Source organism: Lathyrus oleraceus, chromosome 3 (genome assembly GCF_024323335.1).
Source record: "Lathyrus oleraceus cultivar Zhongwan6 chromosome 3, CAAS_Psat_ZW6_1.0, whole genome shotgun sequence".
In the NCBI taxonomy this organism is placed as follows: domain Eukaryota; kingdom Viridiplantae; phylum Streptophyta; class Magnoliopsida; order Fabales; family Fabaceae; genus Lathyrus; species Lathyrus oleraceus.
This window is the reverse complement of record NC_066581.1, coordinates 316,765,717-316,837,805: the sequence shown is the minus strand read 5'-3', so window position 1 is coordinate 316,837,805 and position 72,089 is coordinate 316,765,717. Positions and strand designations below refer to the sequence as shown.

Below are 72,089 nucleotides of genomic sequence, written 5' to 3'. Positions count from 1 at the left end.
GAGGATGAAAAAGTCAAAACAGCAAAAGATGAGTGTCCAAAATCATGTTCAAACCATTAAGAAACACAACCAATTGGATTCACATTCATATCAATCATCATCATCATTTTATGAACAAAAGAAGTCAAAACATGGCATTTAGAAGCTCATAGAAGTCAACAGCAAGACTTGAATCAAAAGCAATCCTAAACATTTCCAAAAATCATCAAATAAATCATGATCAATCACAATCCACAGCATGGTAAGCATGTCAAATTTCATCTCATTTGGACAAGTGGAAGGCAGTCAATGAAAATCAGAAAGTCAAAGCAATTTTGAACATGCTCAAAGAAGTCAACCAAACATGCATCAACTTAGAAAAATCATAAGTCAGAGATGGTGTATGATAAATGAATGGGACTAAAACCATGGCAAAGATGAGGGTGTCTAGTTATCTCATGTAAAATTTCATGTCCATCTAATAAAGTATGAGAATTTCACAAATGAAATGGGAACATGTGTCATACAAAGTCAACATTTGACTAGGCAGGGGAGAAAATCTCAAACAATTAGGAAATTCCTCAAATAATTCCAAGAAAATTCACATGTAAACTAGACATACAAGAGTAGGTTCATGCAAAAATTTGGATCAATTGGAGGTCAAGAAACATGGCTATGAAAATCATGAAGTTGGACATCAATGGTGTGACACAAATTGTCACACCCTAATTCAAAAAATCATAACTCACAAACCACAAATGATAAATTCACAATCTTTACACCAAAATCACCATGAGTGTGTCTAGTTTGAGCACAAAAAATTTGGGAGCCATTGGATTCATTCTCATCATTTCACAATTGATTTGGCAAAGTGTACAAAAATTGGTCACATGTCACAAACCCCAACACCATTTAAAAACCACTCATCCAAAAATTCTGGAAAAATAATGATAAAAAAGTAGAGATCATGATGAACACAACACAAAAAATCCCATTCAAATTGGATCAAAATTGGGCAAGTTATGAATTTTGGAAGATTGGATATAAAATGTGAAATTAAAATGGAATAAATGAAGCAAGAATGGCATTTTGGTAATTCTTTGGCCCACTAATCAAAACACGGCCGTTTTGGCCCAGGATTTGAAATGTTTTAATTGGTTGTTGAGGAAAGGGCCCTGCATGCACGAAAATGGGGGGAAAATCTGGGCAAATGCAATGACCTAGGGTTTCATATCATCATCCCTCTTCCAAAATCGAGTTTCTCAGTTTTTTTCCAAAAATGTCAATTGCATATATGGAAATGATCAGCATGGCAAGGTCAACAAGAATCCATCATCATTTTTCATTAAATCGAGCTGGGCAAAGATAAATATGCAAAACAAGTTTGGATGACCAACATTCATTTCAACATAATTCAAACATTACTCAACCATTCTTAAAACTACAAACACTGTTGAGCTCAGCATAGAAGGATCTTCATGAAGCATATCACAATTTTAAAAAAGGTGGAAGTTGAAAACTCACCTATTTTTGAAGACAATCGTGGTACAGTGGTTTGTTGGTGTCCAATGGCTGAAACAGATGCTTTAGAACTTCCCCAATGATGAATGATGAAGGTTGTTTGCCTTGAAATAAACTTGTAGTAGCTTTAAATCCAATCTGCCATGACTGAACCCCTTGAGAACAGTGCTAAAAGGGGAGCTCACAGATGGGAAAACATGGTGAGGACAAGCTCATAAGGCTGCTTGGATGGTGAAACAATGTTAGCCAGGCTTGGTTCTTTTAGAAGTTTTGGACTGTTTTGGAAGAAATGCCAAAATGAGGTTTGTGAGAAGAATTGTGAACCAAGGTTTTTCTGTTGGTTTGTTGTATGCTACTTGCTTAAAAATGATGAATGGATGTTGAAACAACAAAATGCCAAGCTTAAGTTCTTTTGAAGTTTTGGAACAGGTTTTGAAAAGTGCAAGAAGTGAGTTTTTTTGAAGCTTTTTAGAAAATGGCCAAGGAAATGAGTATCAATGCATAAAGTTCCATTGGTTTGTGATGGCTGCTCTACTGTTTCACTTTTTGACAGAAAAATGAAGGGAAGTTTTTCTGTTTGAGGTTGCTAGAATTTTGCCATTTTGCCAAATGAGAGAGAATCAGGATTTTAGCATGAGTGAGTTGGTTGTGTTGGATGGTGCTAGCAGGGTTTGAAAACACAGTGCAAGGCTCAGGTTTGGTTCATTGTGAGTTTTGGAAGTTTGACTGTTTTTTTTTTTGGACAAATGCCAAGATGGGATGATGTTTAGAAAATGGATGAAGTTTGTTGGTCTGTTATGTTCTGTTTGATGGCTGCTAAGTGACAGAAAAAATGGTGAGGAGATATTGTGTTAAGCAAGGCAGCTTTTGTTTTCCTTAAGTTTTTTTGGACAGAATTTGAAAATGCCAAAAGCAAGGTAAGAGCATCGTTTTTTAGTTTGAGTGAAGTTCTTGGTTTTTGTGCTGTCCAATGTGTTTGTCCATGACAGAAGATGATGGTGAAAGTCTGCTGTTTTTAAGTTGCTTTGTGGCCCTAGGCATGGTTGTAACTTTGGTGCTTTTGGACAGAAAAACAGAAATGCAAAGCAAGGATGAGTGAAGTCTTGTGTGCAGTGTATTGCTGCTGCTACCAATCCTCAAATGACAGAAAAATATGATGATTACCAATCTGCTGTCTTGTGTGCTAAATCAAAGCCAAGAAAATGTTTGAAACATGTACTTGCTCTCCACCTTTCAAGCAGCTAGGGCATGGCCTTCTCCTGTTGATTTTTAGGCTGCTAATTGTGTTCAAAATGACAGAAAAAACATGATAAATTCTGCTGTCTTGTGGTGAAAGCATAGTTCATGGATGTGGTTGTTGAAACAATGTACTTTTGCCAATGTTCAAGCAAGCTAGTATGGCCATATGTACTGTTGGTTATGGATGCACAATGAGGCTTCAAATGACAGAGAAATGATGCATAATGCTGCTGTTCTTTTGAGGTACAAGGCATGGTATGGAGTAGCATGGTTGAATTTGTACTTTTCTTCCAATTCAAGCAACTAAGCATGGCCATGATGGGTGCAAGTACTGCATAATTTGAGCTTGCAAACAAATTTTAAATGATATTTCTGAGCTATTCCAATTGGCCAAATGGTAGAAAAATGTTTATATCAAAAAGTCAACTCTTGGTCAAACTTGCATTTAAATGAGATAGGTCAAAAAATGCCATTTTGATTGGTGAAGTTTTGGCTCATGAAATTTATATTTTTGGAAAGAGGGGAACAAATGTGACTTGTAGGAAAAAACCCCACCAAAATTGGCCAAGCGGTTTGAGAGATATGGCCTTTTGAAGTTCAAGATTTTCTGAAATCGATTCGATCATAACTTGCCAACCACACATGGGAACTGAGAGTTCTAGGACTTTTTGGAAATGGGAGAACAAGATCTTCAACTTTCATGTTGGGCAAAAATTCATTTGAAGCTTGTATCATGATGTAAGTTTGAGGATCAAGACTTTCCATTTATGGCAGGTTTCAGTTACAGGTCCAGTTTCCATTTTTGGAAATTTTTGATCTGGCTTCAAATTCTTCCATGATGGTGTTTGACATGATATATGAGGACTATTTGGACATGAATGAGCTCTCTCAAACCAAATCCAATCATCAAATCACTGATTAAATGGACAGTTGACCAACAGTTGACTTTTAGGGTTTCTGCCTGATTGTGCATTGACTGATGAATTCCAAACCCTAATTCCTTGAGAACTTGACTTTAAATGATGTCCCAAGACATATGAACTCTTGATTATTGATCATGGTGCCCCAAATTCCACAAGAATGGCCACCATCTACTGCTTTGACTGACTGTTGACTGTCTAGGGTTTTTGACTGTCTGTGCATGAACTGATGACCTCTGAGCCTTCCACCCTTGACTTGAACACTTCAAATGGACCTCCAAGTCATTTGAACTTGTTGGACAAACCCTAGGGCCTTGGCTCAATGAAAATTGCACTTGCTTGCTTGGTTGACTGATCTCCTGACCAGTTCGACCTAATCCTTCTGAACGGCTTGCACTTGGGCAAAAGGGACAATGCAATGTTATGCAGTGGACCATGTTAATGTTATGACCTAATATGAGAATGTATGTACAATGATAGGTGCAAATTTGAGGTGCTACAGCTGCCCCTATTCAATCAGCTGGGAACCCGAATGGATGAGAGCAACGGCTGTCAGACTTTCAGGGTAAACAGGGATTGAATACCAAGAACCGTAGAATTTGCACAACAGGGATCCACCAATGGAAACGTCCACTGGGATTTGATGTTTATTGCTGGGTATATACTTTTTTGGTTTTATTTTCAAAAGGTACGGCCATATCCAGACATCGCAACGACGATGAATGGGAACAAAAATCACAACTAGATGCCAACGGACAACTAGGAAAAACTCGACGTTTATCGGGACCAACGGAGAGGTAACCAGACGTTATTTGAATAACTGGAAGGGATACAACCATACGTCAATGGACGAAATGGGAAAAACTCAACGTTTACCAAGACCAATGGAGAGGTAACCAACTGGGGACGACCAGGAAAAACTCAACGTTTATCGAAACCAACGGAGAGGTAACCAGACATTAATGAATGACTGGGAGGACTCGACCAGACATCAACGGACGAATGGGAGAAAACTCGACGTTTACAGACATCGGAAGATGATGTTTACAGACACCAAAAAGATCGACCAGACATTTACAGATGAATGGGAATACTCGAAGTTTACAGACATCGAAAGATGATGTTTACAGACACCAAAAAGATCGACCAGACATTTACAAATGAATGGGAAGACTCGACCAGACATCGACGGATGAACGGGAGAAAACTCGACGTTTACAGACATCGGAAGATGATGTTTACAGACACCAAAAAGATCAACCAGACATTGACAGATGAATGGGAATAGGAGAAATACAACCAGACGTCGACGGACGAATGGGAAAAACTCGTCGTTTATCGAAACCAACGGAGAGGTAAGTCCACATGGGGAATGGCACAACTAGACATCACCGGATGACTAGGAAAAACTCGACGTTTATCGACACCAACGGAGAGGAGTAAACTCTTCTGGGAGAAGGACGACGTTACGAACATCGAAAGATGATGTTTACCGACATCAAAAGAAGACCAGACACTACGCATGACTGGAAAATCACCGAAAGATGGTGTTTACCGACACCAAAGAAGACCAGACACTTACGCATGACTGGAAATCACCGAAAGATGGTGTTTACCGACACCAAGGAAACAACACACACGGGTGCTGACATGGTATACTGACATTCTCAAGATGACAGGGCTAGGCTGAACACTTGCAGGGGGTCTCACTGGGGAGAAACAAACTTTCTGTCACCAACGGGTGAGGTAATAAAACTCTGTGGGGATATCAATCTTGAACGCTGTCAAGAGCAACTGTAGCAGACTTGCTGTGCTAACGTTGAATGAAATGATCCGCCTCTGCCGGGGATACGGTCCGGTGAGGTTAACACATGAATGCATATGTTTGAATTTTTCTATGGCGTAATGCTCCATACGGAATGGAAATGCTACGCGATTTTTGAGGATGCAATGATTACTACATGCAAAATGCAAATGAACCCTGGCTAGGGAGTCGAAATGGTCAGATACTCTGACTCTGTGGGGAGACTACTCTTGGGGGAAATACTCTGCGGGGAACTCTGCTTGGGGAATGGTAAAGCGACTTCACACTCATGTTGACGAATAGCACTGCTGCTGGGAAAAGGTAAACTCCGCTGGGGATATCCTTCAGTCCACAGATAGGATAAATGCTGGAGATAAATTTCAATGAACCTGCCTCGCTCGGGGAGGAGATCGGCAAATACAGGGCTGTTGGGGATAGGCAATCCTCAGATCTGCTGGGGAATAGAAGGCACTATCCACAGACGTCTTCGCAGGGAAACATAGCTCTGATAGCTTCCAAACTTGCTTGGGAAAATATCTGTTGAGGAAACGTCCTCACAGATGCCAATCTGAAAAACAGCACAACAAACTGCCCCCAGGGGATACATGGACAAGATACGCTCAAGTGTCCTCAACATTCAAAATGATTTTCAAATGTTTCATCTTCCTGCACGTTATTGTGTAGCCTTCATGTTCTTATATGCAATGCTTATCAAAAATTCGGACATTTTGCAAACAAAACAGTAAAAATAAAAACAGAAAAGCTATTTATCTGAATAACGACTTTTATTGATTGAAAATGTGCCTGAAGAGGCAAATACAATAGGAAGCAATTCCTAGAAAGAGGCAATTGCGCATAAAAGGAAAAATCTATCCTAATGGCAATGTGAACACGGCATCCACTATTTCCCAATTCTGTTATAACTCACAGATCATCAGTTTTCCTCCCAACTCCTTGCTTTCTGAGAAGAATGACTGGACGGATCACATCTTTCGAGATGGCAGACGACAAAGCTTGATGAAGTACAGACAACTCAGACTGTAGTCTTCGCTTTAATCCCTAACTTTTGCCTGGATCGCCCTTTCGGGTTTTCAATCCACCGGGATACCCATTTTTGCCTAAGCCGCCCTTTGCGGGTTTTCGACTTACCGGGTGTACAAATTCTTTTCATTTTATCCCTAATTTTTGCCCGAACCTTTTCTTTCTGTTTTTTGGTTCGCCGGGATGCCCATTTTTTGCCTGGACTCTTTTTTTCTTTTTGTCCAGCGGGTCAATTTATGCGAAGTATTTTTTGACTACGTCTGAGTTGACAGGAGACGGAAAATCTTCACCATCCATAGTTGTAAGCATCAAGGCTCCACCGGAGAAGACCTTCTTCACAACATACGGACCTTCATAATTAGGAGTCCACTTGCCCCTGTTATCTGTACCGGGAGGGAGGATCCTCTTCAAAACTAGATCACCTATCTGATAGCTTCGAGGACGCACTTTCTGATCAAAGGCTCGCTTCATCCTTCGCTGATACAACTGTCCATGACATACAGCTGCTAGCCGTCTCTCCTCGATAAGGCTCAACTCATTAAACCTTGTTCGAATCCACTCGGCTTCGTCCAGCTTGACATCCAATAAAACTCTCAGAGAAGGAATCTCCACTTCAACAGGTAGGACAGCTTCCATACCATACACAAGGGAGTAAGGGGTTGCCCCGGTCGACGTATGTACTGAGGTACGGTACCCATGCAAAGCGAAAGGCAGCATCTCATGCCAATCCTTGTACGTAACGACCATCTTCTGCATAATTTTCTTGATATTCTTGTTTGCCGCTTCTACAGCACCATTCATCTTCGGTCTGTAAGGAGAAGAATTGTGATGTTCAATCTTGAAATCTTTACAAAGCTCTTTCATCATCTTGTTATTGAGATTCAAACCATTGTCAGTGATGATTCTCTCAGGAACTCCATAACGACAGATGATTTCTTTCTTGATGAACCGGGCAACCACTTGTTTGGTAACGTTAGCATAGGAAGCTGCTTCCACCCATTTGGTGAAATAGTCAATCGCAACCAAGATGAAGCGATGTCCATTCGAAGCAGTAGGCTCAATCTTCCCAATCATATCAATGCCCCACATGGCAAACGGCCAAGGCGAATTCATGACATTCAGAGGGCTTGGTGGTACATGCACCTTATCAGCATAAATTTGACACTTATGGCACTTCCGAGCATGCTTGAAACAATCGGATTCCATATTCATCCAGTAATAACCCGCTCTCAACAATTTCTTAGCCATTGCATGCCCGCCGGCATGAGTACCGAAGGAACCTTCATGAACTTCCTGCATTAACATGTCCGCCTCGGGTCTGTCCACGCATCTGAGCAAGACCATGTCAAAGTTTCTTTTATACAACACATCATCCTGATTCAAATAGAAGCTTCCAGCTAGCCTCCTCAGGGTTTTCTTGTCATTCTTCGACGCACCTTCGGGATACTCCTGAGTCTTGAGGAAGTTCTTGATGTCATAATACCATGGCTTCTCATCAATCACAACAGACTCGGCTGCAAACACATACGCAGGCCTCTCAAGTCGATTCACCGCAACATGTGGCACATGATTCCACCAATGAACTTTGATCATAGACGACAAAGTAGCCAAGGCATCAGCCATTTGATTCTCATCCCGGGGGACATGATACAACTTCACCTTCTTGAAGAACGTCAGTATTCTTCTGGTATAATCCCTATACGGAATCAGATGCGGCTGATTCGTATTCCAATCTCCATTGACTTGATTGACCACTAGAGCGAAATCTCCATAAATGTCAAGCGTTTTGATCCTCAGATCAATGGCTTCTTCTATCCCCATGATACAAGCCTCATACTCAGCTTCGTTGTTGGTGACGTCAAACGTCAATCTGGCAGAAAAAGGTATATGAGCACCTTTAGGATTGATCAATACTGCCCCAACACCGTTACCGTTCATATTCACAGCCCCATCAAACATCAGTGTCCATTTGTCATCCGGGTCCGGTCCTTCCTCGACAAGAGGCTCTTCGCAATCTTTCATCTTAAGATACATGATGTCTTCGTCAGGGAATTCAAACATCATAGGCTGATAATCTTCAATCGGTTGCTCGGCGAGGTAGTCTGACAGAATACTACCTTTGATGGCCTTTTGTGACGTGTACTGAATATCATACTCTGTTAAAATCATCTGCCAACGGGCAACACGTCCGGTGAGAGCCGGCTTCTCAAAGATGTACTTTACTGGATCCATCTTAGAAATCAACAGAGTAGTATGGTTCAACATATACTGTCTCAGTCGGCGAGCAGCCCAGGCCAAAGCACAGCAAGTTTTCTCGAGCAGTGAAATATCTGGTTTCACAGTCGGTAAACTTTTTGCTAAGGTAGTATATGGCATGCTCTTTTCGACCAGACTCGTCATGCTGTCCCAATACACACCCCATCGAGTTCTCAGTCACTGACAGGTACATTATCAGAGGTCTCCCTGGAACTGGAGGTATAAGGATTGGAGGTTTCTGTAAATACTCTTTAATCTTGTCAAAGGCTTTCTGACAATCATCATTCCACTTGATCGCTTGATTCTTTCTAAGCAGTTTGAAAATTGGTTCACATGTGGCAGTTAGATGAGATATGAACCTTGCAATGTAGTTCAATCTCCCTAAAAACCCACGGACTTGCTTTTCCGTTTTCGGTTCAGGCATCTCTTGAATAGCTTTGACTTTCGCTGGATCAACCTCAATCCCTTTTTCACTGACAATGAAGCCTAACAGCTTCCCTGATCTCACCCCAAACGTACACTTGTTCGGATTCAACCTCAGCTTGAACTTTCTCAACCGGTCAAACAGCTTCTGCAAATTAACCAGGTGCTCCTCTTCTGTCTGCGACTTCGCAATCATATCATCTACGTACACTTCAATTTCTTTGTGCATCATGTCATGAAACAGAGTCGTCATTGCCCTCTGATAGGTAGCACCAGCGTTCTTTAGCCCAAATGGCATCACCTTATAGCAGAACGTGCCCCAAGGTGTAATGAATGTCGTCTTTTCCATGTCCTCTGGCGCCATCTTGATCTGATTATATCCAGAGAAACCATCCATGAAAGAGAATACCGAGGATTGAGCCGTATTATCAACCAATACATCAATGTGAGGTAATGGGAAATCATCTTTCGGACTCGCTCTATTCAAATCCCGGTAATCGACACACATTCTGACTTTACCATCCTTCTTCGGCACAGGAACAATGTTGGCCACCCATGGGGGATAACTTGTAACAGCCAAAAAACCTGCATCCCACTGCTTCTGAACCTCTTCCTTGATCTTAGTTGCCATGTCAGGACGCGTTCTACGAAGCTTCTGCTTGACCGAAGGACATCCTTCCCTAAGAGGTAATCGATGCACCACAATGTCTGTATCTAAACCAGGCATATCTTGATACGACCAGGCGAACACCTCCACATATTCTCTCAACATCTCAATCAGCCTCCTCTTGACAGAGTCCTCTAAAGCAGCCCCAATCTTGATTTCTCTTTTGGCGTCCTCAATACCCAAATTAACAACCTCCAATTCCTCCTGATGAGGTTGGATGACCCTTTCCTCCTGCTTCAGCAATCTGACCAATTCAGCAGGGAGTTCACAGTCTTCCTCACTCTCCTCTTCAGCTTGGTAGATGGGATTGTCGAAATCATACTGAGCCATAACAGAACTGTTCATAGTGAATGCCATAAGATCGCTTCTGCATGTTTAATGCTTTGTTTTAGAAAAAGAGTTCAATAAAGTTACAAAAAACAAAAACATTGCCATTTTTATTGTTTTGAAAAAAGATGAAAACAAAAAATAGAAAGACAGGGATCACAAAGTTTGATTGCAAAAAATGTCTTTCATTAATGATAATCATTAAAACATGATGAGGCCCTACAATGAATCACTACGCCTTGGGCAGATCGTAGGATTTTCATGCAAAAATGACAAAACAACAGAAAATTACTCTGTCAGAAGAGTAACTTGAACCACTTCTTCAGCCGTCCAATTGTTGATAGACCCCCCTGGTGCACACGGGCGAACCCAGTTGTCCAGATCACAATCACTGTCACAGTCTTCACTATCGGTTGCAGAGACGTCGCCATGATTCATCAGCCCAGCGCTGGTAAAGGTACTCGGACCCGCTTGACCATTCTGCTCTGCTTGGAGAGGCTCGTAACCAACACCAAATTTGTCTTCTTTAACCGGCAAATCCACCATCTTGCCCCAGCCTTCAGCTTTGCCAGAATCAACAACCTCCTTAGCCTGCTTGTAAGAAGTAATTGAAGCACCTGGCTTCCTCTGCTCAGCGTACGCCACTTTCTCAAGAGCCACAGTCTCAAACGCCTGGCATAAGGTTTCGTGGATCTCGCCATCCACCTCAACATACTTGAACGAGGATAGATGACTCACCAGAATCTCTTCTTCGCCGCACACAGTCACAATCTGACCGTTCCAGACATACTTGAGCTTTTGATGGAGAGTCGACGAGACTGCCCCTGCTGCATGAATCCATGGACGCCCCAATAAACAACTATATGCGGGCTGGATGTCCATAACATAGAAGATGATATCGAATACCTCAGGACCTATCTTCACAGGCAAGGTAACTTCCCCACATACAGAACGTTTGGATCCGTCGAAAGCACGAACGATCAGGTCGCTTGGATTAAGCACAAACCCTTCCGCATCAATCTTCCTCAGAATCTGCTTAGGCAACACATTCAGCGACGACCCGGTGTCTACCAATACGTGAGACAACACTGCCCCCTTGCACTCCATGGTGATGTGCAAGGCTTTGTTATGGTTTCGCCCTTCAGGCGGTAAGTCCAGGTTGGTGAATCCTACACCATGCCTGGTGCTCACATTGGCCATCACACCCTCCAGTTGATTGACAGAAATCTCCTGAGGCACGTAAGCCAGATTCAACATCTTCAGCAAGGCATTACGGTGTGCCTCAGAGCACAACAACAGTGAAAGTATAGAAATCTTGGACGGACTTTGATTCAACTGATCTACAATCTTGTAGTCACTCTTCTTGATTATTTTCATAAACTCCTCCACGTCCTTCTCAAATGACCCCTCGGGCGCTTCCTTCTGGACAGGTTCTTCCTCAACCACAGCTTGCTTACCCTTTGCTTTGGCGAGAGCCTCAGCATTATTGTCCCTCAAAGGCTGCGGTGCGAACAGACGACCGCTTCTGGTAAAACCTCCTGGACCCCCTACATTATCCACAGCCGGACCAACAGTTGCAGGAACTCTATTCGGTAAACCAATTGTCACTGGAGTTTGATTCACTGGTCTTGTCTGACTTTCAGCCCTTCTGTAATTGCGGTGAGCATTATCATACTTCCACGGCACGGCTCTACTATTCTCAACAACCCTTCTTCCAGACGCAACGATAGTAGTTGGAACACCGATGGTTACAGGCACGGAAATGGTAACTGGGGTACCATTTGTTGCAGGTGCACTGATAACCCTTTGTCCACGTTCTTCAGACGGTTTAAAGTAAATGGTGATAGTTGACACTGTTCCACGATCTTTTACAGCCCTACTGAATTGCAAACAACCCTCATCCATCATACCCTGGATACCGGCCCTTAACTGGTCACAACCATTCTCAGATTCTGCACAGCCCAAACAATCCTCATCACAGCCCGAGTAGACACCCCCATTCAGCAGACGGCGCTTCACAACTAGCAGAGAAGTCTGAACATCATCAACATTAACAACCAGATCTTCAGCTTCTTTCCCCTCAACATTGTTCACTCTATGCCCACCATGCTGAGGCATAGGGTTGTTTACGACGTTAGGCACTGGAGCGAAGTTGATTGCCTTGGCATCGATCAAATCTTGAACCTTGTGCTGGAGAGCCCGACACTTCTCAGTATGATGCCCTGGTGCCCCAGAGTGAAAGTCACAACGGACGTTGGCGTCGTACCCAGGAGGCAATACTGTAGGCGGAGCCATTGTACGCAACTCAACCATCCCCAACCTGAGTAATTCGGGCAGCAGCTCGGCGTACGACATGGGTATCGAATCAAAACGTCGATCAGGCATCCTTTGTTTGGGCTGATACGGACGTTGCGGTTGTTGTTGTTGTTGCGGTGGTTGAACTCTTTGTTGTTGTTGTTTACGAGGCTGAGGTGTCGGAATGGTCACTGCGGTAACTTGACGGTATTCACTTCCGTTCTGATCTCTGCGGTGTTGAACAACATTAGTTTCACCCTCTCTTCGACGAGGTGCCCCAGCAAATGGCTTCTTAGAAGAAGAGGAACCAGCATCTTGGATCTTCCCAGTTTTAATCAAACTCTCAGTCCTCTCTCCACAAATGACAACATCAGAAAAACTACTGAATGGGCAGCTCCCCATCCGGTCCATAAACACACCCTGAAGAGTACCGATAAACATATCTGTCAACTCCCTCTCCAGCATAGGGGGTTGAACTCTAGCAGCCAGTTCACGCCACCTCTGGGCATACTCCTTGAAGCTCTCATTGGATTTCTGACAAAGACTCTGCAGCTGAGTCCGGCTAGGCGCCATGTCCATGTTGTGTTTGTATTGCCTCAAAAAGGCCTCACCCAGATCCCTCCAACATCGGATCGAATCTCTCTTCAATTCCATGTACCAGTCCAAAGAAGCCCCAGATAGACTATCTTGGAAAAAATACATCCACATCTTTTCATCATCGGTATACGCAGAGATTTTTCGATAATAAGCCTGCACATGGGTGCGAGGGCAGGAAGTACCGTTGTATTTGTCGAAGGACGGTGCTTTGAACTTGTGAGGGATTCTCAAACCTTCCACCAATCCCATATTAGTAACATCGAAACCAAGGGAATTCTGACATTCCATAGCACGGATCTTCTCAGCAAGAGCCTCAACTTTACGGTCCCTCTCATTAACCCTTCCCAGAACGTCTTCGTCTTCACTGAGCAGAGAGAACATATCCTCTTGTCTGTCAACAATCGGAACAGGATTACGGGCCGGAGCACGGACTACTCTGGCATTAGCGGCATCTGGAACAATAGGTTGACCGTTGATTCGAATACCCCCCAACTCATCACCTACGGCATAGTTGTTGACGGGTACAGCAGCAACAACATTGTTATCATTGATCGGACCTCCCTCTGGCGGAGCATGGTTGATCGGTGGATTTGCAGCCTCTTGTCTCTGAACCATGGCTCGAAGTTCTTCTTGACCTTGTGCAACCCCTTGCATCATATTCATAAACTGGGCCATGCTAGCCTTCATCTCAGCCAACTCAGCTTGAAATTGATCCATACTTCTCTGTTGATTCAGTCTTGTTGAGTAGCGGTGTGGACGTTGATCAGCTATCCTGCCTAAAACAGGAACCAAGAGTGAGAAGCCACGACCAAGAACACCTGTTATGCAAAATGATATGAGTATGATGTTAATGATGCGTATGATGCACATGATATGCTCATTTCTCAGGCATTCAAAGAGCCTGACCCATCCTGAAAAGATGGCAACCTGCAGCAACAAGAGAACAAACAGATACAAGGAAGTGCTGACATCCTTATATATACATAAGGGTAAAAAGGCATACAACCAATGTCAACAGAATATCTGAATAAACAACGTACAAAGAAAAAGAATCCCATCCAACAAGCCTGGAGGTGATTCCTAACAAAAGATCCAAGAGATGGCTTACACGCAAATGAATCCCATCCAACAAGCCTGGAGGTGATTCTCAACAAAATACAATCAGAGATACAAACTAAGACAGACGGTCTTCCGGAATGAGGGTCTTCAGGTAATGGCACTGGTCTACCAACAGTGTGCATTCTGAACATTCTGGTAGAGGGGTAATCTTCTCTTTCAACTGTCTTCTCAGCTCCAAGACTTCTCCTTCAAGATAATCCTCTGACTTCTGTCTCAACTCCATCTCTTTCTTCAACTGAGCGTCTTTGTCTCTGAGTTGCTTCTCCAAGTCTCTGATCTTCTTCTGATAACTGGCCTCAACCCTCTGCAGCCTCAAACACTCCCTATGCTCTGCATCCAACATGGATTCCATCTCCTCATATGATCTCTTCTTGCTCCTTGCTCTGCTAGCATCTTCTCCTTGCATTTCCCTGAGTTGATGGGCCATGTGCAACCTATCAGCTTTAGCTTTGTACAACTCCATATGGGTGTCTTGCTCCTTCTCCCTCAACCGACGACTCTCCATCAGAGCTTGCTTATAGTGCTCAGCAGGCACACTATCAGCAAGAATCAAGGGTGGTTGCTCTTGCAACGGTTCCATCCTATCGTAGGGTAGCAACAAAGTTTCCACTCTCTTCTTTACCCAATCAGTGTAATCAGGCATGGCTATGGCAAACTTCTTCCCTAAGACGGATCCATCTCTGACACCAATGGACTTCCAAGCTCTTCCAATCTGCTCCAACCTAACAGGGTCATCCTTCTTCTCAAAGTACACACTCTCAGCTATCTCAGCTTCAAGTGGTCTTCTACTCATAACAAAACCTAACTGGCGAAGAGAAAGAACTGGATTATAATTTATACAACCCTTGGTCCCCACGAGTGGCACATTCCGGAATTCTCCACAGCTCATAATGACATTCTTCACATTCATCCGGTAAGATTGCCATCTGATGTCATAAGAAGTGAGCGACATGACCCTCTGAGTCCACTTGAGAGTGCTCTGAGTGTCCACAAAGGGTCCACTACCAGGCAGGAGTGACATGAACCATCTAAACAGGAGAGGTAGACAGCACCTGATGGCTCCACCCTTACCATGCCTACTGTGGATGGCATAGTAAGTGTCAGCTAACAAGGTGGGGACTGGATTTCCTCTGATGAAAATGTTGATGGCAGCATGGTCAACAAAATTTGGCATACTGGGAAATAGGATGATTCCATATATCAAGGCGGCAAGCTGTGCGTGAAAAGCTTCCCAATTTCCCTTCTCTGCTTCATCTCTGGCTATTCTCAGAAGAAACTTCAACGGCAGACCCACAACTCCCCCACTGGGCTTCCAATTATCACAAACTTCCTTAACACTCAACCGGAGAGCTCTGGCAACAACCTTAAAGTCAACCTCCTTTGGTACGTCCAAGAAAGGAACCTGATGCTGAATCGGGATGCTCAACAGTATAGAATACTCCTCGAGAGTAGGTGCTAACTGGTAATCTTGGAATGTGAAACATCTAAGCTCCGGGTCATAGAACTGAAGAAGTGTCTGCAACGGCACCGGGTCAACTACTGTCTTCAATACTGTCAGGATATCCCCATACTGATTCACGAACCCCCCCAGACGATCACTGGTCACAAGACTGCCCAACTCAATCAGAGGCGTCAAAGGCTCCCGGTGAAAAACGTAGATACAAGTCTTCCGCTTCAACTCTGGGACTGTTGCCATCTCTATTAGTGAACAAGCTCTGGAATGTACCTGAGAAATGATATGCATGCAGGGATTAGTTTTTTTTTCTTTCTCTTTTTTTTCTTTTTTTCTTTTTTTTTTTTTGCGTATCTTTTTGAAAATAAATATGCTATGATGCACATGATGCAGACACAACTGGCTGGCGGTGCATCTCTGATCACAAAGTCGAAGCTTCGGTCTAAACTCAGAACCCAAATCCAACTTGAAAACCCAAGGTCAACTGAATATACTGTTGTCTGAACCCAAAGTCACCAACAGAACCATAAGTCACCAACAGTACCTGTAATGATGAACCCTTCCCCACTCACGGGTGTAGTCTAGGCCAGGGTAAGGTCAAGAGAAACGCAGGATAAACAACCCTTTCAAGAATATCATCCTGTGCACACCCGATGTATGCACCGATAATACCCCATCAGAGTCTGAACTGCTCGTGATATCAATGTTCCGCTAAGTGGCGTACACCACCCGCTTCCCATGAATCACTCTATTCCTAGGTTTCCTAGATTTCACTCATGGTCTGGGTATTGGACCTTTTACCTCATGTAACTCCCACCCCAAACAGAGAAACACAGCCAGACGAACAGATGAATATGAATGAATGCAAACATTGATGCAAATAATAAATGCAAACAGTAAATGCAAATATATACAAAGAATGCAATAAAATAGAACAGCACAAAGCAACCAAAGCCCTAACCTAGAGAGCGCTAGGAGAGACTCGCTTAGGGAAGATGGACCAGCACAGGTCAACTTCTCTATGTCCCCAGCAGAGTCGCCAGCTGTCGCATCGCGCGAAAAACCGGCGGGAAAAGAAGAACAACAGAGCCGCCACCGTGCGTTATTTATCCCGAAAGAGGGAAAGGAAACGCTCAGAGTAAACCTGGAAAAGACATGGTCTCGCGACCAAAGAGAATGGGTTCGGGAGTCGGTTATGCGAAGGGAAGGTATTAGCACCCCTACGCATCCGTAGTACTCTACGGGATCCACGCACACTAGAAAGGAAAATTGGTTGCTAAACACTGCTCACACTCACACACACTGGCTGAAAGAAACGCAAGAGACTAACTGAAACTGAACTCGGCAGGATGTCGCATCCTGGGCCTACTTAGTCTATCAGGCATAGACATCAGAGTCGAAGTAGTTCGGACTGGGGAAACGACACATGCTCGCTAGGATATCGCATCCTATGCATACGTATCTTCTCGGACGAGAGAAGAATCAGAGCATTCGTAGCTCGGCTGACACGCGCACAAACGAACAAGACACACACAGGAAAACGTGGAGCCCGACTGCCAATCACTGGACTTATGTCAACATCCGAACCTAAAACACACGCAAAGAGGCAAACGTGGAGCCCAAATGCCAATCACTGGGCTTACATCAGCATCCGAACCAAACACACGCACACTGGAACCCAAATGCCACTCGATGGACTTACATCAGCTTCCAAGCACACAACAACACGACTAGTTAATAGGGAGTCGGGGACTCGAGCCTATAACTGTCAAACACACACAAACAGACAGACAGCAAATGCTAAGGAGTCACAGACTCGAGCCTAGCAAAGGTCAGACAACACACACAAAAGAAAGAAAAGGCGCCCGGAGAGATCAGCTCAATCTCCTGCCTACATACTTCATCTGGTGTGAAGATCAGGGCGATGTAGTTCCCCTACAGAGGGATAAAGGACTAGCCTAACCAGATAACAGAGGGAGACACAACTAGGGAGACTACGACTCGAGCCTAGATGTTATCATGCAAAATCATCCCTAAGTTAAGGTTTCTAGCTAACTGGCACAGGGAGCCAGCCTATCCTAAGCATGACTTGCACAGGAAGCAAGCCACACACACACTTAACTTGCACAGGAAGCAAGCCAAGCAAAACCTAACTTGCACAGGAAGCAAGTCTAAACCAACCCTAACTTGCACAGGAAGCAAGTCAAACAATCCTAACTTGCACAGGAAGCAAGTCAAACAATCCTAACTTGCACAGGAAGCAAGTCAAACAATCCTACAAGCACAGATAGCACACACTATATACAAGCAAGTGGCTCAAACAAGGCTAGGTTTTAGTCGAGGGGTCATATCAACCTCAACAAACAAACCTCTGGAACTGGGTGAATGTTGCTCTTAACCTTGCCATTGCGGGGCTAAGGTGAAGCAGATGAAAGGAGATGAGGGGTGTGCCTCATTGCTTCTATCCCTGGCCTGGGAGAGCATTTGACAAGAATGTGTGGGTTCAGAAAGTGGGAACCCTTCTACACATTTAAAACTGACTCAACTGTACAATTGTACAAGATCTTGGGTTTGTATCTGCAATGCATCAACACCGTGGTGTGAGCAAAGCAGATGACACACTGAATAGTGGGGGATAGATTGCATATCCCTACCTTCCACCAATTGCCTCTTCTCTTAGGAGGTCTTTGACTCTATGCAAGGACAAAATTAAACATCCACAAACATTGCCTCTTAAGGAGGACTTCAGACAGTTGCCTGGCCAAGTAACAGGCCAGGTCTTCCAGACTACATGAAGTAAAAGAGACATACCTCAATGCAAATTGCTTATACAAGCAAAGCAAAGCAAAAAGTTCACAAGGAACTAAGCAACTAAAGCACCTGAAACAGTCAAACAGATGTTAGTATGCAACTTCAAACAAAGCAAAAAGGAAACAGCCACCAACAGTTAATTAGAGGCACATGGATGTGCAAGGCACAAGGCTTAGGGCATGTGAGCCAAGCCACCTACAAAACAAACAAGTTAGTCATGGTATTTAGGCAAGCTCAATCAAAAGAAATTGGTCTCATTGGTCATTTGTTGGTCAACCTGAAAACATGAGCTCAAAGGTGAGTAACAGGACCACTAGGGCAAGCCTAAGGTCAAAAGAGGATGAAAAAGTCAAAACAGCAAAAGATGAGTGTCCAAAATCATGTTCAAACCATTAAGAAACACAACCAATTGGATTCACATTCATATCAATCATCATCATCATTTTATGAACAAAAGAAGTCAAAACATGGCATTTAGAAGCTCATAGAAGTCAACAGCAAGACTTGAATCAAAAGCAATCCTAAACATTTCCAAAAATCATCAAATAAATCATGATCAATCACAATCCACAGCATGGTAAGCATGTCAAATTTCATCTCATTTGGACAAGTGGAAGGCAGTCAATGAAAATCAGAAAGTCAAAGCAATTTTGAACATGCTCAAAGAAGTCAACCAAACATGCATCAACTTAGAAAAATCATAAGTCAGAGATGGTGTATGATAAATGAATGGGACTAAAACCATGGCAAAGATGAGGGTGTCTAGTTATCTCATGTAAAATTTCATGTCCATCTAATAAAGTATGAGAATTTCACAAATGAAATGGGAACATGTGTCATACAAAGTCAACATTTGACTAGGCAGGGGAGAAAATCTCAAACAATTAGGAAATGCCTCAAATAATTCCAAGAAAATTCACATGTAAACTAGACATACAAGAGTAGGTTCATGCAAAAATTTGGATCAATTGGAGGTCAAGAAACATGGCTATGAAAATCATGAAGTTGGACATCAATGGTGTGACACAAATTGTCACACCCTAATTCAAAAAATCATAACTCACAAACCACAAATGATAAATTCACAATCTTTACACCAAAATCATCATGAGTGTGTCTAGTTTGAGCACAAAAAATTTGGGAGCCATTGGATACATTTTCATCGTTTCACAATTGATTTGGCAAAGTGTACAAAAATTGGTCACATGTCACAAACCCCAGCACCATTTAAAAACCACTCATCCAAAAATTCTGGAAAAATAATGATAAAAAAGTAGAGATCATGATGAACACAACACAAAAAATCCCATTCAAATTGGATCAAAATTGGGCAAGTTATGAATTTTGGAAGATTGGATATAAAATGTGAAATTAAAATGGAATAAATGAAGCAAGAATGGCATTTTGGTAATTCTTTGGCCCACTAATCAAAACACGGCCGTTTTGGCCCAGGATTTGAAATGTTTTAATTGGTTGTTGAGGAAAGGGCCCTGCATGCACGAAAATGGGGGGAAAATCTGGGCAAATGCAATGACCTAGGGTTTCATATCATCATCCCTCTTCCAAAATCGAGTTTCTCAGTTTTTTTCCAAAAATGTCAATTGCATATATGGAAATGATCAGCATGGCAAGGTCAACAAGAATCCATCATCATTTTTCATTAAATCGAGCTGGGCAAAGATAAATATGCAAAACAAGTTTGGATGACCAACATTCATTTCAACATAATTCAAACATTACTCAACCATTCTTAAAACTACAAACACTGTTGAGCTCAGCATAGAAGGATCTTCATGAAGCATATCACAATTTTAAAAAGGTGGAAGTTGAAAACTCACCTATTTTTGAAGACAATCGTGGTACAGTGGTTTGTTGGTGTCCAATGGCTGAAACAGATGCTTTAGAACTTCCCCAATGATGAATGATGAAGGTTGTTTGCCTTGAAATAAACTTGTAGTAGCTTTAAATCCAATCTGCCATGACTGAACCCCTTGAGAACAGTGCTAAAAGGGGAGCTCACAGATGGGAAAACATGGTGAGGACAAGCTCATAAGGCTGCTTGGATGGTGAAACAATGTTAGCCAGGCTTGGTTCTTTTAGAAGTTTTGGACTGTTTTGGAAGAAATGCCAAAATGAGGTTTGTGAGAAGAATTGTGAACCAAGGTTTTTCTGTTGGTTTGTTGTATGCTACTTGCTTAAAAATGATGAATGGATGTTGAAACAACAAAATGCCAAGCTTAAGTTCTTTTGAAGTTTTGGAACAGGTTTTGAAAAGTGCAAGAAGTGAGTTTTTTTGAAGCTTTTTAGAAAATGGCCAAGGAAATGAGTATCAATGCATAAAGTTCCATTGGTTTGTGATGGCTGCTCTACTGTTTCACTTTTTGACAGAAAAATGAAGGGAAGTTTTTCTGTTTGAGGTTGCTAGAATTTTGCCATTTTGCCAAATGAGAGAGAATCAGGATTTTAGCATGAGTGAGTTGGTTGTGTTGGATGGTGCTAGCAGGGTTTGAAAACACAGTGCAAGGCTCAGGTTTGGTTCATTGTGAGTTTTGGAAGTTTGACTGTTTTTTTTTTTGGACAAATGCCAAGATGGGATGATGTTTAGAAAATGGATGAAGTTTGTTGGTCTGTTATGTTCTGTTTGATGGCTGCTAAGTGACAGAAAAAATGGTGAGGAGATATTGTGTTAAGCAAGGCAGCTTTTGTTTTCCTTAAGTTTTTTTGGACAGAATTTGAAAATGCCAAAAGCAAGGTAAGAGCATCGTTTTTTAGTTTGAGTGAAGTTCTTGGTTTTTGTGCTGTCCAATGTGTTTGTCCATGACAGAAGATGATGGTGAAAGTCTGCTGTTTTTAAGTTGCTTTGTGGCCCTAGGCATGGTTGTAACTTTGGTGCTTTTGGACAGAAAAACAGAAATGCAAAGCAAGGATGAGTGAAGTCTTGTGTGCAGTGTATTGCTGCTGCTACCAATCCTCAAATGACAGAAAAATATGATGATTACCAATCTGCTGTCTTGTGTGCTAAATCAAAGCCAAGAAAATGTTTGAAACATGTACTTGCTCTCCACCTTTCAAGCAGCTAGGGCATGGCCTTCTCCTGTTGATTTTTAGGCTGCTAATTGTGTTCAAAATGACAGAAAAAACATGATAAATTTTGCTGTCTTGTGGTGAAAGCATAGTTCATGGATGTGGTTGTTGAAACAATGTACTTTTGCCAATGTTCAAGCAAGCTAGTATGGCCATATGTACTGTTGGTTATGGCTGCACAATGAGGCTTCAAATGACAGAGAAATGATGCATAATGTTGTTGTTCTTTTGAGGTACAAGGCATGGTATGGAGTAGCATGGTTGAATTTGTACTTTTCTTCCAATTCAAGCAACTAAGCATGGCCATGATGGGTGCAAGTACTGCATAATTTGAGCTTGCAAACAAATTTTAAATGATATTTCTGAGCTATTCCAATTGGCCAAATGGTAGAAAAATGTTTATATCAAAAAGTCAACTCTTGGTCAAACTTGCATTTAAATGAGATAGGTCAAAAAATGCCATTTTGATTGGTGAAGTTTTGACTCATGAAATTTATATTTTTGGAAAGAGGGGAACAAATGTGACTTGTAGGAAAAAACCCCACCAAAATTGGCCAAGCGGTTTGAGAGATATGGCCTTTTGAAGTTCAAGATTTTCTGAAATCGATTCGATCATAACTTGCCAACCACACATGGGAACTGAGAGTTCTAGGACTTTTTGGAAATGGGAGAACAAGATCTTCAACTTTCATGTTGGTCAAAAATTCATTTGAAGCTTGTATCATGATGTAAGTTTGAGGATCAAGACTTTCCATTTATGGCAGGTTTCAGTTACAGGTCCAGTTTCCATTTTTGGAAATTTTTGATCTGGCTTCAAATTCTTCCATGATGGTGTTTGACATGATATATGAGGACTATTTGGACATGAATGAGCTCTCTCAAACCAAATCCAATCATCAAATCATTGATTAAATGGACAGTTGACCAACAGTTGACTTTTAGGGTTTCTGCCTGATTGTGCATTGACTGATGAATTCCAAACCCTAATTCCTTGAGAACTTGACTTTAAATGATGTCCCAAGACATATGAACTCTTGATTATTGATCATGGTGCCCCAAATTCCACAAGAATGGCCACCATCTACTGCTTTGACTGACTGTTGACTGTCTAGGGTTTTTGACTGTCTGTGCATGAACTGATGACCTCTGAGCCTTCCACCCTTGACTTGAACACTTCAAATGGACCTCCAAGTCATGTGAACTTGTTGGACAAACCCTAGGGCCTTGGCTCAATGAAAATTGCACTTGCTTGCTTGGTTGACTGATCTCCTGACCAGTTCGACCTAATCCTTCTGAACGGCTTGCACTTGGGCAAAAGGGACAATGCAATGTTATGCAGTGGACCATGTTAATGTTATGACCTAATATGAGAATGTATGTACAATGATAGGTGCAAATTTGAGGTGCTACAGCCTCCTAACCCTAATTTCAGCTGGCATATCATCATTCATGATGCTTGATCCCCTTGCTTGGTTAGATTGTATTCAACAACTTCTCGTTCCTGGTTTATTCCTGTTGAGTTCTTGGTTGTGTTTTTCTTCACTTTGCTCATGACTATTGATTCTAGTATAAGTTCTTGGGCTCACTTATTTCATCGACTCCCTTTCCTTCCATATCCTTTCATCTAGACCACCCTCATACTTAGTGTTTAGTTCATGGTTTGCTTAAGTCTATTTCAGTTGGTTGCTCTCACCCAATTCCCTTGTCATGCCTTCAGGTTTGGTCTATCTTAAGTCCTAGTTCATGGCACATCTTGATCCTTTATAAGGCCTTTGTTTCATGATTGTTATTGTTCATTCAAGTCTTAGCCTTGAGCATCACCCATGATTAGTTCATTCAATGTCATACTATCCATTTCACTCCATTACAATACATGTTCAAGATTCACTTATTCATATAAAAACATCAAATTCATTCATATCAAGAGCCATTCAATTCAAATACCAATCCAAGTTCATTCAAATAAGGAAATATCATTCATTACATGATCACAAAAAGTTCATTACATGGAAAAAATACAAAGAATAGAGTGTTGACAACTATTGACTTTGGTCAACAGTTGACTTTTTGGTCAACTTTGGCCAAAGTCAACTCAACCCCATAAATCCCAATCCTATTTCTAATCTAAAATTCAATCTTGATCCTGGAGTTTGCTATTTGTCCATGATGCTTCAAAAATCAAATTTGGCCATTTGTTTGTGTGTTTTGTCCAACCCACTTCATGTTTTCTTGGCTAGTCATTTCACTTCCAAAACATGCACGATCAAAGCTTGCCACCAAGTCAAGGATCCAAGAAGAAAGTCTCTCAAGCATTTAATCGGTTAGAGCTTCCCGCACCAGCTATATCCAATGGTTCTGCCGTGCTTGCCAAAGTTGGTCCCAAGTGGACCCTTGTCAATAGTGATGCTTATGCTTCACCAAAAGCAAATACCTCGTTTGCCTTCATTCCACACATAAAAAAGCATGTTGCTAGTCTTGTGCCTGATCATAATACCCTTGTTCCTTTTGATATGTTTTACAATGGAAGAATGTTGAATGTTGTTCACCGTGTTATGAGCATCCTGCAGGATGTAAATTCTTTGTCGTAAGATATTCTCACATTTTGTTTGCACTTGGTATTTTTGTTCCTAGTGCTAAGAAGTTCTAGTTCACAAGGGCATAGATTGCCTAAATCCCAATTGCCTCTAGTAGTTCGAACACGAAGCCAAAAGAAGGTGTGGGATCCGCTCCTGTGTAAGATCGAGCAGCAGTAAGCATTCCTGCAAATATTCGATAACAGTAACATTAGAATATGTCGACGCATCGGTCTGAATTGCAAAGGTAGAACTTACAAGCATAACGCCACTGCAAAGCTCCTGATATGATAATCTGCAAAAAGCCACATGTGCACATGATTAAGACTCATCAGCATAAATTGTAGAATGGCAGTACAACCGAAGATTGCAAACGGCAACTTTCTTCTGTTCGAGAAACAATTGTCGGTTACCCTGTATACGACATTGGTAATGTCGGCGGTGATCTGGGGCTTATTAAATGATGTTGTCTTGTCTCTATTTAGCATTTTTAAAGCATAAAACATGTTAGGGATTATGCTGATACACAAACTACCAGTAAGCCGCCCAAGCTAGCTTAAATCAAAATGTTTACTATAAACTATAAGACCCCAATTTTGACCCTAAGATCCCTCATGTTATCCTCATTATATGCATTGGCATTGGGATCATACATTGGCATCCTCCTTACCCCTTTTATTCATTGGGTTTGTTTTGGGAGAGATCACCAAGCACCATGTGATTGTATCATACTTGTATTTTATCATTTACTAACCAAAATACCAAAAATATGTCTTTGTATTTGTCTAACTCTTTTGTAGGGAGGACACATGATCACCTTTGATCCATCAAGTTCACATTTAGGGTTTAAGACCCTCATTGCTAAGAGCTCAATCAAGGAATGATCCACAATGGCTCTAGGCATCGTATATGAGTCCCCATGATATTTACAAGTTATTTTGATCAAGCATTCTTCAAGAGTTTGGAATTGGTCTGCCTTGGAGACCCTAGTTTATCTGGGTATCTTGAGTAACTTCTTCAACAAGCTTCTTCACTAATTGATCAAATACTCCAAGGAACACTTCAAAATTCATCATATTATGCATATATGATCTCCCATGAGTCCAAAAAGCCAAGAAGATTTCAAGTTAGCAAGGTGGTTGATGGTGGTTGACCAGAGGAATTCATCTGATCAAAACTGGGTTCCCCTAGACCCTATCTCTTATAATTTTCATCCTACGAAAATGATTCTAAGAGAAACGTTACTATAAATTACATTACAAATAACTTTCATGTTGAGGTCTAGAGCTAGTTTTGCTTGGAAAGTCATTTTTTATGTTGAAAGATTATAGGTCATTTTGTCTAAACCCTAATTTGAAAGTCAACTTCCCAAGGCCATAACTTGCTCGATTTTTATGATATGAAATATTTCCAAGTTATAAAATCAAATTCAAGGTGACTACTTCAACTTTGACGTTTTGAGGAAGAGCTAAATCAACTTTTATGAGTATGTGATATGAGGATACATTATAGGTCATTTTGGACCAATACCATTCAACAAATGATTTTCCTCAACTTCAAAAATGCATAACTCATTCATCCCAAATCCAAATAAGGTCAAATTTGTGACCACTTTGAAGGTTTTTTAAAGAGTTACAACTTTTATGAAGACACTTTTCTCATTTGAAGCTCACATAAAAAGTTAGCCAAGGTGGAATAATTGAACATATGGCTTAACACTTAGAAAATATTTTGACATGTTGAAATTTCCAAACTTCCACCTCAAAGTTCATCATGATACAAGCTCCAAATGGAAAAATGTTCAACATAAGAGTTGTTCCTCTTGATCAAACCTTTCCAAAGAGTCTAAATTCATCCATTTTGGACAAGGTTTGAGGGGTCTGGGCATGGCCTGAACATGGCTGTATCAGTTGGCAAGAATCATTCTTCAAACATCAATACACTTTTGCCTTACATCACAATCCGCATTCAGACTCAACCTCACTTGCATTGGGACCTAATTGAGTTGCTTCATGGGCTTGTACATGCCCATGCAAGCGTGCTACCATGTTTGGAATCCTTTTTCCAACATGGTAGCATTGTACTGATACGGAACAACTTTATCGGATGCATACGGGACTGGACCCACTAACCATATTACAAATGGAGATACCGATCGATTGCTGACGCTGCTACTGCTGCTGCTGTCATACTGAATTACCACCTTCTCAGGAGTTCTGAAGATAGAGACTATAACATTGACATCTTCATCTATATAACGAGTTTGAACAATCTGAATCAAGCCTTCATCCATCAACCGCTGGATGTTCCTCTTCACAACCATACAACCTCTAGGATTGACACTACAGATAGCACAACTATCATGGTCATGCTCACAATCGCTAACCAAGAAAATATCCTTGTGCATCGTCACCAAGGACCTTCTAATTAAGCGTACATCGAATACCTTGAACTCCCCTAGACAACCGTCCACCATATTAACAGATGAATTTCCATGGGTAGGCAATGGATTAGCTTTGACATTCGGTGCACGGTCCTCAAAGGACATCATTCCACTCTTTACCAGCTTCTGAACTTCATACTTGAGGGGGTAGCAATTCTCTATATCATGTCAGGGGGCTCCTTGATGAAAAGCATAGTGGAGTTCTGGTTTGTACCACCATGGAAGTGGTTCAGGGATTTGCGGAGGATTTCTTGGTTGTAACAGGTTCTTGAGAACCAAAGACGGATATAGCTCTGCATATGTCATCAGAATTGGGTCAAAAGAGACCTTCTTCCTCTTAAAATTTGAATGCTGATGATTGTTGGTATTGTTGTTGCTGTAGGTGTTTGTTTGTTGTTGTGGTTATTGTTGTTGACGTTGTTGTTGTTGAATTAGTGTTGACTGATTTGCTGAAAATACTGGGATTACTGATGATACTTGATGATGGTGTTGACAGGGTGGTTGACTTCTTCTTACTTGTGGCCTTATTTGCCTCCCAACTGAAACTACATTAGCTTCACTCTCCTTATTCTTGCTGAAATTGTTGCCATACCTCTTGCTAGATGACACCTTCTCTCTAGATAATCGTCCCTCTCATACACCTTCTTCGAGCCTCATCCCCATGTTCACCATCTCGGTAAAATCACGGGGGGCATTGGAAATTATCCGCTCATAGTAAAATGAGCTCAGGGTCTTGAGAAATATCTTGGTCATCTCGTTTTCCTCTAGAGGAGGGGTAATCTGAGCAGCAAACTCTCTGCATCTCTGAGCACACTCCTTGAACGTCTCTTTATCCTTCTGAGACAATGATCTTAACTGGTCTCTATCTGGAGCCATATCAACATTGTACTTATATTGCTTCACGAATTCTTCACCCAAATCATTGAATTTGCGGATGCTCGCACTATCCAATCCCATGTACCACCCCAGAACGACATCGATCAGACTGTCTTGAAAATAATGGATCAAAAGCTGATCATTATCGGTTTGTGTAACCATCTTTCTGGCGTACATCACTAAATGACTGAGTGGACAGGTATTCCCTTTGTATTTTTCAAAGTCAGACACTTTGAATTTCACCGGAATCTTGACATTTGGAACCAAACAAAGTTCCGCAGCACTCTTCCCAAACAGATCCTTACCACTCAATGTTTTTAACTCCTTTCGCAGCTCAAGGAATTGATCTTTCATCTCCTCCATCTGCTCATACACATCAGGGACCTCAGACGGCTCAGAATGATATATGGTATCTTCTACACGAGGTAAAGTATGCACAACAGGCGGCGGCATAGACATGATCGGGCTAGATATCGGCATGGAAGCAAAGGTAGGCGCAAAGCCTTCAAACACAAAATACGGAGACATAGACACCACTGCAATTGGCGCATGCATGCAAATGTAGGAGCATGCGCCACTGCAATTGGCGCATGCATGTAAAAAAATAAAGGATTAGCCATATGCAGTGGCGCATGCATGTAAAAAAAAAAAGAGTAGCCACATGCAGTAATGGTGTAGTATCAAACCCACTCCAACGGGAGTGGATTCTCTCCCATGAACTAATGGTGGAGTTAAATCTATACCATATATTGAAAATTTAAAAATATAAGAAATATGATGATGTGAAATTTTAAGGGTGTAGATATAGATTGTTCCCCCACCAGTCAAATTCACATCGGAGGGAATCCTTTCCCCACTCCAATGGCTTGGAGCCATAGATATTCTTAAGATCGCTCGCAATATTGTCCTTATTGGTGGAAATTTTGCAAGGACCATTTCATGTGGAGAAAAATTCACATGGGAGCTTCCCATCTCTACCTTCAACAACACACAAATATTGATTATTTGGTCAAACTTTGTCAATATGCCATTGACCTAAGTTCTGGTAATCATCTTCTCAAATACATTGCTGATAGGTAATTATATTTTTCTTCTCTCTTTTTCTGTTTATTATATTTTGTTATACTTAATCATAGGTTTCTCGGCAAAGGGATTAATGAAGTTTGTTTCTTTTCAAGTTTTAAGTTTTATTCTTCTGCTACAATCTTAGAATGTCCATCAAGTTTCAATTTTTTATTTCTACTACAGTTGTAGAAATATATTAACAATTCCATCAATGTCAAAGATCTTAGGTAACTTTGTATGCACTTTTTGGGTTGTTGGCTAATGTTTTAGTTGGTTAGAGTAGGAGTCGATGTTGTCTTTGGATTTGATAAGTCTCATGGAGGTCTTTTTGGACCTTGGGCGTCTGGTTAGACTTAGACCTAGGTTTGTTTTTGTTTCTTTATAGTCTATTTTAAAATGTCCTAATGATTCTATCTTATCTGGTAAGAAGGTAATATTCAGATAGTTGGGGGACATGATCAAACTCTCCTCTTAGAAATGATTTCTATAACAGATTTATGGGCATCCCTCTACACTTTTGAGTTGGAGTTGGATTTAGAACCACTCTCGTGCTTAAGCCGTTTTAGTTGTTTGGAGCGGCATGGCTTTGTTCGGTGTGTGTGCGACTAGTTGAGTTGTTCAGGTCTTGGTATCTTCCTTCATTGAGTAGGCTTCCTATTGTTGGTGTCCTCTTGTAGTTTTTGAGGTTGTCGGGTTACCTTTGTTGTTCTTTATTTCTTTGGTTGATGTTGCCTTTTTGGTTGTTGTTGTGTTTTTCCCGTTGGTTTATCACTTTCTATTATTGGTTCCTTTTTTAGTACTTATAGTACTTGGGCATTTCTCTTTTTTATGTATTTACTACAGTGTATTTTTTGAAGTGTTTTCCTCTTATCATATAACCTAAAGTTTATATAGGGAAAGCCACTTAAGATGCATAAAACTTGATTCTTATGAGAGAATTTCAGATAAAGGATGGTGTGAAGTTGCAAAAAAAAATCCATTGTTAGAGGAGGTTCACGTTTGACATGGCTTCCAATCTTATAAAACTCTTGAAGTTATTGGCCAAAGCTTCCCTTTTTTGAAATCACTAAAATTTTATGGGATGTTGTTTAACGGTCTCACGCAAGACGATGACACATTTGTTATTGCAAAAATAATGATTGGGTTATGCCATCTTGATATTCATGGAAACCGGATCAGTAATGTTCGGTTGCTTGCCATTATTGATGAATGTCCTCTTCTTGAATCTCTTAACATTGAAGGATGTGATAGTCTTGATATCAGTGAAAGCTTCTGGAAAAGGTTGGATAGTTAGATCAAAAATTTACAAATTTGGGAGGACCATTTATGCTGGTGTACAAGGTGATAAAAATGAAAAATGAACAAGAGAGAGAAGAGAGAATAATAACAAACTTCCACTATTCTTAAAATGGTTACACATAAAATGCACACACACACACACACAATGCAAAAGGAATAAAGGTATTAATGATCACACCACTCACTTGCTTAAATATAAGTGGTACTAAATGGAAATACTAAAATACCCTCTAACAAACTTTATCAACAAGTGTATGAAAATATGGATTAATTCTAACATCATCCCTTAATTCATATTCAGCTTAACCAAAACTAACAACACCAATTTCATCCTTCATGCGGAGAAATTGACCAGTCTTGATCGCCTTCGTCAGAATATCTACCAGCTTCTTTTGGGTGCTACAGTGCATAACTTCTAGCACTCCATTCTGAACCTGATTTCTCATAAAGTGATACTTAGTCTCAATATGCTTGCTTCTCCCATACAACACTGGGTTCTTAGCGAGATTGATTGTAGACTTGTTATCAATCATCAGCTTCAGAGGCTTGTTTATTTTGATCTTCAGATCCTGCAGTAAATTTAGAAGCCACACAGCTTGACATGCAATCATAACACCTAAAATATATTCTGCTTCGCTGGTTGATAAAGCAATAACTGGTTGCTTCTTGGAACACCAAGAAATAGGACTTCCCAGAAACTTAAACAAGTTAGAAGTACTTCTTATATCTACTCTGTCTCAACACCAATCAGAATCTGAGTAACTCAAAAGTTCTGAGCAAGTTTCAGCACCAGAAGGGAACAAAACTCCATACTTCAGAGTTCCCTTTATATACCTCAGAAATCTGACATCAGCTTGGTAATGAGACCACTTCAGTTTACTCATAAACCTGCTCACTATTCCCACTGCATAGCAAATATCATGTATGGTATTACACAAATACCTCAGAGACCTTACCAATTTCTTGAACGTTGTCGCATATACATCATCACCATTAGAATCAGAATCCAATTTCTGATTTGTATCAATAGGTGTGACAACAACTTTACAATTCAGCAGCTCAAACCTCTTCAGAAGCTCAAGTTCATATTTCAGCTGATGTAAAATTATGTCTTTCTCAAAGTACATAATCTCCACCCCTATAAAATAAACCATATTTCCTAGATCAGTCATCTCAAACTCATTCATTAGCTCTTTCTTGAACTTAACTATCTCATGTTCACAACTTCCTGTTACCAATATATCATCAACATACAGACACACCAGAATCATATTGCCTTTAGAAGTATGTTGAACATAGACACCATACTCCATCTCACATTTCTGAAATCCATGCTTCTTGAAAAATGAATTAATTTTCAGATTCCAAGCTCTAGGGGCTTGCTTCAGTCCATACAAAGATTTGTGTAATCTGTAACCATCCTTTCCTAATTATTTTTCTCAAATCCAGGAGGTTGTGACACATAAGCCTCTTCTTCTAATGGACCGTTCAGAAATGAAGATTTCATGTCTAAATGCATTAGAGGCCAATTCATGTTAGTAATTATAGCAATCACAAGCCTGATTCTTTCATGTATTGCTATAGGCGCAAACACTTCAAAGTAATCTAACCCCAGTTTCTGCAGAAAACCTCTCACAAATAACCTTGCTTTGTGTTTTCACATTGATCCATCTGGCTTTAGCTTCACCTTATAAACCCATATCACACTGATGGATTTCTTATTCTTTAGAAGTTCTATCAGCTTCCAAGACTTTCTTCTTGAGAGCTTCTTTCGTACTCACGGGTTAAAAATCGACTAACATGGCACACTGAATAATTTCCACTTCAGAACCTACTTCAGTATCTTACAGCATGTCAAACTTTTCAAACTATCTTAGAATGTTTCTGATTCTTTGTAGCCTTTGAACTTGTTCAGAACCTTCTGATTCTAGAACAATATCAGTTGCTGGAACTCCAGAAGTAGCGACTTCAGAAGCCTGACTACCTTCGGAGTTTGGAATATTCCCAGAATCTCGATTACCACCAGAATCTGAATCACCATCAGAATCTGGATCACCAAAAATTGAATCACCATCAGAATCAGATTCTTCCTCAGAATCAATTTCGCCTTCTGATTCTAACTCACTCTCAGAATCATTTTCAGGCTCTAACTCATCTTCAAAATCAGAATCATTATCTTCAGAAGTTAACTCTGCACTGAAGTTGGATTGAGACTTGCTTCAATCCCATACTTTTGACTCTTTCACAACATCTCTGCTGAGTTTAACCTTATTATTGAATGGAAAATAAAGCTTATAAGAACCTGTATTATGATACCCCACCAGTAATATCACCTTGCTTCTATAATCCAGCTTCTTTCTAGTAGCATCTGAAACGTGTTTATAATATACATAACCAAATACTCTGGAATGACTCACACTTTGCTTATCTCCAATCCACCTATCAAAAGGAACAATTTCCTTCAACTTCTTGGTTGGACACCTATTGAGCACATATGGTGCAGTGGCAACAGCTTCTCCCCACAAAGTGTTAGGAAGCTTCTTCTCCTCCAGCATGCTCCTTGTCATATCAAGCAAAGTTTGACTTCTCCTTTCAGCAAGACCATTGTGTTGAGTAGTATATAGAGCAATCACTTCATGCTCAATGCCATTCTTCTCACAGAACTTCTTAAACACTGTAGAGTTATACTCAACTCCACCATCAGTTCTGAGAACTTTTAGCTTCTGACCACTTTGATTCTCAGCTTTGATTCTGAATTTCTTAAATTCAGCAAACACCTTGTATTTGAACTTTATAAGGGATACCCATGTCATCCTTGTGAACTCATCCAAAAATGACACAAAGTATTATTCCCTTCTAGTGAAGGTTTTGGAAATGGTCCACACATATAAGAATGCACTACTCCCAAAGCATGTTTTTCTATTGGAGCTACTTCTGAGGCAAATGGGAGTCTTGGTTACTTCCCTCTCATGCACACATTGCATGACTTTTTTGGTTTCTTAATTGTAGGAATTCCACATACCAGTTTCTTTGAATTCAAATGCCCTAAGCTTTTGAAGTTCAAATAACCAAATCTTTTGTGCCACAACTCACTTTCCTTCACAACATTTATTGCGCTAAGGCATTCAGAGAGTCTGCAGTTTTAGCATTCACCTTGAATGTTCAATTTCTTCCCTGTTTTGACTCCATAATCAGCTTCTGATTATAGTCATACAACTTCAAAAGATTGTCCTTCATGGTAACTGAAAACCTATTTTCAATTAATTGACTTACACTCATCAGATTGATCTTCATGCCAGGAACATTCCAGACATTCTGAATTAACACAGATTTTCCATTATTTAGAATCATTCTAACATTCCCCATTCCTTCCACATTCAGATATTTATCATCATCACATCTGATATTGGTCATATTCCTAGAGTCAAAATCAACCAGCCATTTCTTATTTCCAGTAAGATGGTTTGAACAATCAGTGTCCATATACAACCAGTCTTCTAGAGACGCATTATTAGAATCGGAAGCCATTAATAACACATGTTCATTATCATAACTTCTGGCTATATTCGCTTCTTCTGATTTCTTCTCCTTGTTTGACCAATAATTTGCAGCGAAGTGGTCAAACTTATTACAACAGTAACATTGAATTTTTCTCTTGTCATACTTCTCATTTCCCTTATAACTCCCAGAAGTTGAGGTTTCTGACTTTTGAGACATATCATGTCTTTTCCTGGCTTTTAACCAAGACTGCTTCTGGTCCTTCTTGACAAAAGAAGCTTTCAGATCCTACTCTACCTCTCTCTCAGAGGTTCTTTCAGTAAGACACAACTCTTACGCCTCTAGACTTCTTTACATCTCTTTTATTCTCATGGTACTCAGATCCTTAGAATGTCCAATTGCTACAATGATGTAATCAAATTGAGGAGTAAGAGAACTAAGTACCTTCTCAATGATACTTTCTTTAGAGAGAGTTTCTCCACACGACGTCATCTCATTTGTGATCATAATCACTCTGGATATGTAGTCAGGTACCTTCTCATTCTTCTTCATGATGAGATTCTCATACTTCTTACATAGAGACTGAAGCTTCACCTTCTTCACAGATGCATCACCGATGTAGCACCACACCAGTGTGTCCCGAGCAGATTTCTCCATCGTCGAATCAACAATTTTCTCAAACACGTTCACATCCACACACTGATGGTTATAGAATAGAGCCTTCTGATCCTTCTTCCTCAGATCACACTGAACATTTCTTTGCGCATCTGTTTCATTTTATGGAAGTGCAACCTGAACATAATTGTCGTCGATGAGATCAAGAACATCTTGAGCTCCAAACAACATACACATCTGAATCATCCAACGATTCTAATTCTTTCCATCGAATACTGAAATCTTAGCACTCAGGTTACTGTTTCCGTTCATCTTCAACCTTCTACAAAACACTCAGATCTCACCCAAACACAGTGTTTCTCAATCCCGCAGAATCAAGATATACATTGATACTTAAACCATTGCTCAATATGGTTCGATATCTATTTTATTACTTCGAGAAACAATCGTGCACTTGCAGTTGCATCAACTACTAATGTAATTTAATGATATCGTATTCTATCCTTTTTATAAAGTGAAAAACTACTAATATTTTGGAAGTAAAATGTAGTTTTCGATAGGGTTGGACAAAAATTTAGGAACCGGCCCAAACTGTCTTATCCAATAGGCCCATGCATTTTTGGTTTGGGTGGGTCAATTTTTTGGGTTAACAAATTGATCATTACTGGTTTTATATGGGTTTAAATGGTCGAGTTCAAATGGTTGGTTTGGGCTCATCGAAAACCAAATCCGACTGGCCCAATAACTATTTATTATGAATTATTAGTTTAATAATGGGTTAGACTGGAATCACTCACATGGCATGGCCAAAAACAAAAAATCTAAAGACCCTTACTTTCATTTGGGTTTGTCATTCTCTCACATGTCTAGGGTTCACAGTTTTCTGATTCTCTCTTCACATCAACACACCAACACACCAACAACATTCTTTATTCATCCTTAACCATAGTTGTTTCATCTTCCTCTGATTCTTATCTCTTTCAACTTTTCATTTCATCTCCTTTTTCAATCTTTCTTTCTGCTAGATCTTTCTCTTTCAATATTTCTTTTTGCCCAGATCTTTCAATCTTTCTTCTTATCGATCCTCATTTCTAAGAGCAAGAAAATGCAAACAAATCAACTCTTTCTATTGTGACCTTTAATCAATCTATAAGATTCATCTTCTGAGCTAAATGGATGACATGCATCATCAACACTACACACACCTTCAAACCTTATTCATCAAATCTAACTTCATGTAAAATAGATATCACAACCTCGTTTTTTTCTCAATAAAGAATACATGATAAATGAAATAAAAAATAATACAAGATAAATATAGATATCACACATTATTTATCTTAAAAAACTTATTTCATCTATCAACTCTTTGTAAATGTTCATATTTTTTTAGGTTGAAATTCTTTCTGCAATTTCTATTTTTTTTCTTGATTTTTGAGTTTTAAATGATTTTTTTGTTTGAATAAATTCACCAAACAATCCAATAAAAAAACACAAAATCCAACAACTGCAAACCGTTGAAACCTTAATGAAAATGGTTAAAAATTGGTCTCTCTTTAACACCTATGATAGATTGAAAATTTGAGTCCTAATCTGACCCAACCCACCTATTTGTCCACTCTAGTTTCCGATACACTTCATTGAAAAATGACGATTATTATTATTATAGAAATGACAGAAACTATTGTAATGTTTCTATTCAATTTCTTAATATTCTGTATACAATGACAAGCAATATATAGTTGTAAAAGAGACAATCAACTGACCTATTTAAGGCAGTAAATCAATCTAAGGCTAAATAAAGGATTGACTCTTAATAGAGGAAATCAATAATTGATACTAACAATCTGTCTAAGTAAATGCTAAGTAACAACTCATGACAACTAATATTCAACAGAATATTCAGCTTCATTACTCCCGCTCAAGTTGGAGGTTGAGGGTTGTGAGATCCCAACTTGATAGATAACTCCTGAAACTGCTTAGTCCCTAAAGATTTTGTGAAGGTGTCAGCTTGTTGTGATCTGGTTGGTATGTGAGCAGTAGATATAACTCCCTTGCTGATGAATTCTCTAATAAAATGACAATCCACCTCAATATGCTTCGTCCTTTCGTGAAAGACCGGGTTGGAAGCTAAATGAATAGAAGCTTGATTATCGCAATGTAGAATTGTAGGAGAATCAAATTCCACTTGCAAATGCGCGAGAAATCTTCGCAGCCATATGATTTCACTTGTGGCGTGTGCCATTGCTCTGTACTCCGCCTCACTGGAGGATCTCGATACGGTAGTCTGTTTCTTGGTTTTCCATGATATTGGAGTTGCTCCCAACTTCATTAGGTAGCCCGATATTGACCTCCTGGTTAGTGGATATGATGCATAATCGGAATCAAAATATGCAACTAGCTTGAGATCATTGTCTTTGGGGATGATAATGCCCTGCCCTGGTGCAGACTTTAAGTATCTCAAGACAAGCATTGTTGCGTCCCAATGCCCTCGGTGAGGTTCCTGCATGAACCGGCTGAGAATATGCACCGAGTATGTCAACTATGGCCTAGTGATTGTGAGGTAAATGAGTCGGCCCACCAATCTGCGGTACTTTGAAGGATTATCATATAAAAAACTCGAATCCAATGCTAATTTATGATTTGGTGCAAGTGGCAGAGATGCAGGTTGCAAGCTAGCATCCCACATTCGTTTAGTATGTCCAAGGTATACTTTCTTTGACATATGAACAATCAGGAGGGACCACGAACCAGTTCTAGACCGAGGAAGTACTTCAGCCCTCCCAAGTCTCTCATGTGGAAACACTCGCTGAGATATTGTTTGAATTTTACACATGATTTTGCATCATTCCCAGCCACAATAAGATCATCAACATAAATAAGCACATCTATGAAAACAGATTCACACGAGTATGTAAATAGGCTATGGTCTGCTTCACATTCCTGGAAACCATACCTCACTAATGCTTGGGATAACTTTGAGTACCAATTGCGTGAGGCCTGCCTAAGACCATATACTGACTTTCTTAAACGACACACCATGCCATCATTAAGAGCATTGTAACCTGGTGGTACTTCCATATATACCTCCTCATCTAACTCTCCGTGTAGGAATGCATTGCTTACATCCATTTGGTGAAGTTCCCATCCTTTTGCCACTGCAACAGTAAGTAAACATATTACGGTTGTCATCTTGGCGACTGGTGCAAAAGTCTCATTGAAGTCGTCTTCTTCAACTTGTGTGTATCCCTTCGCTACGAGTCGGGTTTTATACTTCTCAACTTCACCGGATGACTTGTACTTAACCTTGTACACCCATCTGCAACCCACTGCCTTCTTTCCTTTTGGAAGCCTTGCTAACTCCCATGTTTTATTTTCTTCTAAGGCCTTGAGTTCTTGTGACATGGCATCCCTCCATTCTTGCGTTCGAGTTGCTTGCTTGTATGATTGTGGCTCCTCGATGCTTTCAATTGCTGCAAGATAAGCTTGATGTTTTTATGAAAACTCATCATAATTTACATAATTTGATATATGATATACCATACCTGAAGAAGTTGACGAGTTTGGCGATGTACATGTGCGGGTTTTCTCTACCGAATAGCAATGATAGTCATTCAGATGCTTAGGTGGATTTCTGATCCTTGGCCCCAAGTGTGTGAGATCACTTTCTCCTTCATTATAAGGTTCTTTGACAACATCAACCTCATCAGAATTTACTTCCACAACTTGTTGATCTTCTGCTGATTGAGTGAGGAAATCATTCTGGTTATGCTGCCTATCTTGGGTAGGTGCAGTTTCCTCTTCAACATTGGTGGAGGGTCATCTCCATTGCTGCCTTTTTCTCGTGATGCATAAGGAAAAACATTCTCATAAAACACCACATCTCTCAATACATAAATTTCTCGTGTCCTTAGATTGTACATCGTCCAACCTTTTTGACCCTTAGGGTATCCCACAAAGACACGCCTTTCTGCTCTAGAGTCGAACTTATCTCGCTGTTTGCTTAAATTCTTAACATAGCACAAGCACCCAAAAGTCTTGATATCTTCATATGATGGAGGTTTTCCAAATAACTTCTCATATGGAGTCATTCCATCATTAACCACTATAGGCATTCTATTGATTAGGTAGGTGGCTGTCAAAACACATTCCCCCCAAAATGAGATGGGCAAGTTAGCTTGGAACCTCAAGGCTCGTGCAATGTTGAGTATGTGTTTATGCTTCCTTTCCACCCTTGCATTTTGTTGGGGCATTCCTACGCATGAAGTTTCATGTAGGATTCCTTCTTGGTGAAGAATTTCTTGAAAAGCATGGTTGGTAAATTTTGTCCCATTGTCACTACGCAATCTCTTGACCTTTCCATTATATTGTGTCCTTATCATGTTGAGAAAATTTATCAAGATTTTTAGAACTTCTGTTTTTTCTTTCATCAAGTATACCCATGTTCCACGCGAATAATCATCAACGATCGTAAGAAAATAATGACAGCCATTATGAGAGTTAGTGTTATATCTTAGCTTTATTATAACTAATAGGAAATGGAAGTCTACATTGTTTTAATCTATGGCATATGTCACAACAATGGACTACATTATTTTTGAAATTAAAATTCACTAGCTGAGATATACGTTGCATGACTTGAGAAGAGGGATGTCCCATGCGTGCATGCCAGAGAGTAGTTTCGTTTTCATGATGAGCCTTGAAAGCTGGCCCTTGAACTTGTTGCCTCAGCACGTAAACCCCACCATGTACATCACCTAAACCAATCTTCTTCTTCGTGACAAGGTCCTGTATCAAACAATGATTAGAATGATAAGTTATAAAGCAATTTAATTCGCTAGTCAATTGACAGATTGAAATCAAATTGCAATCAAACTCAAGCACAAATAAAACGTTGTGCAAAGATATGTCTTTGCTAAGATCAATGATCCTCATTTCCTCTACTAACACTGCATTCCCTATAGGAACAGTGATATAGAAAGGTTTCTCAATCTTGGTGACCCCTGTCATTAAGGATAAGAGAGGAGTCATGTGGTGTGATGCACCACTGTCCAAGATCCATTTTTTATCCTTGCATAACATATCATTACCAGCATCAAAAGAGCCATGGTGCATCACACGCGAACCATGCAACGCTCACCCCTGCACTGTTTCTTTCTATTCTTTTTTATCTTCAGTAACATGTGCATGGTGAGCTCTGGGTTGTCCTCCATTGTCTCTTGGATAACGTTGCATCCTTCGCGTGCCCCAGTTTTTCGGATAACCTGTAATCTCAAAGCAACCCGCCTTGGTGTGACCAACTTTGCCACAATGATCACATTTTGGCTTTTGTCCATCTCTTCTTAGCCTATTCTGATTTGGAGCATAAAAGGCAGATCCTCCTGATTCTCCCTTGACTGCGACCATCTTATCTCTTTCACTTGTGATCCTGGCCTCTTCTCTGATGACATGATTGAAGACCCGTCGTAGCGAAGGCAAAGGTTCGGTGTTCAACATGGTTGCCTTAACATGCTCAAATCGCTCATTGTTTAGACTTCCAAGGAAGAGGTGCACATGTTGGCTTTCCTCTCTCTTCAGAATCTCTTTAGATGTGCCGCAGGTACCCTCCGGAAGTGGCTGTAACTCACCTAGCCCATCAAGAAGACTTTTGAACTTGGTGTAATATTCTGTCACAGTCATGTTTGGTTCATGCTCCATTAAACACAACATTCGCCATAACTGGTGGATTCTTGGAGCGTTAGTTTGAGCAAATCTCTCTTCCAGATCCTCCCATATATTTCTTGCAGTTGATGCATGAGAGACGCTTCCATGCAAAACTGGATCTACAACATTAATTATCCACGCCATGACCATTGAATCGGCTCTCTCCCAATTGTAGAAATCTGGATTTGTTCTCCTAGGTTTCTTGATCGCTGCATCGATGAAACCCAACTTGTTTTTTTGCGTGAAGTGTCATCCTCATGGAACGTGCCCAATTGCGGTAGTTCTCGCCTTTAAGCGTCGCAGCCACAAGTGGCGTTCCTGGATTGTCAGAGGGACTGAGGTAATACGGTGATGTATTTGTGATAGCTGAAGGTGTTTTTGTTTCGTTGGAGGCATTGTTCCTCTCCACCTTTTTCTCATTTTTATTCTCTGAATCAGAATCATGCTCTGATGCCATATAGAAATGACAGAAACTACTGTAATGTTTCTATTCAATTTCTTAATATTCTGTATACAATGACAAGCAATATATAGTTGTACAAGAGACAATCAACGGACCTATTTAAGGCAGTAAATCAATCTAAGGCTAAATAAAGGATTCACTCTTAATAGAGGAAATCAATAATTGATAGTAACGATCTGTCTAAGTAAATGCTAAATAACAACTCATGTCAACTAATATTCAACAGAATATTCATCTTCATTAATTATCACCTGTATTATTTAAAGAACCCTAAACTAAACGTTTTGAAAATGTGTGAATTCAATGTATTTAAAATTAAAATAATTAATTTAAAAAATAATAGTTTTTTTGTTGAAAATTTTAAAGAGTGCGTTAGCATCATCCTAATTATATTAATCTTTTAATTGAAATTGTTTTATAATGTTGCACTTCAAGAAAAAATAATTACTTTTTGTGCTTATCATAATATTTATTTTAAGTTGTAAGACAATATTTAACATAATTAAAAATTAATTGATAACGAAAATACTTAAAGCATTTGAAAATATAAAAAGGTCTTATAAAAACAACAAAACAAAATATTAAAAAAAGTCCATATTAAAAGACAAATGTAAAATTAAACAACAATCATTATTTACTTTTATTTTTATTTAAAATTTCCACGTTATTCAATATATATTTTTGGGACTATAGTTTGTGCATTGAATAAAAAATATCATTTACATTTTTTATATGGTAATCAATACATAGTACTTACCTCATTTTGATGTATTCCTACAACTAATTACATCATCATTCTTTTGGATTTTGGCCTTGTCTAACACAAAAGGCTTAAAAGAGGTAAACTGAAAAAGTGGATAAAAAAGAGTCAAGTGATTAACTGAATAAGCAAAGGACAACTACGACACATGCATATACTTAAGAAATATTTAATAATAATTTAACTTCTAAAATAAGTTTAGTTGACATTGATAGAATATTAAATATTTTACAATATAACATGATCAAAGACTTGTCCATTGATTACATGCAATTCAGTAAAAATATGGCTAAAATTCTCAAATTTGTGTATATTTTCATCCTATTTTCTTCTCTGCTTCTTGCAGTTACTGAAGGGATAAGTAAGTCCCTTTTTCTCAATCTTCCCAATAATATTTGATTATGCTTAAATTTAATTAAAATTTAATAATACTTAAACGATATGGTTTTGTTGATATAAAATTTAAAAAAATATATTTTTCTTCTTTCATTTTAAAATATTCACCTCCTCTCTCTCTCACATACAATGATATGAATTATTTGAAAGTGAAAACCAATAAACCATAATCTTAAACTTTTGACTTTGTAGAGATTCACAAACGCACAAAGGACAATGTTCTACCAATAATTCGCGAATGCACAAAGGACAGTCATTGTCCAAATCGTTGTGTGTTCCGAGGTGCCTTTGGTTTCATTGTTACTGCTCAAATTAACAGTTAAGTTGATAAATAATTTTGTTGCTGCAAAGCATATAAATTTTACTTGAACGTTGTTACTCTTAAGATTTCTAGCACATTTCAATTTGTTTCTAGCCTTTAAATTTCTTTGACAGGAAATGAAGAATATATCAGACAGGGGTTGTTCGTTTGCTTTTATAAGATATGGAGAATAAAATGGTTATGTAAAATGGTTATTTAAATATAGTTATTTAAATATATTTTATATATAAAAGTTGTTAAGTGATTTAAGAATAATTTCATAATTTTTTAAATTTTATGTATTTATTTATTTGTTTAATATCTAATTTGTTGTGATTGTGTATCGGCGTGTGGAGTATGATGACAAATATGGTATATTTATATACAAATATGATCATACACAATAGAGAATAATCTAAGTATATTTATGATTAATTGAATATCCGTTATTATTAATTGATTTCTAACTGATTCTTAACATTCTCCCTCAAGTCGGATCGTATATATTGTATGATACGAGTTTGTTATAACTATAATTCATTTGAGAATTTGTGAGAGACTTTATGAATATTAGCCAATTGATCTTTAGATCCGATGAACTCTAAGGTTATTTCTCATGACAGTGTCTTGTCTCTTTCATAGTGACAGTCTATTTTTATGTGTTTGGTTCGCTCATGGAAAATGGATTGGATGTAATGTGGAGTCTCGCTTGATTGTCACATATGAGTTTTGTGGCCTAAATGTCTTCCAACCTAAATTTTGAGAGCAAATTCTTAAGTCATGCAAGTTCCTTTGAGGCTACTGCCATAACACTGTATTCAGCTTCAGCACCAGATAATGCAATTGTGTTTTGTTTCTTGCTCCTCCATGCAATTAGATTTTCTCCAATAAGAACACAATATTCAGAAGTGGATCTTCTATCCGACGGTGATCTGACCCAGTATGCATCTGAATAATAAATGATTTTTGCATCACTTTTATCTTCATATAATAACCATTTTCCTAGTGCATTCTTTGTATATCTGAAATTTTGAATAACCGCGTTCCAATGACTATCGCAAGAAGCATTCGGAAATTGGCTCATAATACTCAATGCAAATGTAATATCTGGTTTAGTGACGGTAAGATTGAAGGTGATAAAAACACGAGAAGGAAGGTTGAATTGCGTTGGCGTTTTCTTTCTTAAGTCAGATTTTAAACGCAATGTTATAGAATCTGAGTTATTTAGAGATAGACAACTGATATAAAATATAAGAAAGAAGAATAAAACACATACTTATCTTGATTCCTCTCACGAATCGATAGTAGTCTAGTCTCTTGTAATTATAAGATATTTTCACTATAATCAAACAAGATTACAATTTGTTCAAACACACAAGCAAGAGGTTTCTTGGCTCACACACACAAGTATGAGACTTAGTTACTCAAACACACAAGTCCAAGACTTTATTGTTCAAACACACAAACTTAAAACTTCCTTACTCAAACACACAAGTCAAAGACTTCCTTATTTACACACACAAGTATAAAAATTCCTTGCACATTTTATTTTGTCTCCTACCTTTAAATTTCAGAGAGTCAATGAATAATATATCATACAAAAGTTATTTATTTGCTTTTATAAAATATGGAGAATAAAAACGTCACTATAGAATATGCTGCAATAAATAAGATAATAAGGTTATGTAAAATGGTTATTTAAATATAAATTTTTTATTTTATAAAAATATATTTACTACTCTAGTTTGTATAACACTCATTTATTTTATTTTATAAACAAATTCATTAATAGAATACAATGATACTCTTATTCAATATAAGGATAATCCACCCCAATGACGAGAATTCAGTAAAAAAATATTTCATTCATAAAAACACACGAATATGTTGCTAACAATATGAAACTCTCCTTATTTTTCATAGTTTTTCTTTTCAATTTTCTCCTATGCTTGTTGAAGCATTTCCAACTAGCTTTATCCTTATCTACTTCTAACTCAATCCATTCCTCCATAGCGCTCCAAACACTTCTATTAACAAGACAATGAAACAAGAGATGTGATAAGGTTTGATTTACAAGAAAACAAAGAACACAAACTTTATCTCTATTGCTTTGAATGATTCCTCTATCTAGCACAAGTCTCCAACCAAATATTTGGATTTTGAATGTGACCTTTGTAGTTGACTAACCTCTCAATGCCACATTCAAACCTTGATCTAATTATCTGCCTATATTACTTCATGTAATCAACCAATGACATGACTTCACAGTGAATTTTGCTAAGAGCCACACGAACATGTCATGGACATTAGATATGGTTCCATTTGTGTCGGTCTACTACAAAGAAGTGATTTTACTTCGATTGAAAAATGATTTGTATCTTAATTTGTTAGATAAGTGTCGTACCCTAAATTTTAACCACATTCTCTTTTTATTTTTAACTAACCTTAACATATTCGGAAACCATATAAGTCATCTAGTCCCTAATAACCTAAAAAGTCAAAGGAAACCATTTTGACTTCTTATAAGTGAACCTAGGTTTTGGATAGTTCCTATTAACATTTAACCATAACCCCAGAGATTAGGACGTCATTTATTAGTTTTATGTAATTGATGATTAAGACGAAAGGGACATCATTTATAAGTTTTAGGTAATTGATGAGAACAGGGTATTTGATTATCACTAATTAGCTAGTATTAGTGTTATTATTTAAGTGTATTAGGGTTTATTATTAGGAATATTATTATTATGGGATTGTTAATATTATTAATAAGAATATTAGGAATATTATGATGGGATTATTACATTAAGAATATTAGTATTATTATTAGGAATATTATTATTTATTAATGTTTTTTAGAAATGTTATTAATTATTAATATCATTATTATTAAGATTAATCATAATTTTTATTTGTTGTTAGTGATCTTGGGGCCTTTTTGTTTAAATTGAGAATTAGACAGGGTTCAATCCAGGGGTCGTTTCAGTTGGGTCAAGTGTGACTCAAGTCCATAATTCAATCGGGTAAGCACATGACCCAAATCCATCAACCAACCGGATCAGGCTAATGACTCAGGTCCATCCCCAATCTTTCAATCCTTCTAGAAACCTTAATTTACGCAGGAATTTGAATAGAGTTGAATCAAAGATTGAAAAAAGATTATATCAAATCTTTCTATATACAATTAAAACTGTGATTTAAAAATAGAAGAGGACCATATACATGATCAAATTCGAAAAGCCTAAAACTATTTATATACAAATCAAATTCTAAAAAATGATACAATTTGAATCTCAATTACAATCAAATCTAAAAATCCTAAAATACATCGAGCTAATTAAATTACAGACCTTTCTAATATATAAATACACATAAATCAGATGAAGGAAGGACATGAAAAAAAGAACCCTAAAAATCTATTGTTGCTGCAATCCCAATTCCTCACCAGAGCTTGAATCACTTTGAGATTAGGGTTTCACATTGAAACCCTAATTCTTCTAGGTTAAGCCTTCATCACGATCCAGAGAACCTCGTACAAAAAGAAGGGAAGAAGTCAGAGAAATGGAGAAAAAACAATCAAAAGAATAAAAGAAAGAGAATCGAGAATTACCTTTTACCGGGGAACGCCTCCTCTCCGAAGGTTAATCACCCCATCTCTTTGACCTTGATGCATTTATTTGTGATTGTTTGTCTGTTTGTGATTTATATTTGATGGTGCGCAAATTGATTGGGGTAGGAGTATAACAGATACGATTTAGGGTTCGGTTAGGGTTTGGAATCTTTTAGTTGATATTGTGTTTTGGTTGTTTGATTGTTGATGAGGTTGATAATAGATGCAATTTAGTGTTGTTTTGATTCTATTTGGGTGAACTTTTGGGGATTTCTGGAAAGAATAGGGGTTAGGGTTCATAAGATTTAGGGTTAGGGTTCATGTGATGAACCCCAGGGTTCATGTGATGAACCCTAGGGTTCATCCCAGAGGGGGTTAGGGTTCATGTTTGGGGCTCGGATTCATTTTGGGAAATAACCAGTATAGTATCAACAGCCAATACAGTATCAACATTCGTATGTCCAACAATGACAAAACTATTATGAACAAGGCCAACAGAGACAAATGAGGTCGGAGAAAAAGTTTGACCCAATTCATATGCCTTACAGCCAACTACTCCCTCATTTTCTCCAAGGCTCATTAGTATAATTGAGAGATATGAAGCCTTCTCCAACGCCTCTTCCTCCCTGTTATTATGTGAACGCAAAATGTGAATTCCACTCTAGAGTATCCGGGCATACAATTGAGAATTACAAGGCTCTCAAATACAAGGTACAAGAAATTATTGATTCCAAAGATATCACTTTCATGCCCAATGGACCTAATATGAACAACAATCCATGCCTCCTCATGTTGGTCCTTTTGTGAGTGTCATATATGAATATACAAGACACGGGATGGTGACAAAGAACAATAAGATGAAGACTTCAATGGCAGTAGTCAAAGAACAATTGTTGAAATATGGTGTATTCCCTGGGTGCCAAGTTGACTGTAAGTAGTGTCTTTTAAACCCCCCAAGCATGTGAAAAACTAAAAATCGACATTTAACAACTAATGCATCAATGAGCCATCCAAGTAGAACAAGTTCCCACTTATAAAGATGTTTCTACCTTGAAATTACATATTATCAAGCTCAGATACCAGTACCAGCAAATCCAGTCACTCCTTTGGTAATCATTATACCAGCTCCTTTCCCTTTTGAGGGTATAAAGGTTGTTCCTTGGAATTACGATTCCACAGTCTATATACATGGGCAAAAGCAAGAAGATAAGACTCATGTGATCAAGGAACCAGTTATTACTAATATTGTCGAAATGGGAGGAATGAATAGAAGTGGTCGAGTGTTCGCACCTACACAACTTCCAAAAGAAAACAATAAAGGTAAACATGTTGTCAACACTAATCCAGGGAAGAATCCTCCTCATAATGCATCTTCTTCAAAAGAGGTTGAAGAACTCCTTCGGGTTATAAGAAAGAGCGACTACAAAGTGGTTGACCAGTTCAACCAAACACCTTCAAAGATATACATCTTGTCTTTACTGTCATGTTTGGAAGCACATCAAGATGCACTGATGAAATTTCTAGGTGATTCCCATGTTCCTTAAGAAATAATGGTAATCAATTCGATGGGGTAGTGACCAACATCGCAGCGGGAAACTGCCTGGGGTTCAGTAACAATGAATTACCACCTGAAGGGAAAGCTCATAACAAGGCATTACACATTTCTATTGAGTGTATGGACACTATTTTATCCCGAATTTTTGTTGGCACATGGTCATCTTTGAAAAATAAATGTAGAAAGTAAATATGCTGAAATATAAATGCAGAAAGTAAAAGATACAACGATATATACTGGTTCCTCTTTTCAACCAAGACTAATCTAGTCCCCTCACTCCCTGTGAGAATTTTCCACTATATCAGATCTTTGTACAAGTCATCCACCAAGACCTATCCTACAATCTTATAACATAAGAAACACAAAATAAAAAGAAAACAATCCTTTCTTTTTTACTCTCTTGTTTCCAACAATCCTGGACAACATGGTATACACAAATTTGAGTTTGTAACATAAGTTATAGTTCTTGAATCAATTATATATTAATTGATCTTCTCTTTGTACTTATTACAATCCAAACATATACACCTAAGCGCTCAAAATAATATGAATGAAGCTTTAACAAATATGTATGAAAGTTCATGCAGAAAGTTTCATATTTGTAAGTTTAGAAACTTGTTTGGATTATGAGATGTGAAAGTTGTATATCAAAGAATCTCATTTGAAATATAAATTTTTTGTGTCTGAGAGTCTCAATTTTGAAAACTGAAATCACATGTATATATATTCATGAAGAAGTGTATATTCATGAAGCATTTTCATGTTTGATGTATGAAAGTTGCAAATGTTGGAATCAGATTTTTCATAAAGTGGTATGTAAAATTTGAAATTTTCGAATGTGTAACTAGTTACCAGAAATTGTGTAACCTGTTACACCTGATATTTTTTCAAAAACTAAGGTATTTTTATATTTGTGTAACAGTGAAAATTATGGCGGTTTTATAAGGATGTTAAGGCTGTTTCAAATGCCACAATTTCCCAAAAAGAGAATGTTTGAAACAAAACCATTTTTACGTTTATGTAACCAGTTTCACTTGCTATCAAAGTGAAAAATACTTTAAAAAATATGTTTCAAACAAGTTCCACATGATGTTGAAATAAATGCATGCATAATATGAGAGGATCATGATAATTCTGAGCAATTAAGATATATATACTTGAATTGTAAAGAATACTCAACCATATTGATTATTAAATTGAATTTCCAAAGGTTATTATCATTTGAACTTGATTGCTCTAGTCTTCAAGTTTTGACTTCTTTTTGTTGATGTGTTTGTCTTCATCAAAACTATAATCAATGACAAGAAGAACTCTCCTTCACAGTCTCCCCTTTTTTGATGATAACAAAACATCCTTTAAAATTTTACTTGTTCATCAATGATTTGCTTCAATATGTGAGTTTTTTAAATATTGAGCAGCAACTAGAATCTCCCCTTATCCTGTATATCTCCCCCTTGCTTTTACAATTCAATACTTTCTCCCCTGAAAATATTATGAACAAGAACAAATACAATACCTACTATTTTTCCCCCTTTTTACATCATTAAAAAGAGGACAAAGTGGAATAAAGTACAAAGCAAAGTGATAACATAGGAAGGATATATTATTGTAATTGAAAATTAATATCACAAAATTAGACACTTATCTCCTTCATAAGGATTTGACGTCAAAGTCAATATCAATGGTGATGCTTCTTCAAAACATCTTTCCAATCAATGAAACTTTTAGAACTACCATATCATATGGTCTTGTTTCTTGAAAGATCCATATTGATTTGACAATGCTATCATATGACCTTCAAGTACCTACAAAACAATTAGTTACATCTAGATACCCAATTTTCTTTGGGTCCTTTACCTTCGTCACCCATACATACTCACTATAAGGAATACCATAATTTCTTATTTAGCAAGCATTAGTAATATGGCATTTTGCTTTACAATTGAAACGAGTAGGTCTAAAAACATGATTCATATCATAAGACCTTTTATGATCAATTACAATATGTTCCATCTTTGATTCTTCATTGTTGAATTTGTTAATAGCCTTTACAAATATTGTTTGACTTGTATTAGGTTTATGAAAGTTAGTAAAACCAAGACCACATTTATCATTTGAAATTTTTTGACTACTTAACACATTTTCTAAATCAATTTGACCTTTTTAAAATTTCATAATTACTTGGTTTAATTTAACAATTTTAGACTCAAGAGATGGACAATTATTTAATGCTGAAGTTTTTTATTAAGTCTAACTCCACTTGAGTGTTATTAGCCTTTCTTTCTAGATTTAAAATAGTTTTATTTTGACTTGAACATTTTCTAGAAAGTTTCAAAAGTTCATCATATAATTCATGAAAAACATTTTGTAATTCATCATAAGATGGAATATCGTCAGTTTTAGAATCATTAACCTCATGTTCTTCATCACTTGAATGATGTGAGGCAATCAATGCCTTGTTTGCATGATCTTCATCTAATGATAAACATATTTCATTGTCATCCCATGCTACATATACTTTTGTTCCCTTTTATGATTCTTTCTTTTGAATTTATCTTTCTTTTCAAGTGTAGGGCATTCACTTTTGACATTTCTCCCTTTTCCATATTCAAAACATGTAACTTTCCTTGCTGGTGCTTATTTCTGAATGATCTCCTTTTTCCTTTCTTTTTCTCAAGAAATTTTCAATTTTTTTGATAAGATCATCATCTTCATAAGTGGATTCCTCCTCTTGATTGCTATCATGAAATTTGACTCTTGTCTTTAAGACAACATCTTTTGAATCTTTTACTTTTATTTCATACTTCTCCAATCTTTCAAGTTTTATTTCATGGTGAGAGACCTATTAAGGTCTCCCACACTAGACAACACCATTTTATTATATATATTTTGGAAGATTTTAACATTTATATTATGAAGAATGGAAAATTTTATACTTTAGTGCACTTGTATAAACATTTTTATTGGATATCTTTTAAGTTTTTGATAATGACAAGTAACTTGGTCCAAAGGAGAACAATATGCCCCTTAAAGTAACAAAGAAACTTTACAAACTCAAACTCTAACTTCTCAAAAAGTATTTTCAAATATAACTCTTTAGACATGTTTCAATTCATATTTTGACGACACTTACAAATTTTTAACCCCAACAAACTAACATAAACTTTTCCTTTGACCACACTTGCAATTTCCCTTCTAAAAAGATTATTGGTATCAGATTTTGCATTGTATTTTTTCTACTATAGCAACTCCAATTCATTGGAGTGTTTATGTCACTTTAATAATAAATTAAATTACAATCATTTTCTTTTAATTAAGTTAGGAATAGGTTCAGTCGCGATAGGATTTGTCAAGCCTGAGCTTGTCTTGCTAAAACATTCAAAGCTTAAGTCTGGCATGTAAGCCCCGAGGGAAAAGAGTGCATAGCAACTTATAGCTTGTCCTTACAACAAGAAGAGTTCTAATACTCGCCTAAATAATGTCAACTACGTAAACAAGTAACAATGGATAAAACAATTACATAAATGAAAAATAGACATGGAATAGATGGCCCCGGGTGAGAAAAGGGTGTTTCTCATTGCTTTTAGGCCCTCTTGTCTTGTGCGGTCAGGTGGGAAGGCTTCTTGCTCCTGCCCTCCTCTATGGGCAGCGTGATTCCATGGCTAGCATTTTTCACCTTTATGCCCTGACAATGCACCCTATTTAACGTAAGGTTTTATGCGTAGCCTTTCTTGGTGATTTCCTGGTCTCCTCGGACAACTCCCACTGGCCCATTAGGGAGCGGGCACAAGGTTGATAAAGCGTCTCCCATTTGGTTAAAGGTTGATCGCTCAATAATCATATTATATGAGGAATAGGTATCAATGACTAAGTACTTAACCTTTATTTCCTTGGAATGGTCTTGCTCTCCGAACGTAATCCTAGGGGGATAGCCTTTCACTTGCACATGTTCTCTTGAGAATCCAACCAATAATCCCTTGAAGGGATTCAGGTCTTCGGGATTGAGATGCAATCTCTTGAAGGTGTCCCAATATAATATGTCAGCAGAGCTTCCCTGATCCATTAGAACCCTTTCGATCTTCCATTATTTGTATTTGACGGAGATGATTATAGGGTTGTCATTGTGAGGATGAATGTCAAACGTATCTTCCTCTGAGAATACAATCGCGGGTTTTAGTGCTTTCGTATCCTTGATCTAGGGGAGTTCTTCCATGCTCAGGAATTGACAAGTGTATCTTCTATGAACAGATCTAGTCTCACCGCCCCTAGCGAATCCTCCTGGTATGGTATTAAGTATGTGGCATGTCATTGTACTTCCTTTTCCCTGGGATGCTTCTTTGGATTTGCTTGGCCTCAAACTTCTGGAATCTTCTCATTTGCATGGGTTACATTTTTTTTCCTGGATGGAGGAGTCTCCCTTCTCACACTTCTTGAGGTCGCCCTCTTGTATCAACTTTTCTATTTCCTTCTTTAACTGGTAGCAGTCGTCATTATGATGTCCTTTTACCTTGTAGAACTTACACCACTTTTCAGGCTCAGATCCCATCACCTCAAACTTGGGGGCATATGGTGTCAAGATGTTGTGCAGGTAAAGTAGCTTGCGCCAGATCTGTTCTTGGAGGGTGTTCAAAGGTTTGGAACTCTCTGCCATTCCCCACCCTTTTAAATTTGGATTTGTCTTTTAGGTGTGAGGTATAATTGTTTTTCCTGTAGGGATGAGAGCTCTTGGGTCCGGGAACACGTTATTTGTTGTCACGGGACTTCTTCCAAACATTACTTTCTTCTCCTTTGATAAAGTACTCCGCCCAGGCGAAAACCTCGACTAGCGTGAGCGGTGGATATTGGGCAAGGGATTCATTGAAATGTCCCGCCTTGAGTCCATTTAGGAATTCCCCCATAAACATTTCTTGGTTTGGATGGACAACCTTGATGGTGGCCTCATTGAAGTGGGTAAGATAATCTCTTTGCGATTCTGATGGACCGTAACGAATGTTGAATAGGCTCGTTGTGGACATCTACCAGTGGCGAATGGAGGAGAAATGTTGTACCAATTTCTGATAGATATTAATATAGACACGAGAAAACCCCATGTACCATCTGAGCCTGAAGGTCCTTGATAATAGTTTACATTTTAAGGAGTTCGGTGCTCATATGATGGCCATATGTGTGTTGATAGAGGCAACATGTTCGTAGGGATCACTGGGCCCATTGAACTTGGCCAAGAATGCGGGTTTGAAACCTTTGGGTATATGGCTCCCCTCATACGTAGTCCGAGACTGGTTAGGGATCTAGCAGTTCCACCTCTTATGGGGGATTGACCTCATGTTGGCGTTGTCTGATGTTCTGGACGTAGTCTTCCAACTTCTGGTTGTGGCGTCGTAACTCATGCATGGTTGCTCATATCTCTTCCATGGCCTCATATTCGCCTGTACCTCCGGTACCCTCAGGAGTAGGTGATGAATCTCTTATATTCACCATAGTCGATAATAGTTAGGTGTTCGAGTTAAGAGTACGATAGGGAAAGTGATGGTTTTTAAAAAAGAGTGTGACCCAAGTTAGTTTCGGGGCCTCATAATGGGCACTTTTGTATTGTCCAAAAAGTGTAGGGTGTGCATGTTCTCACTACAAGGGTTGGGAGACACAGAGGCCCTAGTAGATATATTATAATTTTTGGGGTGAGGGCTAGCTCATGGCGGAGAGTATCCATGTATGGTGGTTTTTGAGGTTGTTTGAGGGGCCATCTCATGTGAGGTGAGAGGCCTTGATGGTGGTCAGTGCTACTAGGCAGTTATATTTATTGCGTTAGGGCTACTATGAGCGTAATGCTCTCTAATTATTAGTAGATGTGTATAACTTGAGAGTATCCCTTATTCCCTTTAGGAATAATGTATTTATAGGGATTCCTAAGGCCTAAGGTTTTTTCCTCCTAGATATGGTCTTAACCGCTCCCCACTTACTAGTGAGGTTATTGACAACCTATATTCTCAAAGTCAGCGAGGACACTCCTTCATGTGGCCCCTACGTACGCAAACTCTCTCAAGTGAATCCCTTAGATTCCATCTGGGCGGCTCATCAGCTAGGCGGGGGCGTCCTAGTCTAGGACTTCTCAAATATAACACTATAAGATAAAAAAGTTTCTTAATTATATATATATATATATATATATATATATATATATATATATATATATATATATATATATATATATATATATATATATATATATATATATATATATATATATATATATATATATATATATATATATATATATATATATATCCCTTTCTTATTAAAAATAAAAAAGTTTCTTAATTTTACATTATTTTCATTTCAATCTACAAAGTATTAAATTGTTGACAAATTTTGATTCTTCTTCACCATGTCATCATTTTGAACCTTGGTGAAGATCAAATGCAAAGTTTTATTGGACACCCATGTGCAATATATTCTCAATGGTTTGTAGGAATTTGTTTCTGGTTTAAAATTAAGAAAGGTTAGATAAAGAGAATCATTTATCAATTATAAGATATAAGAGATTATGTAAAGAACACGAACCATGCTTTAATACTCTTTTTTTTTGTGATTCTTCAATCCATCCTTGAGATTCTTTCCACACTTATTTAAGTTTGCATTTCACTATTTTCAATCCAAATGTTTTAATTATCAATGTTTGTCTTTCACAATGTTGTATCCAATATATATATTTGTAGCATTCACGTTCTGATTGGATGGTGATGGTTTCATGCGGATCACTGATGTTTCTAGTGGATTTATGTATTGGTAATGTCTTGAGCGTTGTTACTTTATAAATGGACGATAAAGATGCGTTTATAGACAAAAGTGAGTTACTTTTTCCCTCAGGTTTTTATGAACACTAAGGTAATAGGTTATTTCTTGTTTTAATAAAAAATTAAATAAAAAAAGGATTTGTCTCATCGGAGGAAAACCAAGTGAGGTAATGGATGACTTATATTCCGAAAAATAGGTGAACAAAAAAACTAGAAGAAAAAAAAGTAGTAACATGTATTGTTTCCTTTTTCAATTTTTTACCACTCAACAATTTCTTTATGGGGAGCAATATCTTCTTAGTTTTTACTATTTCGACGTAACATGTGACTTATATTCCAAAAAATAGGTGAACAAAAAAATTGAAAAAAAAAATAGTAACATTTATTCTTTTATTTTTTCCATTTTTTAACACTCACCAATTTCTTTATGGGGAGCAATATCTTCTTAATTTTTACTATTTATAAAGTTTTGGTTTTGAATATTAATGTCAAATTTCAAGCAGATCCATTTGCTAGGTCAAGTGAAACTTGACATTAATATTCAAACTAAAATTTTCAAGATTCGGTTTTGTGAAAATGAAACAACAACGACAACATTACTCGACACGACAAATGACGATTTGGAGTTGACTTAGATTTAGGAAAAAGTTAATGAACATAGTACTTTTATATACAAAACTAGGTTACATAGGACTTTTCCCCTTGTTTGTTAACCCAAATGAGGAAATATATGACTTCTATTGTAGATCAAAAAAGAAAATATTGAACCATAATAAATTTAACTTCCCGTGTCTTACCATTTACCATTTCATTTTTGGGTTGCAATATCTTCTCAATATGATTAGGAATATGTTTCTCAATGTTGCTAGCCAAGGAAAATAATAAATCATTGAATTTTTTTCTTGAATGGAAACATTGAGAAATTATTCTTAAATATAAAAATGGATTTTGTGAGGTGAAATCAATTATAACAACAACAACAATATCATTATGTCAGATAGATTGTAAGAGTAGAAAAATATTTTGTTCAAGATAGGTAAAATTAGTTTCTTGAATACATGGATGTACAACAAAAACAAAAACAATAAACATTCTTGAAAGACTTCCTAACTAGTTAATAAATCTTAAAAAAATTCTTTTTGTCTTGCAATACATCCTAAAGAATGATGTTTATGAGTTTGGAGTAGTAGCATATGAGTTAGGTTAAGGGAAAAACTAAATAAATGAATGCTTTTATAGACAAAACTAGGTAATCTTTCCTTTGGTTGTTAATCTAACCAAAGGAATATATAAATTAATATTTAAATAAAAAATAAAATAAAGAGAGTGGCGCCATTATAAAAGAAATAAAAATATAAACTACATTTGTTAGGATTCAAAGTGTGTTCCTTAGTTAGTTCTCCTCTCAGTTATTTATATCAACTGAGAGAATAAATATTATTTTTCGAAAAAACTAAAAAATTAAAATGTGGCCCGTCCATGGGTTATACCAGGATTTTTTCTAAGCTGAGAGCACCCAGAGTCCAGGTACCATGACAGGTGTCTCAACTTTGTTGCTAAGGATATCTATAACATAGATTTTTTTTAGGTACCCACATATTCTTGGGTCCTTTATGATTAGTTTTCCCATTTATCAACCTGGGGTTTCTTTGCAAAATAAATGTGTGTGACCATAAGTAATATGACAATGCAAAGCTTTTGGTTTTATCACCATTTCTTTAGGTTTAGATTTGAACATAAAGTTCTTTGATGGAATATAATCAATGACTCTTTTCCCATTTCTACTTACTCCATAGATCGTGGAAGCCATATTGCTTCTATCCAAGTTTCTTGCTAGAAATTTTTGAAAAGATGTTTCATATTTCTTTGAAACACACCCTGGATTCATATGAGCTTCTGAAAGAATTCCCTTCTCAAGTTTTTCAATCTTACTTTTGAGAAAAAAGTTTTATTTTTCTAAACTATCAATTATTTGTTTTAAAGTAGAATTTTCTTTTATCAGCTCACTATGGGCTCTTGAATCAGTTACCTGGATCTATTTCAGATTCTTGTATCTTTTCTGGAGTTTTTGACTCTTTTTCAAGAATTTCAACTAAAGTTAATTCAAGTTCAGAATGAATTAGATGATAAAATACCTCTTCAGAGTCAGAATCTGATTCAGATTCAGAGGCTTTAGTGCTACCCATTTGTGCCATGTTAGTTTGCTCTTCTTTAGAGTCATCCTCTGAAGAGTCAGAGTCATCCCATATTGTCATTATCCCTTTCTTCTTCTCTCTAAATAATTTCTTCTTGGGCTTGTCTTTGTTGAGTTTGGGACACTCATTTTTATAGTGATATAGTTCTTTACACTCAAAGCAGATAACCTTTTTGTCAGCTCCAGACTTTCTCTTCCCAGAGGTTGACTCAGAGCGTCTAACTATTCTTCTATAGCCTCTGGACTTATTTTGTCTTTGTTTCCATAGTTGGTTGACCCTTATAGATAGTATATACATCTTGTTCTCTTCATCAAAACCTTCTCTAGGATCTTCTTCTTCAGCTTGAAGAGCTTTAGTATTTTCATACTTGCCTTTAAACTTTAGAGCCACCAACTTCCCTTTCCTATGGGGCTCATCCTCTTCTAGCTCGACCTCATGACTCCTTAAAAATCTTACAAGTTCTTCCAGGGTTGTGTTGTTTAAATCCTTTGACATTGTGGTGTTGTTATCATTGACCTTCATTTCTTTGGCAGGCTTCTGATGATTTTCATTACATGATCTGCAGTGGTTTAACCCTTATTCAAAACTTTTAATCCAACCACAAGAGTTTGAAACCTTGGGAATATATCCTCAATAGTTTCATCTTCTTCCATTTTGAAAGCTACATATTTCTAGATTAAATTCAAGGCCTTAGTTTTCTTAACTTGCTCATTTCCTTCATGAGCCATTTTCGAAGAATCAAATATAGACTTAGATGGGTCTCTATTTGTAATATTTTCATGCTCATTATAGGAAATAACATTCAACAAGATTGTTCTTGATTTATGATGGTTTTTGTTGTCCTTCTTTTGTTGTTCATCCATCTTTCTTCTTTCAATCTTTACACCATTTAAATTTATAGGATGTGTGTAACTATCCATCATCATATCCCATAAATCTGCAACATATCAAAGGAAGAAACTTTTTATTCTATCTTTCCAATAGTCGAACTTTTCTCCATCAAAGGTTGGAGGTTTAACATAATAATGATATTTATCATTGTTGCTTGTGGATGTCATATTGTGTTTCTGAAAGTGGATCTTTATTTGATACGGTTAAGTGTTTAACACAAAATATTCATTACCAGAACCAGAGATCTAATGCCAATTAAAGGTACAAGAAACACAAGAAAGGAGGGTTTGAATTGGGTTTCTGATATGACAACTTTTTACCAAACCAATGATACAAACAACAAACAAATATGTTGATTTTGAGACAATTTTATATTTAAATCAGATAACTTCTAATTTATTTAAACATTCATTTTAAAAAAATATTAATTTAAAATGTCAATTATATTAAAAAAATATATACTTAAAAATGATTTTGAAGCCCGTGAAGCAAGTAAGTCGAACCTAATGAACTGGATTTAACGAGTCGAACCGAATTGTTTGTGAACTTTAAATGATTAGAGTTTAAGCTTAAAAGAAGTCTGTGTCGAACTAGAGTTGAGTTTTAAGCTAAACAATTTCTTATCAAGTCGAGCCGAGCTGAGGCGAGTTTGACTCAACTCGACTCATTTCCAGCCTTTCTTCTCGACCATGATGATAGGGTATTTATAGATGCATTAGGCTCGAATCCAATGCTCCCTTGGAAATAATAACCATTCAGGGAATGGAAATTTTGTTTCCTAATATTTATAGGAATATGGTATACCTCTCCCATGACTTCTTTTGTGTTGTTACTGAGTAAGGATACATCACCAACCAATTCCCATGTTGTGAAACTTATCTTAGAGGAAGGCGAGGTATCCAAGTAAAGGATTACACGTCTAATAAATAGGCAATGATGTAAAAAAAGGGTGGTTGAGGACCCCCATGTCGCCTATGCATGCCTTTCACTAATATACTGATACCATCCTTTAGAACCCTTCATAGAAACACTTTTTTCAGCATATAGATTTCCATCATATGGCTCGCTTATTGAAGGCCCTTGTTCTTGGTTGATTGAATGTTCACTGGAAAAATGAATTAATGTATGACAAACCCAAAAATTTCCAACTTTCTATCCCATCTAGAATGTACAACAGAGACTGAGGGAGAGAACTCAGAAAGATCATTTAGGCGAGGGACCCGAGTTCTCCTCTCCATAACCATTTATGCCTTTCTCACTATCATTTTTCTTTTTCTTCATTGACAATGACATCGATCCAGTAGAGTCAGAGGGAACATTGGTATTGATGGTTTTAGTAGAGATTAACTTTATTTCACTAACTTTTATCTTTCTCTTTGGCTTTCTCTATTGAATCTTAATGAAATCACTCTTCTTGTTAGTGATAGTCTCCTGAACTCTCTCCGCCTAGCTTTTTCCTAGTAGGTTTTCCTCTATTGTAGTGACATATTTTCCATCCTTTTTGCGTAAACAATTTTCATAGGTTATTCCAATGAATCTATAATAAAAGGAAAGTTAAATTATAAAATAAACTTATATAAGAATTCATCGAGACCAACATGATTTCATTCCCTTTATACTAGATTCCTAATGCTTGCTACCACCATTTTTTTCTAAAAGGATGATCACATCCTTCCACACTCATTAAGCGTGTCATAGTCAAACCAAATGATGGATACCGAATCACTCGTCCATTTTGTTGGACAAGTGACTTCAAGCAAGAGGGGGAGGGGTGAACTATGGTATTTAAAATTCGTGATTAATTTTAAACCTTTCTCGATTAAGGTCGTGTTAATAGTTTCTTTGAGAGTAAATGACAGCAAAAATAAAATAAAATGATAAATAATAGAAAATAAAGAGAGTAAGGGTTAGAGAGATTGCACCATAGAGTTATCTAGGTTTGCCCGAATGTTGACATAATCATATCCCCGGGAGATCTTCTTGAGATTTTGAATAAAACTTTGAGCTTTTACACGTTATGCCATGAACCTTTTAATACAAGTGTAAGACCCCAATTTTGTCGCTGAGATCCCTCATGGCATCATATCATTGCATTGCATAGCCTCAAGGATCTTTGAGCATCTTGGCTTCCTTTCCCTTTGGGTGGGATCTCCTTGTGAGTGGTTTGAGATCACCAGGCATGCTTGCACTATATATCATTGCTTTTCTTGTTTTAATCACTAACCAAAAGCACAAAAATATGTCATTAACATTTTGTTTTGCAGTCTAAGCAAGCACAGGTCAAGGCTTTCAAGGAATTCCTTTGTGCATTGAATTGAGGTATTTTCCTTGAAATGAGGACCACATGATTATCATATTGAGCTTATATGAGCTAGGGTTCATTTTGAAGCAAATCCCCCAAGTGGTAAAGGCCCAAGTTCATTCAAACATGTCAAGGTCATCTAAGGACCAAATGATCAACTGTGCAGTCAACTGAGGGCTTTGATGTGGGGGAAATGATTTGAGACATCCCAATCATGTTCAAAAAAGGCCTATTCATCATGTCAAACATCTACCTTGAAGATTTTGAAGTCATTGCAAAAGTTTCCAAAAATGGAAAGTGACCTGTAATTTCAAGTTTCCCAAAATGGCAAGTTTTTTGGTCCACATTCAACTTGACTTTCCAACATCAAAGAAGCTTCAAATTAATTTTTGGTGAACATGAAAGTTGAATATCTTTCTCTCCTCTTTTCAAAAAATCCTATATCATGATCATCTGATAATTGGTTGAGAATTTATGGCCAAATGATTACCAAGTATGCATGGAAGTTCAAAATGCCATAACTTTTGATTCAAAACTCCAAATTGGTCCACTCTTTTTGCAAAATGCTCCTTGTGACCAATGCTTTCCAAATCAACCATTGCCTTGCATGAAAGAAGATTACATAACCACTTATGCATACATGTGCATTTTGGAGGGAAAATGGATAATTCAAAATTGGTTGATCATACAAGCAAATTAACACTTCCATGATGCTTATTGGCTGATTTTAAGTGAAAACAAGGCTCAGCATGGCACTGTTCACGTACACATGACCACATGCTAAGCACACTTGCCATTTTTGCACTACACCTCATATTTCTCTAATCAAGATTAACCAATGCAAATTGAGATTAACAAAGTCATTAACACAGAGTATATAAGCTAAATCATAACTGCATTTGGGGAAGAACAATTTCAGATCTCAAAATTTCCATTCCCTCCAAAATTTCTCTCTCTTCGAATCTCTCTATTCTTCACACAAACCTTGGTTCTCTTTGCATATTCTTACTCCTGGAAGAATTCTAAGCAAGATTCAACCATTGGATTGGATAATTGAGCTTGATTTTGAGCAGATTGAACGCATGAACATGAAGATGGATTGTTGAAATTGAGCTAGATCCAAGCTGTTTCCATTGCTAATTCTTGCATAAAGCTTCATTAGAGGATAAAGGAAGTTGATCTGGATCATTTGGAAGCTTGAAGATACGAATTCAACAAACTGCATTTCAAGAAGGTGAAAATTCGATCCTCATAGTTTGTTGTTTTATGTATATGAATGCATAGATCTTGTTGTGCTGAGCTCACTGATATGATTAGTTTTGAAATTGGCTAAGAAATGAGGTTGTATGATGAGTTGGAAGTTTTTATGTCAATTATGTTTCCGTTCAATCCGTTCATGTTAGGGAAAATTAGGACTAATGAATAGGATATTTGAGTTCTACGTTGCAAGACGGTTCTATTGGTGTACGAGTTCTTGATTTCTGGAAAAAAAAATCTTGAGGCTCCACCGCAGACAGCCGGAGAAGACGGTTGCTCCGCCGTCTGCAACTGGTTATGTTTCCCTAGGGTTTTATCCACGTTGGCCTCCACGCATGCGCTCGGGTGTCTGTTTGATTGGTCCTAACGCGTTTGACTGTGCCTGCGTGTCTTTGCCTTGCTGATGTAGCATGCCACATCGTTTAATGAAACGATGTGTTTCATTGAGCGCATTTGGATCTTCAGCGCGCGTGTTCGAACCTTGCCTCATGCATATTCTGATTTTTATTTCAAATTCCATTTTCCACATTATTTCATTTTATTTCATATTATTTTCTTCAACTTTAAAAAATCATTAAAAATTGAAAAATGCTTCAAATTGATCCCAATTTTTTTTCACAATCTTGTTTTGATCTCTAGTTTTCTATAGGATTTGTTTCATGATTTGTTGATTGCTGGATTTTTTATGTGTGATTTTTGATTGAACCATATGCCAAATTGATATGCCATGATAAATGCCTTGTGAAATGCTTTGTGTTGATCCAATTGATGTGAAATTTGGCATGCTTGATCCTCACATGTGATATGATTTTTGAGCTTTGGTTTGAGATTTTTATCATATGCTATCACTGTTTTGGACACATGAAGATATGATGTGACAATTTGTGTCACATTTTTGGTATTCAATTTGTGCATTTTTGTTTACCTATCATTTCAACTCTTCTGGATCTAATTTTTGCATGATTCTTGTTCATGACATGTTGAGTTCACATAAAAAATTTCATGATAATTGGATGCTTTTCTGTTTTGATTTGGATTTTCTAATTTGGATGTCCATTTTGTACACCTTTGCTTGCCTTTACTTTACATTGATCATTTGATGCCTTTGCCTTGTGAATTGATATTGGTCCTTTTGAGGACATATTATGACATGTTTGAACTTGATTTGTGCAAAAGATTGACTTCTGTTTTGATCATTTGATTTGGTTTTGAACCTAGTCTTTGTACTAGTGTTTTGTACATAAACTAATTGTGCTTTGTGTTTCAGGTTTGGACATTTAGCATTGATGTTTGGTTTGATCTCATTTTGTGAGATGCAAATGCCTTTGATCACTAACTCTTGCTGTTTTGTAGGTTCTAATTGATGCTCATGAGTTCACTTGATTGCTTGAGCATTGTTCATTGAGTTGTAAATATTGGATGTTTCACTGTCTGTTTCCTAATTGGTTGTCTGAGATATTAACTGTTTAAGCTTTTGTACAGGTACATTAGTTGCTAGCTTTTAGCTCTTGCTTGAGCTTTGGATTGTGGTTGACACACCACTTAGGTAGCTACTCTCTTACTTCATGTAGTCTGGAAGTCCTGTCACCTTTTTGGCAGGCATTTTGGTTGAAGTCCTCCTTATGAGGCGCTGTTTGTGATTGTTTACATTTGTGCCAAAGACCTCTAAATGAGGCATGTTATTTGATAAGTCCTCCTAAGTGAAGAGGCAATTGACAGATAAAAAGGATTAGCAATCAATCCCCTGTTATTCAGTGAGTCGTTCATTATGCTCGCACTACGTGCTGATGCTCTTGAACAAGTACCCAAGATCTTGTTTAGAGTATGTCAAGTGGAATAGGATCCCACATTCTGGATCCCCCACACTTTCTTTGTCATAAGCTCACCCAGGCCAGGGTTAAGGGCATGAGGTCTCATCCTCATTTCCATATTGGATCAGCTTCACCCTAACTCTCAATGTTAGTGGTTAAGAGCTCACAGATTACCATTACAGTTTGGCTTGTTTGTCGAGGTTGACATGACCCCTCTTGACTAAAGCCCACCTATTTGATTGAGCCTCTTGTTTGTATATAGTGTGTGATGCATTGTTTGTTTGATTGCTTTGCATGTGTTTGCTTTTGCTCATTTGTTTGTTTTGAGGAGTCGGGAGTAAGTCAATCTATTGGCATTTTGTTTCCTGTTTGTGTTGTTGGAGTTGGATGTAAGCCCATCTATTGGCATTCTGTTTCCAGTTTTGTTGTTAGGAGTTGGATGTAAGTCCATTGATTGGCATTCTGTTTCCTCTTTCTGTGGTTCTCTTATGAGACTTCCTTATTGTTTATACCTTGTGTTGCCTTATTCCAAAGGAACTTACTTGGATCATCCCTTACCATCACCCTTGATCCTTTTTCATCCTTAACCTTAAACCAAAAACTTTTGTGCAAACATTTGACTTGTTTTCAACATTAGATACCTAGGCCTTATGCCTCTGATTTTCAAACTCTCTTTTCATAACGCTAATTCTGAATTGAACCTTTGAATCAACTTTGACCATTTTTGTACATACTTCTAATTGGTTAATGCAACCCACTCAAATGTGTTTCTTTATGGACCCATGCCCACTTTCTTAATCAAATTTTTCATAACCTTTAGCTATTAGGTTTGAGTTATCTTTGTGGTAGATGGAATACTCACCTATGTCCTTAGTGATGGACAATAAGTCTTCCATGCTTATTATAGGGCATAATCCCTCACTAGCATGTCGAAGCTATCCTCACATGGTGGACTTGTGGTTTTTCAGGTTGAGTTTTCTCCCTTTGATAACAAAAGACCTTAAGGCTTTTAGACCAATCAATCCACTCACTGTTTTGAAATCTTTTACCCGAACTACGGGGTTTTGATCCTTATCTTTCATGAGAGGGTACGTAGGCAATGGGTTCATCCATCCAAACACAAAAATGTAAATAAACTTGTATATTCTTTTCTCATCTCTTCAATCATGTTTGCACAAAATAACTTTCATAAACAATAACTTTTGCAACAAGCGTGAAAAGGGCTCCCTAGGAGTACCTAGGATGTTGTGGGTGCCTAACACCTTCCCATGACATAACCAACCCCCTTACCCAGATCTCTGACCTTCTTTTACTAGTTTTGTTTGTAAAACTTTATAGGTTTTTGTTCGCTTTCTAACCATTCCTTTGGATAAATAGAAGTGCGGTGGCGACTCGACTTTGTATGATTTACCTTGGATTTAGTCAATATCTCCAATGGTAACGAATACACCGCTACAACAAGCAGATCTTTATAATGACTTACCCCTAATCAAATAATAATATTTTAACCAAGCTAAAATAACAATAAAAATAGAGACTTTCCAGGCTAATCTCAAGAACCAAACACAGATTTTAATACTGGTTAATCTCAAGAACCAAACTTTATTCTTTAAGAGTATCACCATCTTGAAAATAATCACAAGAGCACTTCACTCAAACAATTCCATCCTCACACATAGTGTTCACTCAAAAGTATCAAGGCAACTTTAAGTGAAGAGAAATATTTCTAGAGAGGGATAAAAATAGAGAGATAAATTCTTAAAAAAATGTAAAACTTTGGGAATTTGTGTGAAATAAGGAGGAGGTGACCCTCATTTATATATGAGAGAGAAAATTTGAAAAAGGAAATGATCCATAGGCAAAATTAATGATATAATCAATTAGCATAAGTCTTTAATCGATTAGACAACTCACTTTTAATCGATTAGTAAGCCCAGCATGAAAAGTTTGGATATGAGTTGTTACCAGTCATTAAGACGCCGTCCTAATCGATTGATTAATTATTTGGGCCTCTTCTAATCGATTAGCTTAAGGTACAATCGATTAGTTAATTAAAATTTCTTCCAAACAGTTGTCTTAAGGTTCTAATCGATTGGTTAGTTTTAAAATATCTTCCTATCGATTATTTTAAGGTCCCAATCGATTGATTAGTTTAAAAAATTATTCAAAAAAAAGGCTGACAATATCTTTATCATTTGGCTCTGATTTGAAATTTGTAAAAGATATTTTGTTGCGAAAATGATGCCCAAAAAACATAGTATGATCAGTTTCTTGATTAACAAGAAAACCACAAAGTAAAAGAGAAGAGAAAGAAAAATCAAAGTGATTAAAAAACTGGATTCTTGATTCAATTACATATTAGGGAATAATGTTTACAATTGAATCTCAACAATATCACTTTCTTCATCTGATTAGGATTATCATGGATTAATAGAGAAGTGAGAACTAGTATGTTATTTATAAGAAAACTAAACCCTAGCTTTGAACTAACATACTAAATAATTAGTCCAACAGTCTGGCTCAATTAGACATGCTAACTTAAGCAACAAGCTAACATATACAACTGCACGCAAGAACAAACTTTGATTATGACATGCACATCTCCGACTGCTGTCAAATTGTGAAGCTAACCTTGTCGAGGCTAGAGTTCGATCCTAATACCACAAATTTATACCTTGGAACAAACTCTACACTAACAAGGGGACAAACTAGCTTTCATCATGCAGCTTTATCAACTTCGTACAGTGGAAGAACTTGTTACTCGATAATGTCTTGGTGATCATACTTGCAGAATTGTCATCAGTCGACACCTTTAAAACTTGGACTTCTCCATGCTCGATTATCTCTCTGACGAAACGCAGCCTCACATCGATGTTCTTTGTTCGCTCATGATAGGATGAATTCTTTGACAAATGTATGAACTTTGAATTTCAGATTTAAATGTGATAACTTGACCTTGAATTTTCAACTCCTTAGAAAAACCTTCAAGACACAATGCTTGTTTCACAACTTTAGTGAGGGAAATATACTCCACTTCAGTGGTTGATAAGGCAATAACCTTCTGAAGTGTTGCTTTCAAACTAATTGTTACGCCAAACATAATGAACACATATCCAGAAAAAGATTTTCTGGAATCCATACAAACCTGCATATTCATAGTCGACAAATCCTTCAATTTTGACTTTTCTATCATCACCACAGGCTCCACCAAAAAGTCATGAATCTACTCAGAGACCCATTTATATACCTTATAATCCACTTCAATGTTTTCCAGTGCGCTTTCCCAAGATTGGCCATCTACCTGCTTACAAGGCTCACTCTGTATGTTATGTCTGGACTTATACAGACCATAGCATACATCAAAGAACCTAATATACTATCATATGGAATGCTATTCATATAGGCTTTTTCGACTTCAATACTAGGACTTTGAGTCATACTCAGCTTGAATTGAGAATTAGTCGATGTTAGAACATGATTTGAATTCGACATACCAAACTTGTCGATAATCTTCTTTAGATATATCTCTTAAGATAAGCATAATCTCGATTTCTTTCTATCTTTGTGGATGTCAATCCAAAAAATCCTTGAGGCAGCTCCTAGATCCTTCATGTCGAACTCCTTACCGAGTTCAACTTTCACCTTCATAACACCCTCAACACTATTGCTTGATATAAGGATGTCATCCACATAAAGCAACAAAATAATAAGTGAATTTCCAGGTCAAAATCTGAAGTAAACACAATGGTTGAACTGGCTCCTAGTGAAACCTATGTGTGAACTTTTCGAATCTCCTATTCTATTGTCGAGGAGATTGTTTCAGACCATATAACGACCTATTCAGCTTGCACACACAATTTTCCTTTCCCTTTTCTACATACCATTCAGGTTGCGTCATCTGGACTGTTTCATCTAGATCACCATGCAAGAAGTTTATTTTCACATCCACCTGTTTAAGTTCTAGGTCAAACTTCGCCACTATAGCAAGTAACATTTGAATGAATCTATGCTTTACAATAGGTGAGAACACATCATTGAAGTCGACACCTTCTTTTTTAGTGAAACCCCCAGCAACCAACCTTTCCTTAAATTGCTTCGACATCACTCCTTTGATTCCTTCTTTAACCTTGAAAATCCACTTACAAGTGACTAACCTGGCCCCTAAAGGTTTATCGATCATCTCCCAAGTGTTATTATCATGAAGAGATTTCATCTCATCATCCATGGCTTTTGTCCATTTAGTCTTGTTTTAACTCTTCACAACTTCCTTGTAGTGTCTAGGTTCTTAATCAAGAACCTCACTTGCAGAGATTAAGGTGAATGTTATGTGATATGCATAACTAAGTCTCGGAGGTGGATTGATGACCCTTCTCGACCTGTCTCTCGCCAACATGTAGTCATTATCAGTCTCATCATCTTCATCAGCAACGTGTGCTTCCTCTTTGACTTCATCTGAGTTATGCAATTCAACATCATTATGTTCCACCTCAACATGATTCTCTTCCCATTCCAGCTCTTCTCCAAAGATCTTGGTACTTCGACCAACATCGTCAGTTTTATTGAAAGCCATCTCAGCTTCATTGAAAACTACATCTCGACTTTTGATACACCTCATGTGACCTGGCTCTAGGAACCACCACCTATAAGCTTTGACTCCTTCAGGGTATCCAAGGAGCATACATCTCAGAGTTCTAGTTTCGGCCTTGTCTTTCCAAATGTGAGCATATGCTATACAACCAAATACTCTAAGTCTGTCGAGATTAGGTGGATGTCCCAACCAGAATTCTTTAGGTGTCTTCATCTCTAAGGCATTCCAAGGATACATATCTATCAAGTATACGGAAGTCGTAGCAACCTCGGCCCAAAACACATTCTTCAACCCAACACTAACAAACATACATGTCACTCTTTCCATAATGGTTCAATTAAACCTTTAGATAAACAGTTTTCTTGGGGAGTATCTACAGTGGTTTTGTGCCTTGTAATACTCGACACAACACAATAGATGTCGAAAGCCTCATTGAAAAATTCAAGACCATTGTCGGTCCTCAACCTCTTGACCTTCTTGACAGTTTGGTTTTTGACCAGAGTCTTCCAACTTTTGAAATTTTCAAAAGTTTCATCCTTAGCTTTCTGAATGAATATCCATAACTTTCCGGAATAATCATCAACTATGGATAGAAAATACTTTGCACCTGAGTATGAAGGATTCTTTGCAGCCCCCCAAAGACCAGCATGATGTAATCAAGGGATCCATGTTTTCTTTGTTTACCTTTGTTAAACTTCACCCTACATGATTTACCGAATACACAAGGTTCACAAAACTCCAATTTGTCGACCTTGTCATCACATAGCAGTTTTTTTCGACAATTCGACCAGGCCTCTTTCATTGACATGGCCAAGTCTCTTGTACCATAGCTTAGTCTTCGACACAGGTTTTGTGGATGCCACATCTGCTGAACCATTTACAACCTTAGCCTCAAGGGTATACAAGCCTTATTTATTCATTCCTCTTAAGACTTCCTTCGACCCCTTCATCACCCTTAGGATACTTGGTTCTCCTTTGAAAACATATTCTTTCTTGTCGAATTCACCAAGAGAAATCAAATTCCTCTTAAGTTTAAGTACATACCTGAAATCAATCAATAATCGTATTGACTCGTCATGGATCTTGAATCTTACATATCTAATACCTACAATTTTGCAGGCTTTTTTGTTTCCCAACAACATTAATCCACCATCTTGATCATATAATTCCTCAAATACATATTTGTTTGGAGTCATGTTCCAAGGGTGACCTGCATCCATAATTCACTCCTTGCTAGAGTCGCTGCTTGAAACCACTACGACATCATATGATTCATAATTATCTTGCACAATAGTTGTATTACCATGATCCTTTCCACTATGATTATTTAGACGTTCGGGGAACACCTTTCTTGTGTGGCCCTCCTTTTTACAATGATAACACCTAATTGTATTACCATTACCAGGATAATAATTCTGTAGAATTTTACCCATCTTCTTCTCAAACCTGCCATCTTTCCTCAAGAATTTCCATTTAACGGATAAACCTTCACCAACAGAAGATGGCTTATGCTCTGTTTGTTCGTTTAAATCCTTAGAGTACAAGGTTGGTTGAACTTCTTCAAAGGTCATGGATTATCTTCCATACAAAAGGGTTTCTTTGAAGTAAGCATGCGATCTTGGTAAAGCACACAACAACAATAACATTTGATCTTCATCATCAATCTTGACTTCGATATTTTATAGATCAATAATTAACTTATTAAACATATCTAAAGATGTGCAAAATATAGATGAGCACATCGCACGCTCAAAGATACAACAGAGTCGCCATCTAACTTTATTTATTCCCGAAGGAAAGGGAAACATCGATAAAACCCGGGGGAGAAAAGGGGTAAGGAATTCGGTTATGCAAGGGGAAGGTATTAACATCCCTCACATTTGTTGTACTCAACAAGAACCGTTTCAGTTGTTCTTTGCAAGAACGGGTGTTACTATCTAAAGATTACTCATGAAAGGAGAAAAAAGGGGGGTTAATAATTAAATGTGAAAAAATAAAATAATAATTAATGTGCTCACCAAGGATTGAGGCCTCATTCCTACGTATCCTAATAGTGCAATAAGAAAATCAGAGCTCCATAGTTTGTTGAACTAATACATATGCGTTAGTTTTTTTAATGAACAGTGTTAATGTTCGTGTTCTACAATCAACTTGCTTGTATGCTCGAGCATCATGGACTTAAGCATTTATTTGTTTGCAATATAATGGATGTGCTTGGATCGTACTCTAGCAATTAAACATTGCTTGTATGCTCACACATGGAGGCTTAAGCTTTGTTCACGGTAGAACGGAAGTAACACATCCTTTATGAAAAGGTGTTAAAAGTAAATAATGGCCAAAGGCAAAAACTGAGTTTGATGAGGTGAGTTTGCTTTTATTCTGAAAGGAACATCATGATTTGAATCATACTAAAGTTTATGAATGGATGTGAATACGATGAGCAACTGGGTCATTCGTATCGTACCCAAAGATGTTCAGAATAAGGATAAGAATGTTTCACTCTCACCCCTTCTCCATTGCTTAAGGCTCGTGGCATACAATTTTAATCGTATTGTTAATTGTTCTTGAGCTTATTTACAAAAATGGTTTTAGTATTACTGAAATAAAAAGTAAGAGTGGAAAAGAGAAATCCTATAAGGTTGAAGTCTGGTCTTTAATCTGCATCCCACATCTGTGTAGAAAGACCTGTCAATTATTCGATTTAAATTGAACTAAAGTCTATGAATAGAGGCGAATACAATGGGCAACTGGGTCATTCGCCCCGTAACCAAAGATATTTAGAATGAGGATAGGAATTATCCACTCTCATCCTTTCTCTATTACTTAAGGCTCATGACGCGCAATTTGCATCATAACTGATGAGTGTTAAAGTTGAATCTCCTTGTTGCTTCCTGTGATGAAGGGTTTCTTTGAAGAAAGAGACTTGGAAATCATTTTATACAAATTGCATTAAATTCAACGAATAGAGGCGAATACGATGGGCAACTGGGTCATTCGTCCCGTACCCAAAGATATTCAGAATAAGGATAAGAATTCTCCACTCTCACCCCTTCTCTATTGATTAAGGCTCATGGCACATAACTTCAATCATGATTAACAAGTGTTAATACACCTTTGTTGTGCTTGAACAATAGTCCACTATGTCTTGTACTGACTTGGAGTCTTGAACTCTTGATCTTTGAACCTTGAGGTCTTGTACAACTCTTGAGATCCAGTATAGCCAATACCTTTGCCACAAGGGGGACTTTCCCCATCAAGTGATCAAGGGTCTTTTGATCACTTGGACAGGCTTGGGGGATTGAGCACAATACAAAGGATTTGGTTTATCAAAGTGAACTTTAATCAACACAACCAATGGGAATGGAAATGATCAGTTGAATCATGTATACAGTACCTAAAGGGTTAATTAGTTAATCATATGATTTTTTCAAGCCCTAATCTAGAGGAACATGCACATCAAGATTCTAAACTCTAGAGGTATTAAAGTCAACTTTCACAAATGGTACAATTAAGAATCAAGCCTAATTATCTAATTATCACCATTATTTCTAATTAATTCTAAATCATCTAATGAACCTAATCAAATTCTAAAATTTCTAAATAATTCTAAAACTCCTAATTAACCTAATATCTAAATTTCTAATTATAAGCCTACCTAAATCAAAAAAATCAACTAATCGATGACATGGTAGAAAAATCTAACAAAATGAGAACAAGAGAATTAATCGTTATATACAAATATCACCAAACAAAAAAAATGAGAAATTCATCATGACAACAATTAAAATAAATTAATTAATAATTAATAATTAATTATGGGAAAAGGGGGAGGGTGTGAATAGCATGGCCATGGGAGTGTAGGAAGAGATCTCGTTTGGGCCTTAGGCCCAAACAAATCTACACCACAAATGGAGCAACACGTTCAACTCTTTCTTCACAAAATCCACACATTGCCACATTCCAAATCCCATACGCGATGAAAAAGTTTCAGTACACCAAAACCCTATGCCACAACTTCAGAATCCTTAGGGTATGATTGGATTTGTGGTATGGGATGAAATGGAATGGAGTGGAGTGATAACTAATGAGATCCCATTATTTGGATTTGCAAATAATGGATGGAATGAATGGAACATGATGGAATCCATTCCATCCAAATCTTTATTTTTTGTTTCATCCAATTTGGAGTGTATGGGATGGAATGAGATATTTTTAATAAAATAACCAAATAATGGAGTGGGATCTATATTCCATTCCGCTCCGTCATATTCCATTCCGCTCCATTTTGTTATGTTGCATCAATTCAAATATAGCCTAAATTGAATTCATGACGCGCGAAATCAATGATGATCAATGATGAACACGGCAAATTCAATCATCCAATCGCGAAATCAACATCAACATCCAATCGTAATTCAATCTCTACGTGTGCGAAATTGAAATGACATAAACAAAATTGAAAAGAACTCACTGAATGGAATAGGTATCGAATTCTCCTTGAATTTCTCTCTCTTCTTCTTCCTCTGTTTGATTTCAAATTGCGGCGAAGTTACGAGAAGTTGTTGTGAAATTGCGTGAGATGAAAGGTTATTGATGTGTGATGCTTTGAATGAACCGTTTGAGAATTGCGTGAGGTTTTAAATGATTGTTGAAGAATTTTTCTATTTTGTAATTGCTTTCCTCTGTTCTGAGATTTTGAAAGAATGGATGAAATATGAGTGATGAATGCGTGATGTTGAATGAATCGTGTTTGTTGAAGAATTTTCTGTTGCGTGTTTTTTTCCTTCCCTTTGTTATGAGAAAATGAATGAATGATGAAAAAATGGATCCCTCGCAAATTGATGTGTGATGATGTTGATTTATAGCACTTTGTTTTTGCTGCGAAATTCACATGAAACTCAGCTGAAATGCAGCAGTTAGTTTCAAATGAATTCGAATTCTGTTAGGATGAAATTGAGGTGAAATGAGATTCCAATAGAAATGCAACTATAATTAGTTATGAAATGGCAATGCCAGTTAGAAATTGGTTGGCCATTTTTTTTAATGAAATTGAAATGAAAATCAATTTGAAATGAAATTGGAAATTCTAAATGCAGGTCTTATTAAATGATGCATATGTGAAATTCGAAATAAAAATGCAATTGTATTCCTATTAGTTAATTGTTATTGTGAAACTTGAAACTCAATGCTTGTTAATGGAATTAGCTGAAACTTGTTTTGTTGATTTGAAAATAGTTTTGTGTTTGATTAGTAAAACTGAAGGTTTGTGAAATTGGAAAGTTGCTAATTAAAGTCATTTTGTTTTGTTAATTTTTGTTGGGTGTAAATGACCTTGGGCTTGCGTGGCATTGGCTTGTTAGCTTGCATTTGAAAGTGTTTGAAAACTTGGAATGCTTGGAACTTGGAGACTTTGGATTATGGATTTATTTTGTAATGTTTATATTGAAATGGACTATAATTATTGTAATGAACTAATGTATGATGGAAATTGAAAATGAAAGAATTAGGATGTGTGGAATGATTATTGTATGAAATGGTTAAATGGAATTTGTGTTGTAATG

At 37.6% G+C, this 72,089-nt stretch overlaps 1 protein-coding gene and 1 pseudogene across 1 annotated transcript; one reads left to right on the top strand and one right to left on the bottom strand.

The window, feature by feature from the left end:
• Positions 1–23,791: 23,791 nt before the first annotated feature.
• On the top strand, positions 23,792–29,838 carry LOC127131052 (putative F-box/LRR-repeat protein 9; annotated as a pseudogene).
• Positions 29,839–42,306: 12,468 nt separating this feature from the next.
• LOC127131051 (secreted RxLR effector protein 161-like) lies at positions 42,307–43,539 on the bottom strand. Its single transcript, XM_051059993.1, has 2 exons — positions 43,424–43,539; positions 42,307–42,766 (listed from the first exon to the last, which is right to left on the bottom strand). Exons 1-2 carry the CDS (start codon positions 43,537–43,539, stop codon positions 42,307–42,309), a joined length of 576 nt encoding a protein of 191 aa, XP_050915950.1.
• Positions 43,540–72,089: the final 28,550 nt, after the last annotated feature.

What these genes read in the sequence shown, in the direction of transcription:
- LOC127131051 (XM_051059993.1), bottom strand. Translation starts at nt 43,539, where the DNA reads ATGGAGGAATGGATTGAGTTAGAAGTAGATAAGGATAAAGCTAGTTGG. An exon ending in AATAAGGAGAGTTTCATATT is followed by an intron (nt 42,767 to 43,423) that starts GTTAGCAACATA and finishes ATTTTATATCAG; the next exon opens with TTGTCTATCTCTAAATAACT.